Source organism: Anser cygnoides, chromosome 1, assembly GCF_040182565.1.
Source record: "Anser cygnoides isolate HZ-2024a breed goose chromosome 1, Taihu_goose_T2T_genome, whole genome shotgun sequence".
NCBI lineage: Eukaryota > Metazoa > Chordata > Aves > Anseriformes > Anatidae > Anser > Anser cygnoides.
The window spans coordinates 148,456,352-148,517,299 of record NC_089873.1 but is presented as its reverse complement, the minus strand read 5'-3'; the positions used below and the strand labels follow the sequence as shown (position 1 = coordinate 148,517,299).

At 40.0% G+C, this 60,948-nt stretch overlaps 1 protein-coding gene across 2 annotated transcripts; it reads right to left on the bottom strand.

The window, feature by feature from the left end:
• Positions 1–1,059: 1,059 nt before the first annotated feature.
• TUBGCP3 (tubulin gamma complex component 3) lies at positions 1,060–56,147 on the bottom strand. 2 transcript variants are annotated; one of them, XM_048077947.2, is made up of 22 exons: positions 55,872–56,147; positions 46,589–46,696; positions 44,671–44,738; positions 43,605–43,682; positions 42,800–43,017; positions 36,942–37,114; positions 34,001–34,119; positions 30,408–30,533; positions 26,894–26,962; positions 22,541–22,673; positions 21,029–21,195; positions 19,187–19,297; positions 18,670–18,778; positions 13,096–13,285; positions 11,132–11,267; positions 10,646–10,714; positions 9,297–9,432; positions 6,679–6,767; positions 6,411–6,542; positions 5,827–5,967; positions 5,040–5,156; positions 1,060–2,209 (listed from the first exon to the last, which is right to left on the bottom strand). In XM_048077947.2, the coding sequence occupies exons 1-22, from the start codon at positions 55,945–55,947 to the stop codon at positions 2,051–2,053; spliced, it is 2,724 nt and encodes a 907-aa protein (XP_047933904.2). In that variant the 5' UTR covers positions 55,948–56,147; the 3' UTR covers positions 1,060–2,050. The 2 variants fall into 2 exon arrangements, with proteins under 2 accessions (XP_047933904.2, XP_066846623.1); XM_066990522.1 differs by having other exon boundaries at positions 18,673–18,778.
• Positions 56,148–60,948: the final 4,801 nt, after the last annotated feature.

Here is a 60,948-nt window from a genome sequence, read left to right as displayed (position 1 = left end):
CTGTGCCTTGTGTTCAAAGTGTTCCTTCCCCTCAGTGTGGCTGGCAGAGAGGGCAACGCCAGCAGTGCTGATGATGAGGACTCTTCCCAATCAATGGATTTCTCTGGAATCACCCCCAAATGATTGCTCCCAGCTTGATAGCTACCATAGGGTTTCCTGGGTCCTGCTGGAATAATTTTAGCAGCAAAGAGGACTAAACCTTCCTCTAGAACCTGTCCTCTAGTTTTGACATTTATGCTTCATCTCTGGCCTGTGGATTGTCTAATGACATATGGGGTTATGTAACATGTCCCTCAAGGAAATGGGGAAAAGAGTGTTGACGCAGGTAAGTTTTTGAATGGTTTTTGGTGGAAGACAAGTATTGGTCAAAACACAGTCCCATAAGCTTCTTAGTTCTTTCAGACACTGTAAGAATACTACACTCCCACCACACACACACACCAAACCAGAGTATTCCTACCTGTAAAGCAACTCATGACATGATGCCGAGCTCTGAATCCTCCAGCTTTTCTCCGGCACACTGATTATCACTTGCTTCAGGGTCTGTACTTTCTTACGGCTGAAAAGCTGCCTGCAAATACTCCCATGAATCTAGGTGCATTGACAGGTTCTTTACGGGGCACAGGGTTATATGTTTCATTTAACAAAAGCCAAGAACCCCAAGGCCTGCATTGTACCATTTTGGGGAGCACTGCTTCCACCAGCACCAGAATCCTGGAAGGCAAACCTTGCAGTTCAGGGCTGCAAGTTTTATGCATCATTCCCACAGGAGTTCACCTCCCTCATCACCATATCCTGCCTTGCCTGAATGGCCTGGCTGTTGCCTCTGCTTCCCAGGCATTTGAACAAAGTAAGGACAAAAAAAGGCCACAGACTTGTTTCACCTGAGGGGAAGGATTCATTAACAAATTGCACACAACTGTAAGTATAGATAATATTAGTACCAAGAGACTGTAGTGGGTAGGAATCCGCAGGCGAATGCACTCCTGACTGGAAGCTGCTCCTTTCTTGCCCTGTCAAAGAATCATAATCTGTCAATTACAAAAAGCGAAACAAATGTTTGAAAGATAGTTGTGTTTTTATTTTTCTAAGCTTGTACTTGTGAAACATAATAAATGACCTGATAGAATGACAACTTTGCAAAAAGAACAACCCCTCCTCTCCCCAGCATCTGGACAGCAATATATAAATATTTACAATGAAAAAATAGGCAAGGGAAGAGAATGAAGTCAACATTACCCAATTCAGTTTGCTTCTACACATCAGATTTTGAACATCAATTATTTCAATCCCTTCAATCTTAACTGACACTTTCCTTTTATTGTACTGAGGCTTTAACTTCTGTTCTGGGTTAGATCTTCTGTGCAATAGATTCACTCCTGGCTCTGTTTCTATAGCTTTCTGCTGTACAGGAACCACATAATTTACCTATTAGATTTTTTTATTTCAAATTGTAAACCTTGAAAACAAAGAAAAAATTAAATATAAGTCTATGTCTCCAGATACAAAGTTTCTTACACAGTCAAACACATCACAAAACTGAAAATCAGCATAATGAAATGCTGGATAGCTTCTTAACGAGGACATTAGGTCTGTGTCCTGATCTGTTGGCTTTAACAAAAGCTCTTTTCAAATAGAACAATTACATATAGAAAAAATAACCTTCTTATTTTCTTGTTAAAAAAGGAAATGATGCCTTCTAAAACAAAAGAAGTGATTTCCTCAACACAAATATAAGTTAGTGGAGAGAGCTTACAAAGCCTCAAATAAAATTGGCATTTGTTAAAAGGATGACCTAAGGATGATTCGAAGAGGTTCAATAAGCCCATTTACTCTGATAATTCTATAAACGTTAGTGTAAAAAAAACAACTACTTTTTTGCTCTCTGCTATATAGTGTCACACGATCACATGACTGAAAACATGTTGTCTGCAGGAATGGTGGACACCTATCACGCACGATTTGGTTTTATTATGTCAACACTGATTGCCTTGTCCAACAAGAGGTTCAACATCCTTCGGATACCGAGGTGCAGTCCTTAGCAGTTGTTTCACATGTGTGAGCTCCGTCTGCCTCTAGTGCCCAAAGACATACGAAGCCTTGGTTCTCTTGCTTTATAATGTTCATTGAAGTCCAGTCTAAAGCTAAGAAATCGAAGGCTTTCATCAGAACTGGTTGTCAGCAAGACCAAGAACTGCTGGACGATTCCCTGAGTAAGAAAGAAAAATCACAGAATCACAGAATTGTAGGGGTTGGAAGGGACCTCAAGAGATCATCAGGTCCAACCCCCCCGCCAAAGCAGGCTCCCTAGAGCAGGCTGCCCAGGTAGGCGTCCAGATGGGCCTTGAATATCTCCAGAGAAGGAGACTCCACAGCCTCCCTGGGCAGCCTGTTCCCGTGCTCCGTCATCCTCACCGTGAAGAAGTTCTTTCTCATATTGGTGCGGAACTTCCTGTGCTCAATTTTGTGGCCATTGACCCTTGTCCTGTCCCCACAAACCACTGAAAAGAGGTTGGCCAAATCCCTCTGTCTCCCACACCTCAGGTATTTATACACATTGATGAGATCCCCTCTCATTCTTCTTTTCTCCAGGCTGAACAGACCCAGGTCTCTCAGCCTTTCCTCGTAGGGAAGATGCTCCAGGCCCCATATCATCTTTGTGGCCCTCCGCTGGGCTCTTCCTAGGAGTTCCCTGCCTTTTTTGTACCGGGGAGCCCAGAACTGGACACACTACTCCAGGTGACGCCTGACCAGGGCAGAGTAGAGGGGGAGGATCACCTCCCTTGACCTGCTGGCCACGCTCCTTTTAATGCACGCCAGGATCCCTTTGGCCCTCTTGGCCACCAGGGCACACTGCTGGCTCATGGAAAAAATAAAAGAGACAGCTAAGGAAAAAATAGGAAAAAATAAAAGAAGGAAAAAATAGTAAAAAACAGGAAAAAATAAAAGAGACAGCTAAGATAACATCAGTGGTGTGTTTTGCACAGGCATGCCAGGGGGTGTCCAAGCCTGGCAAGGAGATAGAGGGATGCCAGGAAATGGCAAGCACAAGAATTTGTACTCAAATTTTAGCAATCAAGTTATGTGGGATTCACTCTTTCTACAAAAAGCCTGTAATTTCATTTTATCTTCAAACTTCTGCCATACACACTTCATACTTTCAAACAGACCACCCCGCTTGCCCAGCTGGGACTCTCCAGCCTGTCCTAAGGCTTCTGGGCTGCAGCAGAGCACCTCTGTGCCCCTGTCCTCAGGGCAGCCCTGCCATTTTTGGGAGACATTCAGGACCCAACCTGTCCAAACAGGCAACCTTATTGTTTTTGTGTTGCAGGTACAATGCGGGCCAGACCGGCATTAAACCACTGCCTGTTTAAAAATACACATCTGATGTATGCTGTGCCTATCAAGTAGCACCCCAGAACAGCAAAGCACCTGCAGAGTAGGGCTAGGCTAGATATTTGAAGCAGCTTTTACTTGGGACTTGCACTCGGGAAGCTGGAGGCACACTTCTAGCCAAGGGGCTGCAAGAGTTCCACAGCATGCAGGAGAGCGCACAACTCTGGGGGGACTGGGACAACTCACTTCAAGATCTTATTCCTGATCTCCACTGAATACTAGCACAAACATGCCTAGAATTAGGCACATCCCATTTACTACCTGATTACTTCCAAAGATGACCAAGGCTGGCCGGGAAGGTCCTGCAAGAAAAATCCATGGTAGGGCTGTAGTCCAAGTCTGCTGCAGTCCAAGCTGACAAAAGGTACGTTGCCAACTTGTAGCAGTCCCACTGAGCACATAATCTATTCTCAGCCTATACCTCTTAAGGTATTCGGTTCCATTTTTGCTGGGAGGGAGAACTGCAATATTTGGACATAGGAGGCGAATCCTTCCCAGATCTGAAGTCCTCATATCAAAGCTCAGGACCTCTACAGCTGTCAACAAAAGCCATCAGTATTTTTAACCAGGGTGTACTGTTCTGTTTTCCTTCAAAATTCCATGTGAACTAACTCTTCTGACAATGCAGCACTTCGTTCAGGACAGCTCTAGCTTGGCAAAGCTATAGTCAATACAGAAATGAATTTGGTGGAAACCATCAGATAGAAGGGCTGGAAAATGCCGTGCACATGCATGTACAGGTGCTAAGTCATGACTACAACTGCTATTAAGAACCTAGCTTACTCTTACAAGCTAAAAATGAAAATTTGGGTAACAACCCAGCAAAACCACTTCAACATCATTTATTTAACTAGGGAAACAATGCATACTTACACGTTTATTACATTTAAATGTGTGTTTACAGATATTAATTAATAAAGAAGATACATGAAATACTGATGACAAGAAGACCCTACAGCTTTCAGTCAAACTCAGAATCAACATCATAAAAAAAAGGCCTAACTTTAGGTTTGCCAAAGGTGATAAATAATAGTAGTTAATAGTCATACTACACCACATCAAGAATTTCTCATGTGTGAAAGCCAAGAAAAGCGTTAGGGGGAAGGTTCTGGGTTTCAGTTGACCTGGGCTCTAACCCTGAAGGGCTGCTGTGGCACACAGTGCTGTGTCCCCTCTTTCACTGCTTTCTGGAATGCTTTCCCCAAAATCTAACAGCTTATTTTCCTGAGGACACTGCCCATCTCAGTGCCCTTATAATCAAATGATGGGCCCTTAATAAGGGCCCTTTCCACAGTCTTTAACAGCAATGAATTGCAAAGATTGTGAGAGGAAATGGAAAATGCAGAAGGGATTTTATTTTTTTCAGATTACACCAAAACACTTATTTCCACTATTGGAAGGAGGAGGGATATCATGGGGACTGCATGCAAGCCTCCTCTTTAACAAGAGAATATACACGATCACAAAGCTTGCTGTCTACTGTGGAACAGTGAATGCAGGCACCTAAGTACAAGAGCAAAGAAACGAAAACCTAGATCCACAAACAGCACACATGAGTACAGAAATTACACCTAGTTTGTATTTGAGATCGATTTCTACCTAACTCATTGTCCATATTAAAAAAAAGAATAGTTAAGTGGTACCTGGTAAAAGTGAGTGAGTATTCGCAGCTGTGAGCACATTTTGGGTATCGAGTCTTGAAATTCTTTCATCCTCTTGTTCTCTTCTTCTTCTTCTGATGCAGTTACACCCCATTTGCCCTACATAAACCAAATGAATAAGAAGTCGAGTGTCGCATGACAGCTAACCGGACCCACCTTCTGCCTGGCTGAGCCATCGTGCTCACAAACCAAACTCTGCCAAAGAGAGCTAAACGTGGAGCTTCCAATACTGAAACCATCCATCCCCTTGGTGCTTGTACAGCACATGAAAATATTCAAGGTGTGTTACTAACATTCCTCCTTTGGAATGGCAAGGTATAGAAGCTGTTCTCATGTTCTTCACGGAAAGACTGCCATTACTACAGAAAACTGAGACGAGCAAAGCGAGTGAGTCTCCCACCAGCACTGCACATCCCACGGACTGGCAGTACGTAGGCAGGCATGCAGCTACGGCTTTCTTTGCAAGAATGTTCAGAATATTCAAGATTATACCATTTCCTTCACAGTCCTAAACTTCTTGTCTTCCAAAGACCACTGCAAAAATCTATTTACCTAGAGGTTTTGGGCAAGACAGAAATTAAAAGCGACAGTCAGGGATTCTGTCTGAATACACTAGCTACTGATGACGACTTTTATGTTTGTATTGATACATTTTTCACTTCTGTCATAGCTGTAGATGACATCAAAAAACTCAAAAAATATTAGATACAAAAAGAGAAATATATCTGCCTCAATTCGTTTTCATGTTTTAGTAATCTCCTTACTGTACCTCAAGCTCACGCTGTTTCTTCCTCTCTTCAAACTGTAACCTCAGCTGCAACTCCTCCAAAGCAGCTCTGTACATTGCATCTTGGGCATTCTGGAGCTCAATGATCTGATCAAAAACAGCTCGAAGCTGGTTGAGAAGTACCTGTGAGGCAATTCAGCAACAAAACAATGAAAGAGCTCTACAGCAAAAGAGTTTTAAGTTACTACCACTCTTGAGAAATGTAAATGTAAATTAAAATGTAAATTTTAATTTATTTAAATTAATTTTAAATTTAAATGTAAAATAAATGTTTCTACAGCCAGCTGGAGAGACTGTTTTGCAAAGTTCCAAGTCAGTTGTCGCAGGACAATGCAGCTTCTCAGAACCAAAAGAAACTCACCAATATTGCAACAAGTTTTAAGATCAACATCTATCAGTATGTGCAAGGAATAAGTACACAGCCTACCATAACAAAGTCTAATATGACAGGGAGAAAACCGACTTTTCCCCTTGCTCCTGTACCAAAAGAGAAGAAGGTACTAACCCTAACCCATATGCCAAGATCACAAAGATTACAATTTAATAATGCAAAGGAGAAGACTTACCCTAGAATCACTATCCAGCAAACACCGAGCTATGATCGTGTCCAGGAAAACTTCATGAGCTGCAATGATATGATCTAAGTCCTGAGCTTGCTGGACCTTGTTCCACAGTTCATCCCACGAACATTCAAGCACCTGGAGCACAATGATTCAGGATTGGGCTGTTTTGATTTGCTAGATGACAAGCTCTTTGAAAGTTAAGACACACAACACATACAGAATATTAAAAGTATTTCATTTTTAAGCAACCAATTGTGTGGGTAGAGTATACCTCAAATGTAATGTAATACTGCATTTGATGAATGAAATGGACCATTTCTGATGCCAGAACGTGACACTGATGCAGCACCCCAGAAAGCTCTGTAAAAAATCCAAAGAGATGGCATGTTAAAGACTGCAAGGACAGGCACAGCCATCAAACCAGCCTTGTACTTTTTTCTACCAAATTGAATACCTCATAAAACAGCCACTAGTCTTGGATTGTAGCAGCAATACTGGCGGGCAACAGATGAGCAAAGAACGCTGTACAATTAACTCCTAGAAAACATTAGCCAAAGACGACACCAACTGTGTGTTCAGACTGCTGGAAACTTTCAGAGTATCATAAAGCAAAAAAAACCTTTTCAGTCCCAAGGGACCAAAACACAGTAACCAAAACACATGTTCCATGCTGTCTTTTGGTTGAAAATCTAAGGCCACAGATCTGCAGTTGCTTCTGAGGTCTCTCATACCCCTTGCTATTAGCCTTCGTAAGACAGACAGTGTATTTTGTATTACCGCACTGAGAACAAAAGAGAGGGTGGTTACAACAAGGGTAGGGAATTTGTGACTCAGGTTGTCCAGGCTCAATTTCCTGATCCACCAGAGACCCACAGATAAGTCACTGCTGGCCTCAGCTGTTAACCTGTAAGACAGAGCACCTCACTCATCCTTCCGGAATCAGGCAGATGTCCAGACAGAGGAATTCACTTCTAAAAAGCTGCCAAAGTAATTTGCCAAGTTACGTGACTGCTACAAAAGAAATTTTACATTTTCATATCTAGGATGTTACAGAACCATCCAATGATCTGAATGACAGCACAACAAGGTACTCCATTCTTTGTTTCTTACGCCTTTGCAGGAAAACTATCCCTAACATATTTTATTGCATCTGCTTTAAATTGGGTCAATTAAAAGAAGTTCAGAACTGGCTACACAACAGAAATTCTTCAGCGTATCCAAGCTGGATACGTCTGTAATTTCTTATTCAAATTCCTGATAGGAAAAGTCCAAGCTTGACACTATGGTCTAGAAGAACTCCTTTAAAACATTAAAATCCCTAGCTGTTAAGGTATTTTGGAAACGGTGAATAAAGCTACCCTAGAAAGTCAATGTTACCTCTTGGTGGCTGAAAAAAAAAAACAACACCCTGCAGCTGCTTCTCCTATCACTTATGGTTTTCCATTTACTGTGCTGTGACCAGAAGCACAAGGTACAGTTCTGAAGGAAGAAAGAGAAAATAAAGCAAGTTCTGCTTCTTTTCAAATCAGTGCTGGGGTGGACTCTCCATGTATTGCAGGAAAAAAAAAATAAATCTATCCACAGCTTCCAACTTAGACATGCCAGAGAGTGAGAAAGACTCCTGTCCCTCCAGGCAGAAGGCAGGTCTTTGTTAAACACACTCTCCTTTGTCAGGGGCACATACCCTGAAATAGAACGAAAGGCTTTTTATGCCAACAATAGCTATAAGATCTTGACTAGCATTTTAAATGCTTGTGTTAATTAAAAAGTAGACAAAACTGAAGGTGACAAGCAACTGAGATGTCATCTCAGAAAGACTACAGAAGGCTGCTCTGTATCAAAGTATACGAAAAGCCTCCCAAAGAGGTCATCTGAGAATTTAGCAAAACTCTAGCAGTAAGAAACAGTTCCTGCCTGAAGACCCTCAAGTGATGAGAATAAAATTTGTTAACTGCACCCTAGTCTCAAGGGGAACAGAAGGAGAGAAAACAATAGACCGCTGGCTTTGAGTCAAACAAGCACTTGTTTGGGACAGGGAAATGACAGTAAAGTAATCCTATCTCACAGAAGCAGAAAGGAAACAAAGTCATCCCATATAGTCCCAGAGATCAGCCTTTCACACTGGAGCATCTTTATAAGAGTTTATTTACCAGTGACTTCCTGAGGCCAAGGTGTCCACTCCCACCCACCCAGTTTCCAATTATAAAAACAAATATATTTTTGTAAACACTACTACACCACAAAGAACTGTAAGCCTCAATAGCTACTTTTTACCAAAAAAATATGTAACTAGGTCAGAAAAGTCAAGATTGAGCCAGTACAGATGCTCAAAAATAATACTGTATTGTCACCTGAGATGGGGGATCAAAAAGTCCTGATCCGTTAAGCATATGCCAGAGTCACTATACACTCAAGAGCTTTTGTGTTTCTGCTCAAACACCTATTTGTCTTATCTTAGCCTCTTCTATTCTTAGCTAAATAAAAGTAAAACGAACAAGTGAAGGTAAAACTGGTAAATTTGGAAGTGTGTATCTGTGAAACTCAGTACTTCCAACACAAGGAAAAGGGAGGCACAGGGTACAGATGGAAAGTCATCAAGGAAGATGGAGAAAAGGGGACGAAAGAGTAACAATCTTTCCAGAAACATGGGACGTTTCATTTGCCCATCGCTACAAAAACTCATAACCCAGGATTAAGTAAAACAAACAGGAAACCTCCATATCCAATAATGTTATTTCATCATCATCATCATCTGTCATTAACCAGTCAATAACAGCAATAAAATATAAAATTCATCTGTAATAACAGACTTTTCTTTCAATAGTTTTAAAATAACCTACAGCAATCTAAATCCAGTTTACAAGTATGTCATCCACTTAGGCCTCTTACCTGGTATACTTTTCAAAAGCTTTGCGTTGCACATGTGTCCTTTCCATATATCAGTAAGAATATACTCCATTCGCTTCGCTCTCCAAAGGAAATTAAATACTCTCAGATAGTGGCTCATGCACTCACGTGTAAACACCTATAAAATGAACAAAAGATGACCATCAGTTTAACAGAGACACCATGTGTTTTGATGGACAAAGAAGATTTTTGCAGTCTTGTCTATTCTGACCCATGCAGTTTATTGGTAAATACTGGCGGAACAAATCCTTGGAAAGTTCAGAGCTCTTAGGAAGACCCTCCTTCAAGAGCTGAACTGAGTTATCTAACATTCAAGCAGGCACAGAGCACTGCTCTGGTCCAGAGCGCCCTTCAACTGCCTGCTTAAAGCACCGCCATTTTATTTTTTCCATTTTAACACTAAAAGGATTCCCACATTGTCAGTATTTTCACATTACATTCCTAAGAAGACTGAAGAAAAATGAAGTAGAAATGCATTACAGCGTATTTGCTTCTCTATAAATTACTCTTCCACATAGGCATCTTTTCTATACTGAAATAAAAGTAAGTTGCAGTTTAAAAAAAAAAAAATCCTCAGTACTGCTCTGATGCTTTTGTCAGTTCCATTTCATTGTAGGCTGAGAAAGTACCAATGTATTTACTGTTCTACCAGCATGCCAACTTAAAAAGGCATGAAGAAAATTAGAAGTCCACATACCAGGAGGCAATCACTTCTAGTAGGTTTTGAGCACTTCCAATCCCATATGGGAGGAAATGCGATAAAGACAAAACATTTCACTCTTTTCAAACTACACATATACATGAAAATTCCTTTTGCTGGTCAGACTCACATTTTGATGTTAAAATGTCTTTACAGAAGCTAAATACGTTCTGATCAACTGTGTTATTGATTTTATGAATGTATTTGTTTTCTCAGTTGTTCCTATGAACAATACCTATAAAATTTTATTTAGGTAATACAAATAGGTTCTCTCCAAATACATTTTCCAGTTCCCTTCAAATTATCTCGAAGCAGCTGCTTCAGCCTAGTGATAATGGAAGAAGAGGAGCACTCCATTTATTAAGTACTTGCTAAAATCTCTGCTGGAACAAATTCATTACTGATTTTCAGTAATTAATGTTTTAAATGTAGCTTTTCAGCACTCAATTTTAGTTTATAAGAACTGAGATTCTGGCTTACTGTTTATATAGTGAGTGCATCCTCGATGCCAAAAAAGGGGTCTGTCTATCTGATCTTACACTAGAATAAAAAGGATATTTCAACAACAAAATATTTAGCAATCCAGTTCAGTATCTCAGACATGTACACAACCAGCAGTACACAACATTACCGTTGCTATTGGTCCATCAACATGATAGTCTAAGCTGAAGACATCCCATCCAGTGTCCCCAGGAGATACCTGTATTAAAAAGATACACTACTTTTAGTGAATAACCAGAGCATGCTAGTGCTCACGAGGTGCTTATTCTTCTGTTCCCCACAGACCATGAAAAAGCAAACATCCCCATTAATATGGGATACAGGAGTTTGCTGCCAAAAGCAGCAGATTAAGCCAAAATAAACCTTGACACAAGGGTGGGATACATCTCACCTAACTGTTGATGTTTGTAAGATAGGAAGAAAAGACTTATTAAGTGAGGTTTACATAATTCAGAGTAAACTTCTATGGAAAAAGAGGAGATGAAATAGTATTTACTACATGCACATATCAAAATTTTGTTTCACATAAGTGTCTGTGTACAACACGCACGCACATACACACTATGTAATTTTACTCAGTAATGTTTCACGTGAGAGTCACCACGATGCAACTGACCTCCAGAAGTCGAACATCCAATCGTTTGAGAATCTCAGGATTATCGAACTGCGCATTAGTTGCCCTCACTGCTGTTTCAAGAATTCCAGTCAGGTTATGCTGGTATAAGGTTGTAGCTGGTCGTGCAAGCTCAGGCCTGGAAGTTATGAAACAAAAAGTCATAGAAGCATGGAATATTCTGAGTTGGAAGGGACTCACAAGGATCAAGTCCAAATCCTGGGTCTGCACAGGACCACCCAAAAATTCAGACCATGTGTCTGAGAGCATTGTCCAAATACTTCTTGAACTTTGTCAAGCTTGGTGTCGTGACCACTGCCCTGGGGAGCCTGTCCCAGTGCCCGACCACCCTCTGGGTGCAGAACCTTTCCCTAACACCCAGCCTGACCCTCCCCTGTCCCAGCCCCATGCCGTTCCCTCGGGTCCTGTCGCTGTCCCCAGAGAGCAGAGCTCAGCGCCTGCCCCTCCGCTCCCCTCGTGAGGGAGCTGCAGGCCGCCATGAGGCCTCCCCTCGGCCTGCTCTGCTCTGGGCTGAACAAACCATATTAACCTCATCTGCTCCTCATATATCTTGCCCTCTAGACCCTTCACCATCTTTGTAGCTCTCCTCTGGACACTCTCTAATAGTTTTATGACCTTTTTATACTGTGGTGCCCCAAACTGCACACGCTACTTGAGATGAGGCCACATCGGTGCAGAGTAGAGCAGGAAAAAAAAAAATGCACTTCCCTCAACTGCCTAGCAGTGCCATGCTGGCACATTACTGAGATACTCTGCAACAGCAATTTGGTACTGACTGCAGCACACAGTGGAACACTTTCCTGAAAATTTCAAAACCTCTCATATTACTGTTTGAGTCTTAACCACAAAGCAAATCAATGATCAAAACATCTGTCTATTTGTGTGCAGTTATTCACCTGAACATCAGCATGAGGAGTAAATTAATCCTGATTTAATGCCACTCATTTCATGTTACCAGGGTTGCTAGCATTGCTATTCTGACATTTGAGTTGCATTTGTATCTAAAATGAGGCAGATTAACTCATTAGCACATCAAACTGATTTTATTTCACAATTTTGGGATACTTAACCGATAGCTGTCTCATGGGGTTAGAACTGCTGACAAGAAATACAAACCCACCACCTCCACGCAACTTAAACTTTCCAAGGAGCTGCAACATGCAAGCAGCAAGTGCCTTGCAATCCTCTCCCACACCAGTACCAGAAATCCCCTCACTACTTCTACCTCAAACGCAATACTGATTCCACATACCAACCTTGTTCTTCACCCTGTTTTTCACTTTAAAAAGCCTGGTCATGTACAAACAAGTTAATGGAAGCTTTATTACAAAGCCTGCCTTCTAGACTGGGAAAACTTTGTAGAGGACCTTTCTGGTAGACTAAGTTTCATCAGAAGCACCAGCATGTAGAAGCAGCCAGCTGGCAAATACACGCAATGTACTGAAACTGATACTTGTAGGTACACTTGAGTGCTTAAAACAGAGGCTGCTGATGCATCAATTAAATTTTAAAAATGCACTGAGAGGTTCTGACACAATGTTTTAGACCAAACACATCCAAAATATAGAAGCATAACATTCAGAACAATACTAACTCGTGGCATCGAGAGTACCAGAAACTGAACTTTTCTGCTTAAATTTGCTGACAGGAGGAAGCAAAGTGCAAACATCCTTGGGGCTGTCACAAACTCAGTGTAAAGCTATGTTAGTACAGCTTTTCAAGACACTGCAAAATGGTACTGTATGTACTTCCTACCATAAAGAACAAAATTTCAGTCTCAGGGCCAAAGAAACACAACCCAGAATAGAAATTAAAAGATGTTCAAGTAAACGATTGAGTAATAAGATACTTAAGGTGTCCTCTCCTGAGCAAAACAGTTTCTATGCGGATCATGCGTATTTGGGAGCATCAGAAATTTAACATAATTACCCTTCTTATTCTCTTACTTGAGCAAGTCCATTAAGTGCCTGATAAAGTCTCCTTGACCAAGTAGTAAGTAGCGTCTCATGGCCTGCATGTGTTCCAGTAAATTGTACTTCTTATTAAGGACATCCAGCAAGTATTTGCTGGTCTCAAAATAAGCTGCATCAATTTTCTCTTGAAACGCATTTTCCAGATCTGTGAACAAATCAGCAGCTAGAAAAAAAATCAGAATTAAATTAGTATTTTTTCAAAAAAAGTGAGGCAAACAAGCTTTGAAATTGAAACATGCCAGCAGAGAAATTGCTGTTTATTCTCATCCACTCTATTATACATTAGGCATAACCAAAGTGAAAGCAAGTCTAAAGCAGTCTATAGTTCAACAACACTGCTTTTAATCTGTGCACAGCCTGTACCTTCCAATATGAACTCATGTTATTTCATCACTTCTACATGGAAAGTGAATTTTCTTTTAGTTTGCTAAAATACTGCAGTTTACAGAATCAAATTATTTGAAAGATATCAAAAAGCGCAGAGTTAGATAAAAGTTTTCGTGGAGGCAGATCTGAATTAGAAGTCACTTTTAGGGGCAGGAGACAAATGTCTTCAAAGAATCAGTCAAAACATTCAACAGAAAAGAGCTCCTAATGCTTGCATTGTCTGGGGGACAGCAACCTGGTGTTTTCTTCTCCACATATAATGCATAGCAATTTGGAGGCAAATGTACATAGGACAGAGGACATAGCTGTTTAGTAGGGAGTGTATTTCATTCTTTTCTACAACTACAAGCTTGTTAAGAAAGGGATTGCAATAAGGCTGTTATGAGATAGCAAGAAGAAAAGTGCGGCTTCTTCAGGCAAGATGGAGCAAAACTCCAAATACCGGACTGCCAAGTGGCATACCTTCCGCAGCATTAAAGGATATACTCCCACTTTCAACAGTTTTTAATTCTACAACAATTGCACTAAGAGGTAGAAACTAGAGGTCTAGGAATCAACTGAGTGTAAGACAGTGGGTTGCCTGCTCAAGGATTAGTTTCAACCCACACTGCAGACATTAAATATTAGAATCAAGTTTTACATGTTGTTCTGCTAAGATTTAGCCTCAATTAATAATTAACTGCTTTTAAACCAAGTAAATAAACAATAATTCTAACAAAGAATTCACTGTTTATTGAGGGAGACCTTACAATGTCTGGTTCAATGACTCACTGAGGTTTCCAAACTTTCATTCAATAACCTGTGAAGCTCTCCATAGGACATCAAGTGCAAGCATATGTAAAGAATTCACAGATATGATACCTGTATAAAGCATTGCTATGTTCAAATTCCCTACACCGGCAGAGTACTACTTAGTCAGGTGAAACACGTGAAAACTTAGGAGATGCGAGAACTAATACAGACCATAGGCAAGGAGTCCCCAAAATACTTTCTCCAGTCATTGACAGCAAACCAGGAGAGACAGATACCTCACCAAAGTCTCTACTCACTCTGGTCAAGGCAGAAGTCTGGTGTGATTTGACAAAGCAACTCTTGTATTGCTCACATAAGGAAGCACGTAACAACACCATACCCATTGCTGGGAGAAAGGGAAACCGATAGCTGGTAAAAACACATTTATCTTGCTGATACAAATGCACTTGTCTCACTGCTATAGGGCAACTTGGCATTAAGGAAGTCCAGTCAAGTCCAATTTTCTTCTTTCCCCATCAGCAGATCCTGGCCTCTTTACTGCTGTCTTCAAAAGATGAGTTCAAACGTGGCTGTTTGCACACAAAGGGGTGTCAGCCATTTGATGTGCCTCATGGCTGGCTTTAGAGGAGAAAGGAAGAATTTCCAGAAGGGGAAAGTTAAAAGAGAGGTTTCACAGAGAGATCACAGTAAGCTACAACACCCCAGTGATCTGTTCCTAAAAGTCTTTTCACAAGACACTGAGAGCCTAAGAGACACGGCAAAAGCAGGAACAAGCCAGCCCAGAAGTAGTCATGAGCTAAGTACCTTCAGGCACACAGGTTGGGCCCTGGGCTGGCCCAATGCACAGACAGGCAAAGCCAACCAACAGCAGGCAGTTGCCTCGTTTGCCTATGACAAGCCCCCTGCCTTGAGAGAAGTGACCTAACCACAACCCTTCATCTCAGTCTGGAAAACTCAAGTTTGCCTGCACAGCTGTAACCCATCATCTCTGCGTACATACACACCAGCACAGGCAATGCACCATCCCTATTTGACATGTGAAAAAGTCGCTTACATCAACAAAAAGAGGCCTAGACACAAGTTTTTAAAGCTGTGTAAATTTATCTCAGGACACACAGTGGAAGAAATGGGTCCGGAAGGAAAAAGGCAAACAGCGCTGACAGACAGGTCTATGAGCTGCTACTGAATGTAGCGGTCTTGGGCAAATCCTCATTCAGAAGTTCCCAAACTTGAGGTTGGAGTGCCAGCTTTTACTCTGTTCTGCACCTCTGGCTTCCTGTTTTTAACACATGTTCAGATAGCAGCTTTATTTTTTTTTTTTTTACTACCATTCTTACTTCGGCATCAAAAGAAAACTGAGGAAAGACAAGAAGTTTAAAAACCGTAAGCTCACAAAGCTGAACAAAGGGAAGTCCTTCACCTGGGGAGGAAGAACCCCAGGCACCAGGACATGCCAGGGGCCACCCAGTCAGAAAGCAGCCTGACAGAAAAGGGCGCCAGGGTCCTGGTGGACACCAAGTTGAACACGAGCCAGCAAAGCACCACAAAAAAGGCTAGTGGTATCCTAGGGTGCAGTAGGCGAAGTATTGCTACCAGCTGAAGGGAGGTGATCCTTCCCCTCTCTTCAGCTCTGGTGAAGCCAAACCTGGAAGTACTGTGTGCCCAGTTCTGGGCTCGTCATTACACAGGAGACATGGTCACATTGGAGAGAGTCCTACCAAGGGGCACAAAAGCAACGAAGGGATTGGGGCACCTCCCCTAGGGTGAGAGCAGCGGCAATTTTAAGCCTGCAGAAGAGAAGGCTCAGGGTGCACCTCAACAATGTCTTTGCACCCACCCCTTCAGGAGGGTGCAAAGATGATGGAGCAAAGAAGATGGAGCCAGGCTCTTTTTAATGGTGACCAGTGAAAGGACAAGAGACAACAGACACAAACTGAAACACAGAGGAGCCATTTGATTATCAAGACCGCCCTTCTTTACTGCGCAGGTAACTGAGGTTGCCCAGATAGGTTGTGGAGTCACGTTCCTTGGAGATCTTCAAAAGCTGCCTGGACATAGTCCTGGGCAGCCTGCTCTGGGTGGGCCTGCTTGAGCAAGAGGTTGAACCAGGTGACCTCCAGAGGTCCTTTCCCACCTCAATCATTCTGATTTTGTTATTCTGCGAGTTAAGATTCCAAAGCAAGTTAAAATTACAGCCAAAACCATGAAACGTTCAGAATTAAAGTGAGAAATAGCACTCAAATTCAGTCTGGCACTCTATCCTTCTGTCGTTATTATTATAAGTAATTATCTGAAGAGATGCTCAGTTTATTGTCAGATGGCACAAACGAGGACAGGATGCATTTCCAACATCAACACATTCAATCAATGTAAGAGAAACATACACAAAAAAAAAAACAACAGAAAAGCATGGCCATAAACTCTGAGTAAAGCGGTGAAAGTAGTGTTATTCCAATAACGTTTTTGCCTTTTTCAGGAGTGGCTGGCAAGATGACGTTTCAAATGCATTTACAGCCCTTATTCACCTAAGCCTGACCCCTTCTCTGCAATTTAAGAGCAGCTAGTTGACTAGGCAACCACTGCACGTGGTACAAAAAAAAAAACAAAAAAAAAAAACACCACAGTATTACATGAAATCTTCTTACAGACATTAATGTGGTTTGAAGAGTTAATATAAAAGCTAATCCAAGGATCGTCATAAAGAAAAAAGGAAAAAGGAAAAAGGAAAAAGGAAAAAGGAAAAAGGAAAAAGGAAAAAGAAAAAAAAAGGAAAAAGGAAAAAGGAAAAAGGAAAAAGGAAAAAGGAAAAAGGAAAAAGGAAAAAGGAAAAAGGAAAAAGGAAAAAGGAAAAAGGAAAAAGGAAAAAGGAAAAAGGAAAAAGGAAAAAGGAAAAAGGAAAAAGGAAAAAGGAAAAAGGAAAAAGGAAAAAGGAAAAAGGAAAAAGGAAAAAGGAAAAAGGAAAAAAGGAAAAAGGAAAAAGGAAAAAGGAAAAAAGGAAAAAGGAAAAAGGAAAAAGGAAAAAGGAAAAAGGAAAAAGGAAAAAGGAAAAAGGAAAAAGGAAAAAGGAAAAAGGAAAAAGGAAAAAGGAAAAAGGAAAAAGGAAAAAGGAAAAAGGAAAAAGGAAAAAGGAAAAAGGAAAAAGGAAAAAGGAAAAAGGAAAAAGGAAAAAGGAAAAAGGAAAAGAAAAGAAAAGAAAAGAAAAGAAAAGAAAAGAAAAAAAGAAAAGAAAGAAAAAAGAAGAACCTCACAAAGCCAAGGTTTTAAGTTAGCTGTGATAAAGTTGTATTTGAGAACAGGAATAACACAAAGTATTATACAAGAGGTCAAAAACTGCAAAGAAGGATGTTCTTAGAAAACTAAGTGAAGAACTAGTTTGAAAAATATTTGGCTAATGCATTTAACATAAGCTGGATATACTAGCAGGACATCATTACACTTCTAGAACCTACTATTCAGTAGCATCAGAGAAACGATCACAGTCATCTACATTTTAACCATAAGGCTTTCCTCAGTATATAAGTTATAAGGAAGTTAAAGAAGTAAAATATCATTTCACCAGAAGAAACTTTCTTCTTCCTGATGTAGCAGCATCCTAGGCATTACCTTACCTTCTTTGCTAATTTTTTAAACATCTAACACGAGTGCTTTCTATGGGTATTTGCTCTCTTTCATCATAACAATGCTAATTTGACTGTAAAGAACATGCCAAAGATTAACTATAAATGGCATATAAACTCTCAAGCATTAGAATTGAAATTTCTTCTAAGTAACAGGAAATAACCTGAAGAAATTCTGAAATTAAACTGATTTGGTTTAATGTTCAATAACTGGCCACTTCAATTTTAAATAAACTTCAAAAATAATTTTACTAGCCTCCCACATACTCAATTTTCTTTTGGCATATTACAGTGGTAGAATGAATTTACAGAAAGGCTTCTGTCCTGACTGCTTTTACTGCTCATTCTCTTATTTACAACTAATGGATTTTTGATTTTATTTTTTTTTAATCACAGAACTAATTCACTATTATTATGGAATCATATGATGTGTATTTGATGAAAAGTCTCAATTACCAAATTCTCACAGAGGCACTTGAGAACATCCCTGCTCTCATCCTACCCACCCACCTGAAGTCATTTGAAAGCAGGTTGATCACGCCTGGTTTCATTCAGAAACCCAGTACATTAACAACCAACCATCCAGCAAATCTATTAAGAAAATTACACATGCTCACCTTCAAACGTGTTCCGTAAAACGCAAGTGTCCATTAAAAAGCTATCTTTTAAACGGGAGGGACTTTTGTACTCCTTTCCACCCCACTATCCAAAACGTCAGTTTATAATCTAAACCACATATTGTACAGAGTTCAGTTCAAAGGGAAGAAGTTGACCAACACTGATACCCTACCACCTTTTGAAGATTCTGCAGACTTTGCCACAGCAATCATCTTCGTGGATGGAGTTTGATCATGACAAACTTGATGCAAGAAGTTTATGGATTTTCCTATTAAGAGAACCTGAAAACGAGAGATTTTTTTAAAAATATTTTAATTTTAATAGTGACTTGCATGTAAGTTTAAAAGCTAATAAAAAAGCCACCCACAACCAGCAGGACAACAGAGTATTCTGTCACCGTTCTTCAATCCTAGCTTTACAATCCCAACCACGGCAACCAAGAACTCCACTGCCAACACAAAACGCTTTGAAACAAACATTTTCGCCTCTCAAGATCTCCTTAAATAAAGATTATTAGTCAGAGAATGGAAAAAATAGTCTTATAGTCTTCCTCAGCAAATTAATTCTATTAACTTTGTTATTCTTCAGATGAATATTTACTGTTAAATTTGGTCTCCATTTTCTTAATAAGAACCTAAATAGCAGCATAGACAAACAAATCATCAGAAAATTAATTTTTGAATACATACCTTTTTTGATTGCTCCATTGTAATAAAAGAAGGGATCATTGATTTCCTCAAAGTGTATTTGTCATGCCATAATCTATCAGTTTTAACTGTAGGATCTGAAGCCACAAAAAACTGTAGATTGAAATAAATATTTAAAAGAGGAAGGTAAACTCTCTCCCCGTTTTTCATTTGTGAACTATGAAAACTGAAAAAAAATATTTCTTAGTTGTTCTTTTAACTAGAAAAGCTAAAGTTGTCCTGGAAACTGGCATTCAGATTGGATCTTGACCAATACAAACCCTGAAGAAAAAAGTTGAAAATTGGACTCATATAATTTGATCTCCTCTGTACATTATGAAACCTTGGCTACCTCAGGAAAGATGTACTATCCATGAAACATCCACTAGGAAATACAGAAGCACACAGCATACTTCAAGCAATTAGAGTAGGAGAAAAATGTCAGAATATAACTGCAATATGCTTTTATTTTATTCATTCTATTTTCACTCATTCCTCCTTTGGACTTTCTCCTATTTTAGGAGATGCAGAATTGCAGAAAATAACAAGAAATCCTTCAGCAAGTGAGGAATCAAATGCCAAGGTCTCTCAGCTCTACATAAGAAAATACTTTCAAATATGTAAGAAACTAAATCTACACAGTTAGTTTTATTAAAATGAGTTGTGGAAAGATTCTCTCCTCATCCAGTCAAACAAGACGTCAATTTTCAGGACAAGAACTTCCCCCCCCCTCCAAATACCACTTCAAGCAAGAATGGTCAATTGTTTTTGTTTGAAAATCATCTATGATAAATAGTAGCTTTCAACATACACGTATCCAACAGTGATTTGCAGTATTAAGAACACTCTCAGAGCAAGCATATAAATTTTTAAGCAGACAAAGAGTTGAAAGCTAATGAATGATTTAAAAACAACCAAAACTCCCAATCTCTCAAGTCTGAGGGGTAGCTGGAAAGACAAATCTACATTTCTACACTTTTACACTTTTGGACATAAAGATTCATAGATATTTTATGTAAGTCTGCTCAAGATGACCTTAAAGATCAGCCATGTGTGATATTTGTACTCATTTGAATTTTGATGGACAGTTTCAGAAATCAGACACCACTTTCCACATCCAAGCCAAGTTACACAGATCCTTCTCAGGAGTGGTCAATTCATTTTGAAAATGATTCTCTGGCTTCTTGGAACTAAATAAAATCTCAATTTAACAAGACTGTACTGATTGGAGATGGGAAAAATAATTGGGAAAGCTTAAAAAGACAAAAACTCTTTAAGAAGAAAAGGAGTGTTACTAGAAGGTGCTGTTATAGAAGTTACAACAAATACAAGTAGATTTTCTAAAGAAAATCTGCAACCATAAGCTTGTTCTATCCCATATGACAAACTAAAGTTGTTTATGAGGCTGGGGATAACAACAGGTAGTCAAAGCAGAATATTCAGTCTCTTACTTCAGAATAAATTAAGTTTTTATCGGAATACAAGATTTGCATTCTAAATAGTTAAGGAACTCTGTATACATTACTATTGCTACACTAAGCAGGAAAGAAGACAAAGATGACACTTTCTTCAGAAGCAAGCATCTACCCTTAGTCCATTATTCTGCCTCTACTAAACAGACCCAGGATACGATTCATCAAAGACAACATAATGCATCTCCACGTTTGGACACTACAAAAACAGTGAATCCATGAAGAAGCGTCACATTTTATGTTGTTACTGTATAATATGAGTAATTAATATATGTTTATATCACAGTCTATTTCTCGAGTTCTTCTCTAAGCTTCCCACAGACTCTTCCATAAACCAAATGAAGAGTTGAAATATTTCCTATGTAAGAATTACCTCATGGTATGTATCCTCCAGCTCTCCATCATAAATCCAGCGATAAAGAAAATTCAGTACAGGATGGGATACCAGGCCAAGAATGTGCTGAACCAGAGACCTCATGTAGGGATCTCCTGTTTTAGTATAGGCATGAACTGCTGAAGCTAGTTCACCACCTTTTCTCCCTGTAAGATCATAGGAGAGAGAAACAAAAAATGTATGGAAGAAAAATATATACACTACACTTAAATTCAGCAGCCATCAATTTTAACTAGTCAGATGTCAGCTAGGGCTTATTGAATAGTGATTCTAAAATGTAGCAAAAGTAAATTTTTTAACATTGACAGGGAATGGTTAGCTTTTAAAGCATGAAACATTAATCTCACTGAAGCATTAAGCCTAGTTTTTTGACGCATTATTCTGTCCAGTAAATGGCAGCTTGGAGGAATCCAAAATATACAGTGTCAGATCATCCACAAAGGTGGACTTTATGCCTCTTTTCTTCCCCATCACGCTAATTAGAAGGGCATTAAATGAGCCTCAGTATTTGTTTCCTTCAGTCTTGACTTTCTCAGATGTTCTGTGTGCATCATAAACACAAACACATCTTTTCTGCTTCTCAGTAGGTCTCCCCAGTAGCTCCCCTTTAGGCAGTATCTCCGGTCATCTTTTAATTAAACGGTAAGAAGCCATCTCCTCCCCCCAAGAAAAAAGAAATAGATCTAGAACTTGTTTTGCTGTTATGCTACACAGCTTAGAAGTTCCTTGCAGCACACGTTATAGCATTCAAAGTTTTCATGAATGTCTTCAAAGTGAAGCCTTCTTTTCTTTTTTCCTCCCAAAATTGTCAGCAATTCCAATAATCAAGGTAGAACAGGCGATACAAACTTTTTCAGTTAAGATGTACTTTCCAAAGGGCTGTAGTCTCCATTTATTTTCAAAGACAGCCAAGCTGATGTACCCTCAGGAAGAAGCATAGCTTACAAGTTGGTTAGTGGCCAAACTTTTGGTCAACTCCAACACCATTCCTTAGGTCTTGCTTGTGGATTGCTAACACAGCCACATGCTATTTGCAGATTTGTGAAGTTTTGTTGTTTCACATAAATCTGCAGAAAAGTTGCAAATCCCTCCTGTATATGGCAACATGCATAGAGGAATACTCATAACAGTGAAAAGACTGAGCCAGACATTTTGTAGTGTGCTAGTGGGATTTACCACAGTATAATATTCTCTGAAAGGTAACTAAAATTGAACTGAAAACAGTGTGAAAATCATGTCCCCAGAATTTGAAGAATATCTTATGCATGCCCTAATTAAAAATAAAAAAGCAAGTTTAAGCGCATATATACAGCATTGTAATTGATCAGTTTTCTGTTTAAAATGAGACAAAGAGATACTTCTGAGGATTAGCTACTCAAAATGTGCAAAAACATTAACATCAGTAACATTACTGATATCTATAATTGGCATGCATAACCACTCAAAAGTTAAATAACTTCCCCCAAAATGTCAAATGAACATTAAACAGACCTTGGCAGTGATCAACAAGTGCTGCAAGGGTCTTTAACCTTATTTTAGGATCATACGTCCAGACTAGAAGACGACGAAGTGTTAAACTGCTCTCAAGTCCCAAATTCACGCCCTGATCGTCTTCCAATTGGAGCTGATCGAATTAGAAATAGATAGATATATCAAGGAACAAAACTGGCAAGTACTGAAGCATGAAATGGTGTTTCATACTTTTTGTTCTGACATTAGCTCTTTATTAATACACTTGAAATACCCACCATTATATGTTCTTTTATAAAAATCATTGGTCCAAAACCTGAGAGCCACACAGGTGGAAACAGAGAATCAAGTGCAGCTGAAAGGATAGAGATGAGCAGAAGTGTAATAGGACAGACGGAGTGCAAAGACCAAGAAAGTTAAATAAACCAAGGTGTTAGTCACGAAAAGAGAGAAGGGCAAAGGATTACAGAGATCCTGGAAGACAGCAAACACTAGCCAAAGAGATACTCAGAAAAGAGTAAAGGAAAACATCTGAAGGAAAACACTAAGGATATAGGAGGTACAGTGTTTACTACTGCACAGACAACTTACTTTAGTTCAACATGGTACAAATTCTGTTTCGTGTCTTTCTTGAAAAGCCATCAGAACTTAAGTTAGCTATATAGCGAGATTAACGAATTGCTACCATCAGTACAAACATCTATGGTGAGAAATAACTGTCACGATGCGACTACCACGCATATGAGTCTCACAACACCATGGAAAATACAAATGAAATTCTTGCATCCGAGATGCAGATGTACATCTCGTACAAGCACAGATGGAGCACGCAGGACAGGAACACAACCTAGGAATATAGAAGCAAGCAGTCCTAAAGCAGTCCAAGCAGATAAAGTCTTTGGAAAAAATGATTTATTTCTTCCTGTATGCTACAACCAACTCATTCAACTTCCTGATTTTGCTTCCTAATCTAGCACATATTTTGTCAAATGCGTCAGTTGAATTTACGCACATTTGATTTCTGGTTGGCTATGCTCAAGAACGTGCATAGCCTCAAAATGCAGAGAATGCTGTCAAATGCAAGCAGAACAAAAGCAGAGATGATCAGAAAAAGCAAGACCCATTTAGTCTAGCAAAACAAAAGAAGATAACTGCTAATAACATGGGTCTATGTTATTAAAAAAAAAAAGAGAAAAGAAAACAACTCATCTCGGAAAAAGTTGGAACTTGACAATGATAAGGCAGATGCAAGCAAGAACTGCCCTTTGTCACTAGGGAAGAGATTATGAAGCAACATCTTCATCATGAATGTGCATTTTTGAAGGGGCTGACAATTTGAAAATAGTCTGCAAGGAAAAGACCTGAAAAGCTTATGGAATAGTACACAGTACACACAAGAAGACTCTTTCAGAGGAAGAAAATATATGGGGGAAAGCTCTGAACATGTAAAATAAAGTTAGAGAGAAAAAGATAACAGAGAACCCTTTGATGAGATTCTTGTTATGTACTGTGCCCGAACTGCAGCTAACTGAACTCCTAATCTAACAAGCTGTATGGAGTCTTGAATACAGGAATGCATTATGCACTCAATTCTAAGACACGATCCCCCATCTTGTCAAGGAATCAAAGTGAAAAATTTAGCAAGACAGTGTCTTTCAAAAAAGTAGATTTTTCCATTTAAAAAAAAAGTAGACAAGTCATCAAGCTCACCTCGGGGATAATCTGGCAGAAGTCTTGAGAACACTGACTTGTTTCTTCAAAATTTCTGTCCCACTGATTATGAATGCAAGAAATGCCATGCTCTGTCAGAACACTGGCTAGATGGACTATTGCTTTATCTCCAATAATAGCAAAAAGAAATGCTGTGCAAAAACATGCAAAGTTGACCCCTCTCTACACTCCATTCCTCTTAAGCGCCCTGCACCCCAGCTGTAGCCTTCTGGCTGTCAGACGATGCACCCTTGATCACCCTTTTTAATGGCAGTTTACAGAGCTGCCTTCAACACACTTGTATAATCCTCTTTTCAATCCGTTGATACTGCCTTCTGCCACAACACCATAGGGAAATACACTTTGCAAGATGTCTGCTCTTCTGTTTTATACCAACCTCCTGCTCATTTCACAGAGTACAACCTTTCCTCCCATAGCCATTCATCAAATCCCACAACTTCACATCTGGCTTGTCCTCCGTTAGTCTGGAAGTCCCAGCCACAGCCCTCCTGAGACTTTTCCTCTTCAAGCAATCCCTCTTCTTCTGCAATTTCACATCTGAAATCCTTCAGAAACCTTGGACAAAGGTCATCTAGTTCAGGTGAGTTATTATCATATAACTTAGGTATTTAGCCTAATGCTTCCGTAAGTGAATTCAACTTAATGAAAACTTGGAGCTTCCTGTAAGCAAGAAAACCCAGCCCGTTTACTTCTATATCAAGTTCTTCTGTCAATGGCACAGGTAGATAAGTGGGAAGATGTTTGAAAAGGATCACTTGGGTGTGCACATCTCTACATGAAATGACAGCTCCAGTGTGTAGACTGCATAATCTACTATTACCTCTAATTCCTGAAAACACTACCTTATGTACTTATATATACTACCTTATAATGGAATGAATATTATATTTGGGACAACTTGATTAAAAGGTTATCTCCCGAAAAGATTCTTCCAGGAAAATTGCAATTCTATAAGGAAAAAGGATAAAAGAGAAAGAAGTAGCATGTTCTGTTCTCTTTGGAAGGTTCAGCAAAAGAAACAGAAAAACAGAACAAGCTCCTTCTGAATCCTGGAAATGACACTTCTTGTCATTACTTCATGGCATTGTTGAAAAGTAAAGTTTGACAAGATTAAAGTCAATGCAGAAGAACATCAAGGTAGTGTGAGTGATCTCAAATAAGTATGAGCTGAAAGGGAATTTTTATCTATTAAAAATATAGATAATGATGAAATAAGACAATTAAAGGGAATCTAAAAGATACAATGAAAGATCTTATTTGGTATGTTTGAGAAAAACAAAAAACCTTTGCACTTCTTTCTGTAACTCGAAAATACCAATGAAACCTCTTTTTTGCTTTGCTTGTGCACACAGCTTTTGCTTTCCCTATCAAACCATCATTAACTTGACTGACAAGTGTTTTTGCCTTCCGTTTTCTCTCCATCCTGCAAAAAACAGGAGTGAGAGGCAAAATGGAATGAGTGCTTGGCTGCTTGCTGTGGTCAGTCCAGCACAAAGGCAAATGTAGTTGGAAGGTAAGTGACAGTAGAACCTTCCTTTCCTTTTTCACTTACATACATACATCTCCTCCCATCAGACTCCTCTCTCCTTTTGAACAGTTTAGTGGAGCAGGAAGGGTAAAGAGGTCTGAAAGCTGTGTTTTAAACACGTGAAATATTTTCATGGTCAAAACATTTTGAAAGTTAGAATAAATCAAAGCTACAGCAAGCCAAGAGACCAAACACATTACAGACAGAGCAAGAAATAATTACAAAAAGGTTAACCTGATCATAGCCAGGAAGAAAACATTAAGTACAAATGACAGGCAATCCAAAGTTAGAAATGTTGAAGAACTGCAAGTGAGTAAAAAAATGAATAGATGCTTTGAAAAAGCATATAAAAGCCTATGATTTAAATGATAGGTTCTTTTACTTTGTTCTTTCAAATAGCATTTTAATTAAATGTTGGGTTAATTCTCAGAATAGTTTTTTCTCAATTAGCAATAATGAATTCCTTGAAAGTCTCATATAAAAAAAAAGCAAGCACATATCAAAGAAAAAAAAAAAAACAAGAGAAAACTAATTTTTATTTTAGAGCTAGCATCTAGATGCACATACCTACACAAATTTGTGGACAAACTGCAGATTATCACCACTGCGTTGGTCTATACAGCATAGAAAAATAATGTAATATTGAAGCATTTTACTCAATCAGCAGAAGGGACAAGGAAAACGTACAACCAGTCTCAGACAAAACAAAAATTTGAAACTGTCCTTGTTCCTAGCTACTGAACTATGCATTGCTTGAAATACAGAAAGAATGTTTTTCACCCTTCACAAACACCTCATGCTGTTTGGGATCTGAAGGATAGAAATATCACACAATGAAACTGACAAAGTGAAGCAAAAAGGTAACACAGACTTAGAAACACAGATGATATTTCTTGCTTACGTAGAACATCGTATAACAGTGAATTTCTAAGAAAAAATATTCATCGATAAATATATATATCCAAAGAGTAAGTAATGCACAAGTTACACAGAACTGCATCCACTGTCAATAGCAACTGTTACCCATTCTTCCCTTTCCAAAGGTACACCTTTTAGGAGTTGCTGTGCTTTAAACTGTTTGAATAATAAAGTTTAATAAGAACCTCCTAGTTTACCTGAGAATGCAAAACAGACAGAAGCCGATAGTATTCTTTGAGTTCCTGATGTAAGGCTGCACAAAAACTCTGTAAAAAAAAAATAAAAGAAAAAAAATCATCAGGAAATGTCTTTCTGCTTTCATCTAGAACAGCTCTTATCCCAACATCATACTGTGAAAGTAGTTAGAAGTGTCCTAAAAGGAATTGAGCTAAAAATAACATTTCACCACAAATCTTAGAAAATGCTCCAACATATAAGTGCTTCCATTGGGGATGCAGTCCTTTTCCAAGAATATATGCACATTGTCGTGAGACTTTGTCATCATCTCAATAAAGACATTCATAATTACTATAGGGATGTGCAAATCGAAACATTACCCCAAAGAACTTTATTTGAATAATTATGTAAAAGACATTATGTAATAAAGTAGTAGAGTTTCAATTTCAAAAAGGCCTCTAAAAACGGAATGTAAGTCGGGCAGCTATCATTATATGCATAGTATAGACTATATGACATGAACAAGAAAACACAACAGTCATAAAAGAATACTCCCACTAAGTGCTGCTGGATCAAGTAATCTAAGCTTCTGGCTTTTTACCCACTGGCAGCCATGCAATGGGTACTTTTCACTTGACATGCAAGAAATGAGTAATACCAAGTATATCCTAAGAAACCCATAGAATGGGTACTTGGGGTTATTTAAAGATAAATACATAAAGATTTTTTTTTAAAATAATTCGTGACAGAATAATTGTTTAGTAATGACTAATGACTTAATAATGAGTAATGACAGAATAATTGTTTAGTAATGCATAGTGTTCTGCAGTTTGGGAGACCTGTTTTTTTTGGTTTTGTTCTTAACTTAGCATATAGACTAAAAAAATCCTGCAACATTTCCTCAAACTGAGTAAAAATACAGCTCATTAATTCTGGACAAAGTTTAAAGTTTTTGACTTCAAACACTTTTTTGTTTGTTTGAAGAGTGCTTGTGTGCGCATAAATTCTTCAGAACTTATTTCTCAAACAATTCTCAGATAATTATTTTGATATCTATTTTAACAGATTACAAGCAGAAAAGAGGTACCATTTTCATGAAAGCTTAAAACATCAAGAGCACCCAACTTTTTTTTTTTTTTTTTTAATTGTTTCCCCAGGCCCTTCCCCTCAACCCATTTTAAGTAATTTAAAAAAAGAAAAAAGAGAAAAAGAAAAACCTCACACAAACCCAAGAGCTTAAAGTAAAATATTTATTCATTACAGTATGTACAAGCAAGAAATCACTACTACAAGCACAAGAAAAAAATACATCTTCTTTCCTGCTAAGATGCCTACCTGATAAGATTCTAAAAAGCCCAGAAAAAAAATAATTAATCTTGCCATTGTATCCTTGATTGAAGAAAGAAAGTTCCTTTCTTCAATTCAACTTCATCACTTAGAAAGCAATACAAAATTCACTTTATTCCAGAGGATACTGAAGGGCAAAAAGAAATCCCCTCATGTGTGACTGCACTTTTCATTTCTTCTCACTTGCTTCTTCAGTACATTTTTGAACCTATTAGAGTAGCATTTGTCAAGACAGAGGGCAGAGTAGAGACTCCAAGAAAACGTTCAAAATATGCTATGTATGCATCTACACAAAAAGTGAGAACAGTACCACTTCAGTGGTCAAAAGGATTTAAGATCTAACTGTCCATCTACTTTTCAGAGAAGTTCTAGAAGTTAAAATTTACATTCAGTGCCAATTCCTGCATTATGAACTACAGATTTTTGTTTCCTAAAATGGCAAAGAAAACTGGACATTATCCTAGAATTCTGATTTCATCTACAGCAAGAGAGGACTCAGGAAAGAAAAAGAATGCTTGCTCAAGAGAAAAAGTTTAAAATGCCCATTACCTCAACTGGATATTTTTTCTAAATGGGTAAAATGTCAAAATATAAAGCAAGTTTTATTTCATTGCTGATTATTATTTTTGGTTTCTGAGGACAAAGTAAAACTTCCACACTAAGCAGCAAATGTCAAAGTGCAGCATATTGGTGTCTCTCTACTTCAATAATTGTCTGTTCCTGACATTTTGCCTGGTAAAAAACAATCATCTTATCCTGCCCACATCTTATCCTACATGTGGTTTAAACATGTGCTTAGACAGGCACTCTTTTAAAGTAGTAACAAAATAATCTTCAGAATGCACAATATATTCTTGTGCACAAATTCTTAATGCACACTGTGCAGCACCTGAAATTGTCAGCTATAAAAGCAACGAAGAGCAGTAACACATACTCTTTTTGTCCAGATACTGATAGTAAGAGTAGAAATGTTTTTATTCGTACAATTACACACTAGAAGTATAATAAATACTTGCCTCAAGCAAAATTAACAGCATCAGAGCTATGCAGATTCAGCTAACTAGCTGCACAGCCTTCTGCTCAGAATCTGAAACCTATATATGATAACTGAGATACTGCACATTTAAATTCACTGAAGAATTAAAATTCTCTCCTTACTGTAAGCTTGAAGATAAAAGGCAGAGACAGCAAAAATAAGCATAAGCAGGAAGTAACTAGATAAAGAATAAGAAACTTCACCCAGATAGAAGGTGGAGAGTGAAGAAAAACGCATATACAGTAACACTACTATATAAACCATGGAAATTAGCATTGGATTACTAGAAAAATAATTTATATGTGACTAAAAGGGTTACTTAGAATAAGAGACAGAAGGGAACAGAATAGAACATTAGAAAAGTAGGAAGCACTACAGTGTCTCTACTGACCTCTTAAGAAAAATTAGATTGAAGGGAGAAGCACTTCAATTTCTTTGCAGGTTAGGTAGGATGTTATGGCTAGAGGCAAGGACAACATTTCTGTCGACTCAGAAGGGATAATATCCAGTTTTACAGAGGAAGCAAGTGAGAGGAAACGGGAATGCCTTAGCAGTAAATGTGGTTTTGGGTATTACAGCAGCTGTGAAGTTACTGTAGACTACAAATCATGATGATGAAACCTATAAAAACAAAATTTGACATTCTTTTGATGCTGTATTCAAAAGAAAGAGCAGCAGATAACAGGGTATTTGCATTTTCATGTAGAGTTAGTGCAGTGTTAACACATGAGCGTAACATTAGCTGACAAGACAAGAGCATCTCCTGCAGAGGTCACCTTAACAACTGAAGGAGTGATTAATTAGCTTAGAAATGTCTCCATCCCACTTAACCAATGCTTTTGTTTATAAAAATGCATTATCGCTTCAACAAATACATGAGATTCAAAAAACAGGAACCTATGCATGAGACCTTCCTGCTATAAATGAAGCAAGTCCTTCTCAGGACCATCAAGGGCAAATGCCTTTCCCTCGCCTTCAGACCCATACCAAGAGTGGCAGTCCATGAAAGGTGTAAATGAAAGGATGAATGATCCAAGCTACAAGTTCTCCAAAGTTTACCCACCATTCCAGTACTGCATTTTACTCAGCAGTTTCTAAAGGAAACAAGACCAAAATATTGTAGCAAAGTCAGTCTTCTTTAGCTGACCTACCTGACCCACAAGTCCAAACGCACGATCCAAACTCCTCTGGTCTGTGTATTTTCTTATTTTATTATGTAGCCATCCCAACTCTGCGAGTCTGCTTGTAGTATCTCTGAGAGATTTGGACAAGCTCACCTACAAAATTAACAGAAGCAACAGCTTGTAAGCTGAAGTCAAATCACGCCACAGAAGTCTCTCTCATAAAACAAGACAATTCAAGAAACCATCATATTAACTTCTACAGCAGAGATAGTGGCAAAAAACAGACAAGCCTGTAATTAACATTAAGTTTATACACATAAGCCATGGAAAGGAAGCAGCAACAAATATATTACTGGCAACTTTAGGATCTTCCCTTTTGGGAATCTTAATGTTACAGTATTCACACATTCTTTGTACATTAGGCAGTTATGACAGTAACAGAAAGGTGATTCAGAATCGCACTTCATCTTATCCTGATATGCTGAAAATACTAGTCTCCAGAAAAAGGTGTCAATGACTGAAGCCAGTAAAGAAACCTAAAGAAAATAATTAGTTACTACCACACATAAAACAAATCTTTAATAGAACATACGTGACCCAATGCCAGACTAGGCATCAGGAACTAAAATTTACAGAATCCGAATTCTAAGTTTAAGTCAGATGCACCAGTAACAGCTTTCACAAGTTGTTTAATCACCAGCATCTCTGAGCTTTTCTAGTTTGTTCCTCCTTTTCTTTTACCAAGTATGTCAGTTAACTCTGCAAGCCTGCCTTAGTACCCAGCAGCCTATTTAACTATTACTCTCTTCTCCTGAAACGGCACATTTCTTCCTTCAAACTACCAGCGCATAAGACACTGCTCCTTCTCTTGGTCCTGCCAGGAATATGCTTCTACCCCATTTCATCACATTGCCCAAGAACACATGTGAATGAGTTTGCAAAATTTTGTTTGACAAATAAAAACAAAGAATATGACTTATCCATTAGGCCAAGAGGCAGAGATTGACTTTTGCCCAGAACGCTTGGGCCTATCTGATCTTTACAGACAATTTTGACTTGGGGAGCTACTGGAACAGTCCAAACAAAAGCAAGGAAGTGCACTAACAAACCAACTAGAGATCTAGCTCACTTCATTTAGCCTTTTAGCTAGCAGTACATTCTCCAAGATAAAAATCAGCTACAGCGCAGGATAGCCACAGCAGTGTGGACTTGAACCAGGCAGCACCACTTCATCGTGAGACCAGAGTTCAGCCCATGGCCCTCTTGTTTGACTGTACAGACCAGCTTTCGCTGCTTGAACAGTTTCTGTAGGATAAATTATGATTTGACACAGATAAAAATACTGTCCACGGTTATAACCAAAGTGATGACATAAGAAATTTAGAAATCTACCATTAAGGAGTGCTTGGCAAGCATTAAGCATAATTACACATCCCCGAGAATCAAATGAGGAACAAACAAAATTGGCTTAGAGTTATTGTATTTGTATCTGTTAGATACAATCAGAAGCTGCTGGCTTATACAGTGCTGAAAGTCACCAGCAGACCTAATAAGAAGGTTGATATTAGAAAATGTTCAAGCAAGAATCAACAGCTTGGCAAGTATGTTACTTTCTGGGGAAAAAAAATAGATTGTAGTATTTAAAAAAAATAGAAGACTTCCTTTTCTGTGCGCGAACTTGTGCAGCTGGGGGAAAACTATATGCTTTGACTTTTTTTTTTTTGCCTAACATGCAGTCAACACAACTAAAGTAGGGATGCTACTCCTCGTTCATCAGTAAAAGTTCCAGCTGCAGGTCGTCAGGCAATCTAGTCTTCACTGTAGCTCAGTACAAGTGCCAACAAAGAAGAAGGATGGAAGACAACTAACTTCACAAAAATAATCCAAAAGATACTAAGTTCTCAAGAAACAGCACTATTGACCACAAAGTACCTAATAACCAAACTCCCTGAATTAGCATAGTTAGGAGTTTGAAGTGACACAATTTTTCACCTCAAACTAGCCTAGTTGATGTGGAATTTATGCAGAGAAGTAATGAAATCCATTGCAAAATTAGTGATAGCACTTATATTTTCTCCACGTTCCTCTAGAAAAATCCATGACCCTATCTTTCCTCTGCCGTATATAATTTAATTTATATACAGAACTTAATTAACGCAGTGCAGGTGTTGAGGAATTACAAACTATGCAGCATCTGCAGGTGTAGGAGATGACATCCTCAGCAATCCACTTATTAACAAGACTTGGATGAACATAAGGTTTTCATTCCCCTTCCCCCCCCCATAAGCAGCCCTAGAAGTCATTATAGAGCTGTGAGGGGAGCAATTACATATTCCACTTTTTGCTATTATTACACAGAAAAAAAAAAAAAAAGGCGGTCAGTTCAGATATCATAAGTCTACTGTGCTCTTGAACACAAACTGACCCCAAAGCAGCTCTCAGCTATTTTGGGACTAAGTCATATTGTCATAGGATAAAGTTCTTAATGCAATCAGAAGCACTGTCTTCCCAATCGAACAAGAACATGAAAAGCAATTAGTGAGCTGAAACTGAATTGTGATGCAGTATCCTCTAAATACTGAATAGCAAGAAGATACTAAAGCAAGCAGCCCCAGCTGCATGACCTCATCTGATCTCTGGTAAGTTGTAATCAAGTCCGTAGTATCAAGTGGCTAGCATACATGCCATTACTCAGGCTGCTAATTTTTATCCAATAAAAATGGGGTCAAAAACCTGCATCTGCTTGACATTCATTTTTATACACTGATGAAGGCAAATGATGACCAAAATCCTCAAATTAAGCCTTAACTTAGAAGTCTTTGTACTGGCTTAATTCTTGCGGGTCTATCTTGGTAGCTAGAAAAGGTCAGCTTGGGTACTGCCTCTGGACAACTTGTAAAATGCGGGTTTCTTTCTGGAACCCAACCCAGACAATTATCTTTAAATTCATATCAGCACATTTATGTTGCTCTTTAAAACAGAAAGACACAAGAACTTTCAGTCCCCAGTGTGATAGCTACAGTTGTTCTCTAGTCTTGCTCCTTCATTTGGAGCAGCTAGGATAAAGCAGTCAGAACTAATTCCAAGGTCCAAAATTTCTTCAATTCTAAACTCTAAAATTATACTTTCCTAGTATAATAACAGAGCTGGTATCCATTTGTGTGCCTATTTCCATGCACGCATATGCACAAAAGTTTGGACTGAGCAATACGCTAACACCAACAGACATGTTCCTTTCAATCTTTCAGCCACAATATAAAATACTAGAATTCCATATCTTTGCCTCCAAATGTTAAAGAGAAAGTAGGCAAAAGTACATGTGAACTTCAACCATCTGGGTTTCCCTCCTCATTCTCCAAAAAAGGCAATTCCATTTCATATTGCCCCTGCATTTGTTTGATGGTAACTTTCCTTCATCCTGCTGAAGGCATCAAAGTGTTTGACTGAAAATAGAAGATTGCTTAATAGTAATTGAAACTACTCTGTTGTTCAAAAAAAGGGGGGGGGGTGCAGAGCAAGTAATGACTTCAGTTAGTATTTTTATCTACATATTTTTTGTTGCTATTCTGGCCTTACACACCACTCTGCTGACATATGAAATACAAGTCCCCATACAGTACCTTTCCCTCTACTTTATAGCAATTTTCAGAATTGCACATTTTGATGTTTTTGCCATCTATTCCCTGGAAGACATACAAAACATCTCTTACAAGGTTTGCTTCAGTTATTTCAACAGAGCCTAGAAAGAAAAGAAAACAGAATTTAGATTTGTTGGGACAATTAAGTTGGATCACAGATTCAACAAACTATGTAGATGCCTAGCAAAAAAAAAAAAAGGAAAAGAAAGAAAACCAGAAAACCTGTACATATAACCTGCAAAGATTTTTTTTTTCCTGACATTTAATACAACAAACTGACAGGAAAGCCAGTAATTCCCCATGCCTGCCTCTACCGATACCTAGAATTGTCTCAGATCAGGTCAGCTAGTGTGACATGGCGCACGCTGCGTTTTAACAAACACTTCAGCGAGTTCCTAAACTTGTTATCTTCTCTAATTCAATCACCAGAGCAAGTTCTGAGGCAAGCATCACAGTAACTTCACCTTTCTTCATCAACACAGTTGAAGCTTTTAGTTTGGACTTACAGAGTAATCTCTTCTCCATTCGGCTAGGAGAACATCAGAGTTAATTCAGAACGGAGAACTGCCTGTTTAAAAGCGTTATGCAATGCTGAACACCACTGTTCAGTGTAAAAAGATTAATCAAAATCAGACTGCCAGCTGCATAACAGCTACAGAGCTGGCAAAGAGAAAACAGTAAATACAGTTTCTGAACCTTTGATTTAGTAAAGCTATTGCAGCGTTCACGGAACCATAGAAAGGTTTGGGTTGGAAGGGACCTTAAAGCCCACCCAGTTCCACCCCCCTGCCATGGGCAGGGACACCTCCCACCAGACCAGGCTGCCCAAAGCCCCATCCAGCCTGGCCTTGAACACCTCCAGGGATGGGGCAGCCACAGCTTCTCTGGGCAGCCTGTGCCAGGGCCTCACCACCCTCAGAGTGAAGGATTTATTCCGTATGTCTAATCTAAACCCACCCTCTTTTAGTTTAAAGCCACTCCACCTTGTCCTATCCCTACTCTCCCTGACAGAGAGTCCCTCCCCAGTTTTCCTGTAGGCCCTGTTTAGGTACATTCTGCTGTCTTGCTCCTATAACTAGTTAGATGTTAGAATACATTTGTGACTTGGGAAACTAATTGATTTAAAAGAAATAAAAGATTGAAGAAGATGCCATGCAGGTCCCTGCAACTATTCCCACATGTTCTGGGCTAGACAGCACCATCTACTTTTGTGACTTCATTTACGACACCAAGACTGTACAGATTTCAACTCTCCAGTTGATAGTAATCCAGAAATTGAGATGCTTTAACATGCTTCTTCCAAATTTGACAGCACTCTTATTCTCATCAGTCTGCCTCCCAGGCAGATCCCAGCATAAAAACAAAAAAAAATAAATTGTATTCCTGTTTTGGCAAAAGTAGTCATCACCTTAAGATGCTTTTTAAAATTCAGATTCCTTTCATAAGTCTAAGATGTACACAAGAGTGGCTAGTTCCTTTTAGGAACTCTTAGTGAGATGGTAGAAGATTTAAGTGCACTCTCCTTCAATTGCTAAATGGTACAGCAATGCTCCAGATTATATTGTCTGTGTAGGTACAGTAATAAAAAAGCTCTAGTTAACAGCAACAAACTTTAAAAGAAAAAAAAACACTTGTAGTTAGAAGAATTTTATTCACAGAAATATATCTTCTTGAAAATAGTCTTTCATATTCTGAGTACAGTTCTACTACTTCAGCAAGTGCCTACATGTAAGAAAACTTGGTCCTTATACCTATTCCACATAGGGATTAGGAGTCATGGCTGGCTAACTCAATGAAAACAAGTCCTACTGCTCTTTAGAGCAATTAGTACAGCAAAAATAAGAGGCAGGGCTAGATTTGAAAGACAGAAAAAGTCTGTCCATCCTCTTGCACATCAACAGTATTATTAATTAGGTTCTAATTGCCCAGTGCTGCCCTGAGCCACACCAGTACAACTCTGTTCTATTTGCATTGTGTACTGTAACCAGTAAAGAATCTAGATGGAGTTTAAAACACATGGTGAGTTCTGCTGGGGCTCACAGATAGAGCATATTTTAAGCTTATAAGTATCCCTGCATCATTATAAAAGAGTTATTAAAAATACAAAACACCTCATCTTTTTTTTTTTTTTTTCAAACCAGCCAGCAACAGCAATGTAAGATGATAACATCTGCCATTAGCTCCCTTACTCAGAACAGTCTCCCATTTTTATAGTAAAGGCAGAGTGGGTTGAAACTTCCACAGCAGTTGCTGCAGAGATGATCTGGTAAACAATTCCTCCTTAGCTACGCTTGAATAAATTCAGAATACATCCTCCAGACATCAGTTTCAAGTTTACAGCTACTTAAAGAAGTAAATGAGTAATATTTATCTATTTTTCTAATTGACAGTAACCTATGGCAATTGCTCTAAATAAAACTACCATAAACAATCTACTAACTAAAAAAAATAAATACTTTTGAAGGCTCTGTATTCCAATGCACAATTCCAAGTTTTAAAAGACTGAATCACAAACACGAGTGTCTTTCATCATTCTATTCATTGAATTGTTGTTCTGACTTTCTAAAAGCAGTAGCATCTTTTGATCATCAGAAGAGTGACTGCTATGTGTAACCACAATCACTTGATTCTGACAAACACTGCAACACAGTCATAATCGTTTAAGTAAACCAAAACACATCAAACCAAACATTGCAAAAACAAATTAACAACCAACTAAAGCAACTGTGGCCAAATACACTACTGTCTTGCACATTTATTTCTATCCTTCTATCAGATACATTTTAGAAAAACTCCTCAAACAATACAACGTGCTATAAAACTATTTCAAAAAACATTTAAAAATATTGGTGGTTGTAGATAAAACAATTTAGAAAGTTAAATTTTGTAGAAAGATAAATTTAACAAATGCATCTTTGCTTACCACTTGTATCCCCTTCTCGCCTTGACCTTGGCACACCACGGGAAACAGTATTTGAAAAGCCTTTTGAGGTAGCACTTTGTAAAGAAGGCTGGCTTGCCGTTAGAGTCCATGCAAGACGTGACCCTAATTGCTGACGGAGGCAGTCTCCAACACCTGGAGCTTGATAGGATTGTCTAAAAGGACAAACGGAAGAAACATCTTGAAAACCTTGACTCTATATCCATCTACTGGTTTGGGGTATGCAAATTATGAAAGATGCCCTAAACTTGAGGGCTTTGTTTATTGAAAAAAGAAACATTAGAAAAGGTGCAGAACATACAAGCCGTTTATTGTTTCATACAAACCTTAACTTCCACACATCCCCCGTAACAAAGAAAGGGGAGAACAAATTTAAACAAATATTATTTCATATCAGAGAATGAAGTACTTAATTCACTGAATTGTGTAGATATGCTGAAGTGGATTGAAAGTGAACACAATTGTTCTTATCTCAGACCACAAAAAAAAAAAACATAAAAAAATAATTGCTACTTGAATTTGTAGTTACATGCAAGACAGAACTAAAGGTAAGAAGAGAAAAAAGGTTCACTTTCATTCTACTCTGTTTAGGATAGTTGTATCGAGTGCCTGAAGATGTGATGGAGGAGGGAGCAGCTAGATAGTTCCAATTTCCCTCCCTTTCAAACTTATCATTCTTCTCACAAAAACAACTTTAAAAGCAAAAATTTTAAGAGTAGGAATTAGCTTCCTGATTATTTCTGTACCATGATGATGAAAACAAAGTTGAAAATATTTGCAAGTGACTTTTGCCCCTGACAGATCCTCCATCTTCCCCTACCTGAATATAAACATTTTACTTATTTAAAATAATATTAAAAAAAAAAGGCACTGAAAGAACGCCGCAAAGCTGTGAAAACACAGTTGTAGTGAGAGATAAAACAAGACTACAACATAAACGTTCATGTATAAAGGTGGAGGAATTCCTTTGCCCTCTCACTCACCACACCATAATTCATGGTATGGCCAAGCAGCATCAAACTTAGATGATTGTAACTGAGGAGAAGAACACAGCCTGCAGGACAGAGCAACAGCATTGTGTTTAGCACTTGTAATGCCTCAGCAAGAGCACAACGCTGAATTTAGGCTGTTATACTTCAAAAAGAAAGCACATTAAGAAACAAAAGGGCATGAACATACAGAGAAGTTTACTCCTGCCATGGGCAGGGACACCTCCCACCAGACCAGGCTGCCCAAAGCCCCATCCAGCCTGGCCTTGAAGACCTCCAGGGATGGGGCAGCCACAGCTTCTCTGGGAAACACGTGCCAGTGCCTCACCACCATCTGAGGGAAGAATTTCCTACTAACTTCTCATCTAAATCTCCCCTCTTTTAGTTTAAAGCCATTCCCTCTTGTCCTATCACTACACTCCCTGGCAGAGTCCCTCCCCAGCTTTCCTGTAGGCCCCAGGGAGGCCACGATAAGGTCTCCCCAGAGCCTTCTCTTCTCCAGACTGAACAACCCCAACTCCCTCAGCCTGTCCTCATAGGAGAGGTGCTCCAGCCCTCTAATCCTCTTTGTGGCCCTCCTCTGGACTCGCTCTAATACATCCACGTCCTTCTTGTGCTGGGAGCCCCAGAGCTGAATGCAGCACTCCACGCGGGGTCAAACGCTCACAGAAAGATCCGATTTGGGTTGCCCAGTTCACTGGCTACAGGACTAAGGAGAGAGCAGCGAAGTTGTTATAAAGTGGAACAGTTTGAACAGGTCAGACCAAGAATATGTTGGGAACAGCACAGGTTCCGCTGATATTCCTAAGCAGGCAGACAGATGAAATAACCTCGCTGATACACCTGCCTATACTTCATCAGGATTACAGGATGGTGGAGGCTGGAAGGCACTTCTGGAGATCACCGACTCAAACTCCCGCTTAAAGCAGGGTCAACTAGTGGAAGTTGCCTGGGGCCTTGTCCAGGCAGGTTTTGAATGCTTTCAAGCCTGGACACCACACAACCTCTCCAGGCAACCCACTCCAGTGTTTCACAACATGGATTTCCATGACCCACTTCACAGTAAAAGAAGGTTTATGCTTCAGTGGGACTTCCTATGTCACAAGCTTTGCCAGTTTCCTCTTGTCCTTTCCCTGGGCACAACTGAGAAGAGTCAGGCTCAGTCTTCCCTGCTCCCCTGCTCAGGTACTGACACGTACTGGTTAGATCCCCGAGCCTTTTCTTCTCCAGCCTGAACAGTCGCAGCTCTCTCAACCTCCCGTCACGCATCAGATGCTCCAACCCCTTAATTAGTTTTGCGGTCCCTTCTCTGGAGTTGCTGCTGTTTGCCGGCCCAACTCAGGAAAAAACCTTGGTGTCCTTGCAGGCGGTTATCTGCACGGCTGGGCTTGCTGTGCAGTCGGGAGCCAGGAAGGTGGGCACTGGGAACAAGGCAGCAGGTGTCAGCGGGAGCTGGAGGGCTCTGTGCAGTGCTGCAGTCTGCCTCTCAGCCTGGGGAAGGTGGACACTAAGGAGGGAGAAGGTCAGCTACAATCCTCAGGAGCGCGGACAACTGCTGAGTGGGTAGTTGGGCTGAGTTTTGTGAGGCTTGAAGAGGAAAAGGCTCAGGGGGCTGTGGCTGAGGCTTCCAGGCTAACAAAGGACAAGCCAAATGCAAAGTTGTGGGATTTGATGAATGGCTATGGGAGGAAAGGATGCGCTCCGTGAAATGAGCAGGAGGTTGGTATAAAACAGAAGAGCAGACATCTTGCAAAGCGTATTTCCCTATGGTGTTGTGGCAGAAGGCAGTATCAGTGGATTGAAAAGATGGTTATACAAGCGTGTTGAAGGCAGCTCTGTAAACTGCCATTAAAAAGGGTGAGCAAGGGTGCATCGTCTGACAGCCAGAAGGCTACAGCTGGGGTGCAGGGTGCCTTAAGGGGAACAGAATGTAGAGAGGGGTCAGCTTCGCATGTTCTTGCACTGCATTTTTTTTTGCCATTTTTTCCCCTCGTGTCAGATTCATAGGGTACGTTCTGCAGCCCTTTGGTCATTTTTGTGGCCCTCCTTTGGGGCTTTTCTGGTCTGCCCACATCTTTTTTGAACTCTGGGGACCCAAACAGGACACGGTACTCTAGGTGTAGGCTGACAAGCACTGAGCAGTAAAGGAGGATGATCACATCTCTATCTCTGCAAGTAATGACCCTGCAGATGCAGCCCAGGATCTAATTTGCCTTCATTACTGCAGCAGCACACTGCCAACTTATGTTCATCTTGTTGTCCACGAGGACCGTGCTGCTTCCCAGCCACACAGAACCTAGCCTGTACTGAGCTCTTCAGTTGTGTTGTCCCTGGTACAGGACCTTACATGAGTCTTTATTAAACTTAGTACAATTCTTGCATGCCCACTCTTCCACCCTTTTCAGGTGTCTCAGTAAATGACTCTCCCTCCTGAGATGTTGTACTGGATCCATCTGGGATGGAGTTACCTTTCCCTGCAGCAGCCCACACAGTGCTGTGCTCTGCGCATGTAGGCACAAGAGCACTGGTATCATATCAGTGTTGTGTCTACTGCTGAGCAACGCTGGCACAGCATCAGGACTCCCCCCAGAGCCAGCAGGCTCGGAGTGGGCAAGAGGCAGGGAGGGGACATCCCTAAAACCAAAGAGATTCTCCATACCATGTGGTGTCACACTCAGCAACAAAAGGTGGGAGAGGGGAAGGAGAGGGGGCCTCTTGTTATGAAGCCACCCACCCTTCCCAACAACTGCTATATGTATTGAGGCCCTGCTTCCTGGGACATGGCCAAGCAACACTCATTGATGGGAAGTAGAGAGTAATTTCTCTTCTCTGTGCTTCCATGCAGCCTTTGCTTGATTTCCCCCCCACCCCTTTTCCCTTTAATTAAATTATCCTTATCTCAACACGAGTTGTTTTTTCCAGTACATTTTCTTCTCAGCCTCTTCTTCTAAGGAGGGGGAGTGAGAGAGCAGTTGTGGTGGAGTTCAGCTGCCCAGCTGAGTAAAACCACCACACGTCTACTTCATCACCCAGTTTAACATCAGCAGACTTGCTGAGTGTGCTTTCCGTCCCATCACCCAGATCACTTACGAAGATATTGAAAAGCATGGGGCATAGGCATGGTATCTGTCCCTGTGGGACCACAACTTATGACAGGCTGCCAGCCTGAGTAAAAAAACATTGAACAGCCCACTCTGAGCAGTTAAGCAATTTCCTAATTACCTCAGACAATCACCCAATCTGTACCTTGGCTGTCAAGAAGACTGCTTAACTTCTTCCTTCCCTCTGACACCTTCTCCAATGTTTAGATCAAACCCATGAGCTACTGGGTGCTTTAATGAATCACTTAACTACAGCTTTCTGGCTGTAATTAAAAATGCAAGTTTGGAAGTAGGCTGACAACCAGAGAAGGTGAAGGAACCAGTTATAGCTTGATTATTAAAGTGAAATATGATGTGTGAAGTCTGATGTCTGCATTTATGTACCTATGCAAAACCAAAGTCTGATCATAAAGGCACCTGCCATCAGCCTAAGGAGAGTGTCTTTAGAAGACCTGTGGGTACTTGTTCAAGTCTGGTCACAAGGGCACCTTCCAGTAGGCATTATCAACACCAAAATATCAGCTGTGTCACCAAATCATGGACCTTAAGAGGACTATAGATATTAGTAATGGACTAGACTGATGTAAACACAGCAATTTCAGAGTTTAGAATATGCCTGGACATGGCTCTCACTTGCTTGTTTACATGGAAGATTATGCTCTCTGATGAACTGTACATAACGGTTACAAATCAGCAACTAGAAGAGCTTGTACACTTAGCACATTGATTTCAAATCTAGGTTAAACTGTTTGTTGTTGAGTCTTCCTTTTTTTTTGGTGTGTGTGTGCAAGTCAACTCCTCAGGCCAACATCAATAAATCTGTCATTACTCTTACAAACAATGGCATGGTGAGAGGTAAATCCTTGGCACAAGGAACTTTGTTCTCCAAAAAAATTGTTCTTAGGAACATTTGCATGTTAAACAGAAGCTAGAAACAAACCTTGACAACTCCCATTAGAACATGAGCTATGCCTGTAATTACGATCAAGTTTGCGTATTGTAATTGTCAAAAAAGCATCGTACGAAGGAAATACAGTGTCAAGAAGTCCTAAGGATTTAACTGATTCAATAGGAAGAACAAAACACTGAAAGTATAGATGAAAAGCTGATTTTGCAACAAAATCCCACACAGAAAATTTATTTTGACACCAGTCTGTACTGTGTCATTTATCACAGGTCAAGAATGCTAAACTGATGCTAAAATCAGTTAAAGGATGCTGCCATTGACCTAAATATGGCATGCCTTTATTCTTTTCAATATAAACAGGCCATCATCCCAAGACCTTGATAGAAAAGGTACTGCTTGGTAGTACCCTACATTAACAGCAATCTCTGCCAATTACGAAGTAGATTTTCATTTTTTCTTTCAAGTAAAGAAAAATCAATGAAAATGAAATGAAAAAGTAATGGGATTGCCATAAAACAACCCAAAGATTAAAAACATATGTATTTCGAGATAGAAGATGGCTTTTTCCTACTCTTTTCATCCTAACAAGGAAGCAAATAAAAACCCTTGTTTCCGAGGGGAAATCCCTTTCCCTGGGACCCCTAGGAACAGGTACTTAAACAGTCTCCAGTTTCCTCTCCAACTAACTGTATGAGAGTCATCAAAAGTGGATCAAAGATGGGCTATCCTAGATTACCTAAAACTGCAGAGAAGGTGGTGGTGGAGGAAACTAGAAGAGGACAAAAAGCAGATAATCTCTAGTCTTCTCCAAACTTATTTATGAACTTAAAAGGCTTAATTTACCCTGGAAGGAGTGACTGTGGAGTTGGCGTTGGCCCATTGAGGGCATACAGGCTGATGCTGCTGATCCCACTGCTCCCCATGCTGCCAGAACTCTGGGCAGATTGAGCATTGCGGTCTTGGTAATTCAGCGGAAGGCTTTGAGGTCTGGCATAGTAATAAGGGGTTGAGTGAGCATCCCGTGGCAATGCTTGAGCAAAAAGCGTGGCATAACTTGATACCTGAAAAGGAAGCGAGTTGGAAAAAGTTTTGTGAGTTGTTCTAAGTCATGTCTTAAGTTAATAGCGGCGTAATATTCAAGAATACAAAAATAACTGAAGACCATGATTATGCTAAGATTTTTTTTTTTTTTTACTAAAATTAAGATGACAAAAGAGCAAGTCCCTTACAGCAATCAAAAGCCCTTTTAGCAACATAACTTATTTTTGCCTGTGAATTGTCAATAGTAGTAACTGTAAAAGCACTTTGGCTCTAGCAGAGCTGCAACCAGAGAAAGAATTTTCTTCTCCTTACTCCATTTCATACTCATTAGTACATGAGCAGACATTACACCACCAAGCAGAAAACAAAACCATCTAGCAAAGTCACAGCTCAAGCTACAAGTGATAGACAGCTCAATTTTGCACTCAATTATAAGAAAATTGCAAACACTTGTGCCAAATGTATTCTTCCTTTTAGCCTCACACACAACAACCACACACGATCTGGTTTCTAGAAGCGTTTAAGTCTGGATAGTGACTCAATGACACCCAAACTAAGCAACATATGTTCACCTTTTCTCAGAACTAGCCAGTATCTCCTCACTTACCTTATTAGACTGCTTACGGGGATCTTCACTGAGACTAAGCAAGAGGTAGAGTATTGACCATTTATTTTTCAAAATGCCCTTTCAAAAAAAAAAGAAAAGAAATTATAAAGAGTTACAACCAACTTTTATAATTTTTATTATCCAGTCTACTAAAATGTGCACATTTAAATTAGTTTACCATAAAACTAACACCAGCTTGGAACTGCACTCCTAAATAAACTAGGAGTGCAATATAGCCTCTGTAACACTATTTTACGAGCTTTCTCTATTGTGTTCATGTCATGAACTATCGCATGCTCTGAGATCAGTAAGTATTTAAATTTAAAATTCATTGCTACTAAGAAAAACAATTTTATAGATTTGAACTTTTACCACCATTCCTACACACTTTCACCACTTAAAACATCTTTGACTTGGATTCAACTCTAACCTAAAAGTAAAGAAGCTTTTGGTACAATAGCTAGCAAAGAACTGTCTTTTCTTCCCTTTCCCCTTCACCCTCCTTTTCAGAGAGGCTTCAAAAGTTTGAAGGTGAGAGCAAACTGAGGGTAAATTTTCTGTTACACAGAAAACATCTTTTACATTAATTTTTGTTGTGAAAAAAAAGACGTACAAATGACAACTATTTTATTACTGCCCAGCATATTCTATTGTGCTAAATACTTGACTGCTGCTAATCTGTTCTGGATTCTCCATAAACTTATTTTTCACCTACCTCAGATAAATTTGTCCTCACATCTTCACCTCCTTTTACCCAATTCATTATCATGAATCATGGGCTCCTACACACTAACATTTTTTTCCAATCAGTACACCAACACACAGTGCTCTTTGATTTATATTAATGTCAGCAGAACCAAAGCCAGCAAACCCTTAACCTTTAACAATAAAAATCTGTGACAAATTCAGAAGCATGAGGACTGTTTAAGCCCTAGATTAATAAGAAAACTTGCAAGTTATTGCCATAAAACAAGAAGAAACAAAAGAAAGAGCTGTCCAGAAACAGCTCTATAACATCAAAAGATGCCTGTGTGCGTTCAGTTTCCTTACACATTTATTACACTACCTGCGAACTGAGCTTTCTGTAGAGTTCTGAAAACAAAGCAGCATCTGCTTCCCTTCTTTGTCGTACAACTGAAAAAAAAAACAAATATAGATTAAAGAACTGAAATCAGTGTAGTAATCACATCAGAAATTATATACTGTGGTAAATTGGAAAACATAAGCATAATTATGTTTTCTTGGGTAAATGTTTCACTTTTGTCACTCAGACCTTTGCCTGTTTTCATGTTATCTGCACTCCTGCCCCTTAAAAGTTCTTGCAGCAGAAGTAACCTAATGCAAGCAACTGTTTCTCTTAGAACAAGAGACATCTTTTAAATATGTTTATTTATTTATTTATTTATTATTATTGTTATTTTATTTTTAAAGTCTAGCTTACCTTTCTGTCGGTTTTGGGGATTAACACAACTGAAAACAGATACAGCTAAGAATGCCATAAAGCAATTTAGAAAACTAAGTGTGATTTCCATATTAGGCGATGAAAGAAAATAGCAGTGTCATTTGGTCAAAGCCAAGCAAAGCTTCAATGTCACAGAACTTCTATATATGAAGGAAAGTAACAGTTTTGATCACAGCCAGTTATATAATAGAAGTCTTTGCTCAGAGGAGTACTTTTAAGCTTTAAGACATCTTCAGAAAACCAACTTCATATCAGAGTCACATTTAAAAAAATGTTAAGACAAGATCTAAGGAAACGTTAATAAAACAATTGTTGCTTAACATTAGAAATGCTAACTAATATTAAAAGCCACTGCAAAGTACAGTTTAACAAGTAAGTCACCAACTGCATAACAACTCCAAAATAAATATAAAGTTAGAGGGATGTATCCAGTCATGACCACTAACATCTAACTAGAAGATGAAGCTGGGGAGAAAGAAGATGAGGGAGATAAATCAGCTTCGTTGTTCCTTGCCTGTTGAGGGAATAGGCAAAAGCAGAACAAGGGTATATGCTGACGTGCTGCTTCGTACTGGCCAAAACACAGAGAAATTATGTGCAGAAGTGTTTATTGTAGAATACAGTGTTTCAGAGTTGCATCTGGAGAAACTCTGATGGGCTTATTTGCCTATCAGGAAGTAATGGAAGCTCTGATTTAGCAAAAAAACAGGTGTGCTTTAAAAGGTTACAACCACTGGCTTTGGATATCCTAACTCTTACCCTCCTGAGTGAATGTTTGAAGCTCCTTAACACAAATAGGAAGCTTTATGTTAATTCGTAATTACTTGTGGACATTCTAGGTGAGAAGCTGCTGAAAGCATTATCTGGCTTTTTAAAAAGAATGTCTCACAACCTCATTGGATTCACAGACTAACACTTGACTCAAGGCAGCATAGTGCACAATGTAATATAACTGCAATTTAACGTACACTGTCCCAGTCTAATGCTTTGGCTTTGAGAAGGTGGTTGTAGATAAACTTGTAGGAAAACTGAAGGCAAGAAATATCAGGTAAGTTGTATGAACAATGACTCCATCCATCCCCAGAATGCTCATTCATTAGGTTTCACACAGGTGCTCATGAAGTTAATTATACTAAACAGTAGTATTTTAAGATACACCTCAAAAATATCAGTCTTCCAAACCAAAATTGGAATTAATGAAGTCCAAATAATATTAAAATGAAAGAAGTTAAGTATTAATTGTTCTTTATTTCTGTGGTGGCTAAGATAGAGAAAATGATTCATACTGCAGCAAGGGAAAATTAAGCTGAGCATTCAGGAGCATCAGAACTGTTAATACAAACAGCCACTCAGGGACGGCAACTAGGGGATTCCTGGAATTTCTATCACAAGTTTTTCAAGGACAGTCATAACAAACAGAACTGTCTGTGAGGCAGAGTGGTCCCATCTTCAGAGGAATAAAATGATTAGATAGTTTACTGAAAAACTTCCACACATATCTAAGAAACAAAGATGCACGTACGTTCTTTCTTGATTTTCTCTGCTACAAGAAATTCATCCCGTTCAACGGTGGGAGCAAAGTTGCTTCCAATAACTCTCACTGCGTACTGAAACTGCTGGGCTGCATCAGCTGAAAGAAAGAAGAAAAACCCTCTCAGTTAAGCAGACTGCTGAATTTCTATTAAAAGGGAAAGAACAGAAGAGTTAAAGACATAAGATTACTTTGCTATGACTGAATTTTGCATAAATGTACGCAGCTTAGATCAGGTACTGCTATATTATGTTCCTTAGACGCACTTCTAACCAGAGGGCAGTGAAGTCCAGTTTACCCGTGAGCAGATATTTCAAACACACTCACCTATACGTACCCTATAAAGAGAAATGCACAGAAATTTGTAAATAAACCTTTCCTATTTTGTTCTGACGGAAGAGACACTTAGGCCTGCCTAGTCTAAGAGAGCACTGGCAATCTTGAAGCTGCCCTGCAGCAATCCACAGCCTGAAGCACTGAGGGACTGGGCACAAAGTCACACAATTCAGGTTACACATAGGAACAACGCAGCCATGTTCACCAGGTACATTCTCTCATCCAGCACCAAACTGGATTATCCTACCTGTGGACGTGAACTCAGATGTCTGCAACAGTGGTTTTACCAGTTTGCGTGTTGTTTTCAGATGTGGTTTTTGTTTGTTTTAAAACCAGTTTACATGGTTTTACCACTTCAGGTCAAAGCTAGCTCAGAGATACCTGCATCTTATTCCAGTGCATAACCCACAAGCCAGTGATCTCCCTCCACTACTCTTTCATCATACAAAGGTTCTAATTTTCATCTCGTTGCCAAAAATATTGATGCAAACATCTCTGCTTTGTGGGAAGATTATTAATCTGGTAACACAGAGATAGGGACAGCTTGGCATTAATGCCCCTACCGTCCCACTTATTCATATGAAAGACAGTCAAGCAGTAACCCCATGGACACATTGAGTGCCATTTGAAGTTCAAAGTGCTGGATAAATTTCTAATCCTCTTATAGGAGTAACTATAATAACACAAAGGGAAAACTTTATGAGAAAAGTAAAGCACCTAAGTGTGTAGAAACAAAGAACCACAGAAAGGATTGGGTTGGAAGGGACCTTAAAGCCCACCCAGTTCCAACCCCCTGCCATGGGCAGGGACACCTCCCACCACACCAGGCTGCCCAAAGCCCCATCCAGCCTGGCCTTGAACACCTCCAGGGATGGGGCAGCCACAGCTTCTCTGGGCAAAGTGTAGTGTCAGCTATACATTTTCTGATTTCAGGGAAAAACACTGCTCAATTCCAGGTATTAAGTCCGTTTTATATATAAAAACACTGCATGCCAACGCACGTTCTACTCAGTTAAGCAGTTAACTTACAGAGAAAACTAAAAAGTGCAAACTAAACTTGGTACAGTAATGGTTCAGCCAAGAAAATAAGAAGGGATGCTGGTTTGGACAAACACTATCAAAAGGAAAAGGGAAATGGAATATGGCAAAGGTCCACTGGAATCAGAGATACTGAAAGACTTCCTGAAGTGGCAGGTAGGCCCCTAAAAACCATGCTGGGTCAGTTAACTATTTGCACTAAATTATTCCAGACAATAATAAGAGTTATTGTATCTTTCGTTAATTCCTCAGTTGTGCCCTCAGGAGCAGCTGGGACAGTTAGGGTTCTCTAGTCATTCTTAGGTATCTTTTGTTATAGTGACTCGATTAGAACTACAATTTAAGAATAAAATTGCTAAAGAGAGTTTCAAGTCAAATGACCTGGATGAACTGAAGTCAGGATAAGGTCCAAGGGTTAATGTCAGAGTACTTGATCATTACAAAATGTGCCTAGATTAAATAATTAAAAAACTGATTATGGACTAAAAAGTGTGAGAGAAAAAGATCTCCAGTAAGTTAGGTCAATGTTATAGAAAAACATAAAAAGGAAGCAATTAAAAAAAAGAAGAGAGGTGTCTTAAAAACACACACAAATTCAACCACAGCAAAGCCACAAGCACCTCCCCATGGAGTTTCTCTTCACTAACGAGGCACATTACTCTGGTTTTCTAAGGAAAACGATGTTTGGGAGTTCATTTCTACACCCACCTCCACTACCCTCTCTCACCAGCCTTTAAGGAAAAAAACTAAAGCCAGAAATCCCAGAGGTCTCCACGAGGCGACTGGCAGAACCACCACCCAAATAACCTTGCCAGGGGGTCAGAATGCAGCACAAGCTCAGCAGTTCAGCAGTCTCACTGGTCTGTCAGCACAGGTTTAGCAGTGTCAGGTACTGCCTCCTGCCCAGACTGAAGCCAGAGACCTTGGAGGAACAGAGACATGTTTGACAGGATAAATTTTTGATGAGAGAAAGTACAGAAAGGGAACGAAAGAACAAGCTGGCACCACTGCAGCTGAAAAACACTGAGGTTCTACTGAAGAGAAGACCTGAAAAACTTTCACAACCTTACTGAATCAACTTACTTCCTACACATTTGTAATCTTGCAATATATCATAGTATGTGCATCTTAACAAGTATTTTTATTTTCAAGTCTACTACATATTTTATTATTCAACATCCTGCTGCATCTGGACAATACAGCATTACTCATACAGCTGCTTCTGCTAACTTCTCAGTATATGTTATAATTATTACTAAGTCTAATGCTTAGAGAAAAAAATAGAAATCAGAGCACTGTTTTTTTTTTTTTATACAAGTCAGCAATGCATAATGTTTTTCATTTGTAAGCAAGGCTGTATTTACTGTTTACTCACTTCTTTTTGTTTCTGAAACGAATTATTATCAGTCTTTCAAAAAGATTAAAGTGCTATGCTTCTTCTCTGATGTTCCCTGTGGTTTTACAGGTTCAGATTAAATTCAAATGAACCAAGATTCATACAAAGAGAAATCAAGTGAGTTTACTATCAGGTACTTCATAATCACCTGATGCAATGATCACAAAATCCAGCAAAGATACATACAAAGTCTCTAAAGACTCTCTGGAGTCTCATTTCTTCGAAAGACCTGACTCAGGAAGACAGCTAGCTATACATGGCTGCAAGACTGTTTTTTTGTTGCTGTTGTATTGTTGTGCATGTGTGCATGAGAAAAAGATATCAGAATACAGACTTACCTTCAAAATAATGGAAGAAAAATCATGGACTTCACTACCTGCGTGTTTTCCAGTCTGCCTTTGACACCAGAATTTTTAGGACTACCTATGTTTTTCATTTTCTGTTACAATGGAATATTGATGGCAAGACAGCGACAATATGTATGCAGGTTTCCAGACAAAAATCTTGAACATTTAAACCTAAGTTTTCAATCTAATAAAAAACACAATAGGTAATCTGTCAACAGTATAAGAAAAAAATCTGCTACTTAATGGGGAAGCTTTAACAACATTCATAAGTGACCTATTTCAACATTAACTATAGCAAGACTACTTAAACACAAACCTACTAGAGTTTTCCCATACTGTCATAAGAAGGCATGTGGGAAAGATCTTTAGTTGAAAGACTACAATTCCATCAAAAAAACTCAGAAGATTAAACCTGTTACACTATTAATGGCATGGCCCAAAGTTATCCACTCTACACATACAGATTTGCACTGGAAATGCAACAGCATTGTCATAAGAGTGTTGTTTTTTATTATTATTATTTTTACTGTTTTATTCAGCTTCTCTTGCTTTAGTCATATAGAGTTCAGATTCTTTTACAAGCAGAACTCCTTGCTAAGGGAGTTTCCTCAGCAGCAAATTACTTCTTACAAGTCTGTAAAATAACTTCAGTACATGAAGCGATTAAGCAGGACTTACTACTGATCTCTGTCAGTAAAAATAAAGAACTGCATCGTGTATAACTAATAGATGTTTAATTGCTTCCCTCTTCAAAAAGCAGTTATTGAGACAGCAGACAGTTTTAAGATACACAGGTGTGTGCCTATGTACGTGCACATGCCTTTCCATCAAAAAGTGATTCAATATAAATCTGTTATGGAAGAGCAAGTTCAAGGGATGTGATGCACGGCACTGATACAGCCGTTCACGGGGGAAAGGGGGAAACCACACCAAGCAGGACTCATTTTCCAAAGGCCTGATCAAATAATTTGAAGCAGACAAAGATGGACATTACCCCTTCAGTAATATGCATATACACAGAAAATTAATTATACCTGTAGGCAGCCATACAGTTAAACAAAGCAATAGCACCTGCAGATCACAAAAAAAGAGTTAAAAAGTCTCTCATTTCAGCAGAGCAAGCTATCAATAGCTCAGAGATCCACAGTCCACCCAGCCATTCATATCTTCCTAAAAACAGTGAGGTATAAAAACCGAACTGCTTCCAAAGGCAGGTAACATTTTAAAGTCACACAAAGTGCAAGTTTAGCACAGGCAAAAAAAACAAAGAAGCAATACATAAGAAGAATTTGATAGTACAGAAGAATTGAGTAGTACAAGAAGGTGAAGTTCAAAGGAAAAGTTGAAGAACAAGCAGAATCACTTGGGCAGCATACTTCCAAGAAGCCAGTATTTCAGAGGAAATACTGAAATCCAGCAGGTCTTTTGCTAAAAAGAAGCTTTTAACTTTACCTACAACTCTAGGAAATGAATTGAAATTCACTTCACAGTCTTACACTTTTTTTTTTCCAACATAATTGGTTACGGGTCTCTAAGTTTAAAGGGAAAAAAGGCTTCAATTGATGCTTCTGTTTTCAGGACTTGTTGCAAACCATGAAACTATTATGATTGTTAGAGATCAAACACTTGGTTATTTTAACTTGCCTGTAAGCGAAACCTAGAGGACGTTTTGAAAAAAAAAAGTTCATCTAGACCAGTCAATAATCACTTTCTTGAAACACTTCAGAAATTAGCAAGCTCTCCATTATTTCCTCTTCCAGACAGCTGCCTCTTCCCAAACAACAGCTCTGTTCAAATAGAGATACAGCATTATTGTAAAACAATGACATGAAACCACATGCAATGTTCCATGGGTGGTAATGAACGACTACTGCTGAAAAATACTCAAACACCATTACTCTAAGCTAACACATGCTCACAAAAAGCTTTTTTTTTTTAATAGTAGCAGTGTGTTTGCTAAACACCTAATGTGCTACTGTTGCAAAATTAAGCATCAAAGCTGTAAAATTTGAGAACCTGCTCACACATGCTGTGAGCAGCTCCTGATTTCATCAATATAGCAATGCTGCTACGTCTTCTTTACGCATCATAGCTGTATCAAAAGCTTTATGTCAGTATGAATTATCAGGAAAGAAAACACGTATATTAATATATGATGCCATATACTGATAAGCTAAAATACCAGTCTGAAATGCCAAGCAATGTTATGATTCTATTTCTATTGGCCTTCACCTTTAGAGAAGTTTAAGATAGCTAAATTCATTAAGAGCAACAAAAATATATAAAACGTAAATGAAAAAATAGTCTCTAATGCTAATCTTTATTGAAGCATTTAGAATTTATTTTTAATTAACGGTCCTTTCAGTATCCACAAGCCTGTCCTACACACCCACACACCTTTCCTTACTCACAGGAGACACACAAGATTTGAAGCACAGCACAGGAAACACAACCATTCTTTATTTCTGTTAATATCCCTGGTTCTTGTTGCATTGTCTGTAAACAGACGTGAGGAACATCCCAGTGAATTATCAGCAAAGTGGGTAGATGGTCTGCTTGTAACTTTCCCCTTGCTATGACCTTTGATCTAACTTGTCACTTTGCATTTGCTTCTGTTACTCCATACAACTAAACCTCCATTTCATTTTTTGAATAAACTCAGTGTTCCCCCCCAAAAAAAAAATTTTTTTTTCCAATACTTCAGAGCTTAAAAAATAAAATGAAATTATAACAAGAAGAAAACCACTGAGATGACAGATTAAATTAAGGCCACAGCATGGGCCTCTGATAGCAGATTCCTCTCCGAAGATTGAAATACCACTTTCTAGAGCACACATACCTCCAAACACTAAAGGAGTTTGACATACAAAAATCTTTTTAGGCTTCAAAAACAGGGAGATACAGCTTTAATATTAACAGCAGTATCATTTGATGTACTAAGAGCTCTTAAAACTGACACACTAACTAGTACAGCAGTCTACAAAGTCTGGCTGTCTGAGACTTCCAAGAGGTTTCAGAAAGATAGCTAAGAACAAGAAACTCTGTCAGGAGCATTAAATTCATGCTCAGGGAGCAGCATGCAACCTTGTACAACTGCTGGAGTCCACAGATAAGGAAGAAAGTAAGTCATGGAAGTTACTGCACAGGCAGACAAGTTCTCTGCAAGATCAGGTGTTAGTGTAAAAGTGAGGTGGATAAACCCAGAAAGGTTGATGCAGATCTTGCCCACCAACTCTTAGACACTGTGAGGATGTAAGGAAGGGTGAGGCCAGCAATCCCATCACAGAGCACCAGGGTCCCCAGCTAACTGGGACTGGTGGCTGCAGACACATGGTGCCACAAAAAGAGAGGGCTTCCAGCCCTCACTTAGGCTATAGCACAGGAACAGAGGTCTTTCAAACCTTCGTTCTAGCAAAAATATTGACATATGTCTGTTGTTTGGTTGGTTTTGAGTTCTTCACATACCTCAACAGATCTTGAAACAAGTTTCTCAGACGCAGAAAAGTTTGCCAAAAAAAAAAAAACAGCAAAAATGGTCTATGCAGCTGATTGACTTTGGAAACGCAGGAAGCCATCTATATAGTGGGTGGTCCCAAAATCAGGGATGGAGAGAGAGAACGGCTCTACTGCTGGACAGCTCTGCTGTCACAGTGCATCACAGCACAAATTCACTTCAACACAGCTCTCAGACAAGTGGGGAATGCAGGATGTCACAGGTAGAAGCAGATCCCCCAGCTGACAACAGGCTCGATCAGATTTGCTGAAGGCTTCAGGCATGGCATTGCCGAGTAAGGCCACTCGTAACTCACATCAGCTGCAGCACACTATTACGATACAGACATCACATAAACTGAACCCTTCAGCACCTACTGAAGCCATAGCTTCCTTGCAAATGTAATAGCAAACAAGTGCTGAGCAGGACAGTAGCCAAGCAGATGAAGCCTTCTGAAGTACAGAGAAACACAGCAAGTGTAGAGGCAGAAAGATCCATTAGATGATCAAATCACAGCTCCTTTCTATTATTAATCCATATTAATTACTTCAGTAACTTGTACTTTACTAGGGCACTTATTCTAGGAAGGTATCAAAAGCTAGCATTTCAAGAAGTTCACAGCAGGATAACCACATAAGTGGTTAAAGATGACTGTGTGGACCTAGCTATAGCTTCTTGTGACTATTTTTAATTTATTACAGTAATTTCTACTAAAAAACTCCACAGAAGTAATTACACGTCATAAGTCATTTAACAGAGACTAAACTAAATCATACTTGTAAAACCTGCCTCAGAAAAAAGAGAATGTGTATACAAAGCAGCTTAACTTCATCAGCACCCAAGGACGGGAGAAGTTGCACGCACACCACTAACTGCACGCCAATACCGTACTTCAGACTTGTCCAGTGCTGAAATGAAATCAGTTAAAAGCTTGAAAACCAGTTAGATGTTAGGTAACACCGAAAAAAGCCATACACACCTTTCATGACTGGGATTTCACCCACAAAGACCTCCTGTATTATTGTCTCTATAACTGTCCACCAGTGGCAGGGCTGCTGACATGCTAACACGCATGCTACAGCTGACTGTTTCAGAAGTCTCATGTTAAAAGGGTGAGTCTTTAGTGCTCAAGTCCCTTACAACACAAGAATAAAGAGCATGTAAATATGAGCTTCTTATCTGCCACATGCACAAAACTGTGGGCAACAATAAGTGCAGTGGGTAAAGCCTTTTTTTTTTTAAAAAAAAAAAGTTGTTTAAGAAATCCTTCAGAAGGAGCTGAAGGATTCTAATAAGTTCTCGGGTAAGTGAGCAGACAGTGGACTACTGGCTGCACACAGCAGCTTACCACGATTTGGGGCAAAATTTCTCCTCTGTCACAAGCACATGAGACATCTTAGTTACATGAGTGGAATCTCACCATACAGGAATAGGTTCAGCACTTATTTTTTAAAATATCAGTTCTCCTCCATGTTTTCACACGCCCTGCCGGCACCCTCCAGTCAGGAGACAGGGAGATGTACAGAAACTAAGGCTTGAAAAAGAAGGCTACACATAAAGTCAGTAGAAGTGGCGCACCTCTCCTCACTACTTGTACCATAACTGATAAACATGGAGTTTTCTAAGCATAATAAACCTAAGTAATATACCCAATACCAAGAAACAAGCTTGGATTAAGTTGAAATTCACCCTCGAATTTAAGAAAATCGGATTCAGCATCAGCAATATAGAAATAATGGCCTAAAAGAGGGTTCCAGTACTGCCATAAAGACAATTTATTTATTTTTTAAAGCAGAAATAGCACAATAAATTTGAGATTTACGGTAGTGAAAAAGTTTGAAGCGCTCTTACATATAAGCACACATCAACTGTATTAGGACATGTTTTCTAGGGGATTTTAAAAGTGAGAAACAGCTTTAAAAGCCAAGCTATAATAGCAGCTTGGAACTGTAGGCTGATGTGAAATATCCTTTAATATACAATTAGACCAGTTACCAAAATAAATATGATTACATAAAAGCACATGAGGTGTTACACAGCTTACAAGCTAAAAGTGATTTGGGGGAGGTAGGGGAAGAGTAGGCGCCGCATCCTGAGAAAAACCTCACACCAGGGATTCCTGACACTGAATTCCTACAGACTGACAGTTCTGGAAATAGGATGTTCATGGCTTTGCAGGTGATTTTTTTTTTTAAAAAATGGAAAGGGAAACTAGACTCGGATCTCTAAAAGCATGGGGGGGGGGGGAATAATTTACACCTCACCACTTATTTTCTACATTTTAAAGATAGCTCATTTATAGGCCATGCTTTAGCCAGTTTGAACCAAATTTTGTACAACAGGTCAACACTCAAAGGTATCAGCTACTATCATGCAAATACCCAAAGGCAACCTGGAGTGACTTTTCAGAAGGAAAAGAGCACGCGTAAGGCACTTCAGAGCTACTAATAACATGGCAGAAAGCCCTCTCCCGCTCAAAAAACGGATACCACGAAAGCTAGGTCATGAATTTCCCCGCCGAGCACTGCCCACAAACAGAGCAACTCAGAAAGGGGCCGGGGCCCCGCTTCTCCCGCGGGGCCACCGCGGCACCGGATCGGCACCGGATCGACACCGGAGCGGCACCGGAGCCCCCCCGGGATGGGGGCGGCGGGCAGCCGTTACCTTCGCTTTTGCCCAGGATGCGGCAGCACAGGTTCTGCAGCAAAACGTTGGGGGATTTTTGGTCCGGAGTCGCCATCGCTGCCGGGGAGGAAGAGGAGGAGGAAGAGGAGGAAGACGGCAGGGAGGCGAAGAGGCGGCCCCCGCCGCCCCGCGCAAGCAGCCGGCAGCGCGCTGGGCCGCTCGCCTACGGCGCCATTTTAACGTAGCCCGCCGAAAGCCGCAGCGGCCGCCGGCCCGCACCCACAGCGCCGCTGCGAGGGGCGGCCCCGCCGCGCCCAGCACGGAGCCGCCACCGCCCCCCGAGCCCCGGCTCCGCCCCGCCGCCGGGACCCGGCCGCCCGCCCGGCCCCGGGCCCCCCGGCAGGGAAATGGCGGGCGCTGGGCGCGCCCTTCGCCGGGTTTTGGGGGTGGGAGCGGTGTTGTGGGGCCGTAGGGGACAGCCGAGTAGGGTTGTAGGAGAGTGGCAGCCTCCGTGCTCACGGGATGGCTCTTCAAGTCCTCCTGAAGCTGGGTTTAGGCTCTTGGGAAGCAAGGTGTAACTCGGTGAAGTTAGCAGAACGTCATCCCGTGGCAATAAAGGGGGCTGCACCTCCACTAGGTGAAAGGAAGGCTTCAAATCTTTATTTATTTATTATTATTTTTTTGGTGCCAAACACCAAAAGACCCTCCGTTTGGCTCTCCATGGCTTGCCAAGCATGGGCAGCCCAGTGCCACCACCAGGGTTACCTCAGGTGGACATGGTGTCATGGAAGGGGTTGCTCCACCAAGCAGCGAAGACATCTAAGACATCTACTGTTCCCATCAAAAAAAAAAAAAAAAAAAAAAAAAACAACTGACAATGTCAGGAAGTGGTGTTGCTCTACAGAATAAGTTCTAAGGGAATGCAGTTACTGGTAAATACCCTGTTATTTCTTGTGGATGGATATTACAAATCCTTTCTGGCCATCTTAGCAGTGCTAGTTGTGTCATATTTCTAAAATCTGAAGACATTATAGAGGTGCAAGATTGTCTCTAAATTGTAGAGGTGTGGATTTGAAGGGTGGATAAGGAATAGGCTGGATGGCTGCAGCCAGGGACTTAATGTCAACAACTCAAAATCCAGGCGGAGACCAGTGAAAAGTGGTGTCCCTCAGGGGTGTGCTGGGACCAGTACTGTTCAATACCTTTATTAATGACAAGGACAGTGGGATAGAGTGCACCCTCAGCAAGCTTGCTGATGACACCAAGCTGAGTGGTGCAGCTGACACACTGGAGGGAAGGGATGCCATCCAGAGGGACCTGGACAGGCTTGAGAGGTGGACTCACATGAACCTCATGCCACTCAACAAGACCAAGTGCAAGTTCCTGCACCTGGGTTGGAGAAATCTCAAACATGAATACAGGCTAGGCGATGAGTTATAGAATCATAGAATGGCTTGGGTTAGAAGGGACGTAAAGATCATCTAGTTCCAAACCCCCTGCCATAGGCAGGCATGTCGCCCACTAGATCAGATTGGCCAAGGCCCCATCCAGCCTGGACTTGAACACCTCCAGGGATGGAGCATCGATTGAGAGCAGCCCTTCAAAGAAAGACTTGGGAGTGCTGGTGGATGAAAATCTCTACATGCGCCAACAACATGCACTTGTAGCCCAGAAAGCTAACCATATCCTGGGCTGCATCAAAAGAAGTGTAGCCAACAGGTCGAGGGAGGTGATTCTCCCCCCTATATTCTGCTCTTGTGAGACCACACCTGGAGTGTGTGTTCTGGCTCCCCCAGCACAAGAAGGACATGGATGTATTTGAGCAAGTCCAGAGGAGGGCCACGAGGAAGATCAGAGGGCTGGAGCACCTCTCCTATGAAGAGAGGCTGAAGGAGTTGGGCTTGTTCAGCCTGAAGAAGAGAAGACTCCGGGGAGACCTTACAGTGGCCTTCCAGTACTTAACGGGAGCCTACAGGAAAGCTGGGGAGGGACTCTTTGTCAGGGGGTGAAGGGATAGAACAAGGAGTAATGGCTTTAAACTAAAAGAGGGGGGAGATTTAGATTAGAAGTTAGTAGGAAATTCTTCCCTCAGATGGTGGTGAGGCACTGGCACAGGTTGCCCAGAGAAGCTGTGGATGCCCCATCCCTGGAGGTGTTCAAGGCCAGGCTGGATGGGGCTTTGTGCAGCCTGGTCTAGTGGGAGGTGTCCCTGCCCATGGCAGGGGGTTGGAATTGGATGGGCTTTAAGGTCCCTTCCAACCCAAACCATTCTGTGATTCTCCGATAGGAACATGCTGTTAAAATGGCCTTACTCAAGTGTGTCTGCAAGCAAAGGTGCGATTACTAATTCAAGCTTTTCAGCTCCAGTAAAACTACATCCTACGTTATGCTGCTGAAATAGTGTAACAGCAGTCAATTCTGTTACATTACTGGGAATATATTATTTCATTTCTAGCCTCTTTTTCCTAAGGAATGAGGCTTACATGGTTGTTCTGTGTGTCAGTGCCTCCTCATAACTGCTGGGTCTGTTGAGCAACTTCGAACAAAATTAGTAGAGAGAGCTCGTAAATATACTTAATAAAAATGTTATAGAAGTCAGTTGAGTTATACAAGTCAGCTGAGAGTACTAAGGTCTAAGTTAGTGCCTCCTCAAAATGAAAGGACAGGAGGACTTGGTTCTCCCTATTCTGCTTGCTGCTAGCAAACTGCCCAATTGGTATGCACATCCCGGACGGCACGCTATAGCTAGCTCTGAGCCAGCTGAAGTACCAGCTACTTCTTGCCTGGTTCAACAGATCTGGAAGATGCAGGAACTGAAGATGTACGGGACAGAGAACTCCAGAAGTAACATGGGAAGTTGTCAGAAATAAGCAGGAAGGTGCAAGCTGCTGGGAAATACAGAAGACAGAGCTACATTAATTCCACTGCTCACAGAGCTCCTTGCTTTTCTTCTTCATGGAAAGAAGCAGCCTGGCAACCCTGCCTTAGAAATGCTAGCTCTGATGAAGCAGTCTGCTAGCATATGCAGGTTGTCATGGCTGTACCAATTCCAGTACAACTACGGTCACTTCAATCAGCTTAAGATATTCCCCAGCATTTTTATGGACATACAGAATCATGTCTTAATTTGTTTCATTTTTGAAATGTGAGAAAGAAAAAATATCAACTACTTGTTCTTATTTTACAGCTGTAAGCTCAGTTCACAACAGTGCTTGGCCTCTGAGCACTGTACAATTAAAAAAAAAAAAAAGGTAAAGGTAATTACCTTTCAGATTGTTTCAATGCAGAAAATACATCAGTTAGTGTAGTTGAATGCATGCTTTTAAAAGTCTGACAGTGACAAAACAAGGAATTTTATTCATCCACAGAACCTTAAAGAAGGAAGCTTATAAGGGAGATGGTTCTGATAGTTCTGATATAAAGCTACTTAGCTTTGTAACAGAAGAATGTACAGTGAGATCCAGTAGAAGATGGAAGCTGAAGCTTGGCAGACTAAGGCTAGAAAAATCTGTGTTTTAAATTCAGTAGGGATATCTAATCGGTAGAGAAATACATTTAAGGGCATGACACTCTCTCCATATCTTCAGCATTTTAAATCAGCCTTCTGTTACAAACTTAGCAATCAAATACGAATTGACGCAGAAGCTACTGAGTAATTGTTGAGTGTGTGTTACACACAAGATCAGACTAGAGGGCATCACAGCCCTTTTTGGTGTTCATCTGTTTAAATCGAAGCAGCAATGCTAAGAAAATGCTTCTTATTATAAAAACCCCGAGGGCTAATTGCTCTTGTTTTCTTAACTTCTTTATGGTTATGTCTGCAGGGTGCAATACCTTACATAGCTTTAGCTGTTGGTGGGACACACCAAGATCAGCAGAACATCATGCCGACGCCTCCGGCATTTCACTGTGCCAGACAGACAAATTTTGAGTGTCGTATAACCAATGTCAAGAATTAGAGTAGCTGGATTCAGTGGAGGATGCTACCTGTGCCTTAGCGCATGGCAGCCCTGGAGGACCAGCAGCTGGATCCAGCACCAGTTGGCTTCTGTATCTAAGCACGTGTTTTCCACACAGGCAACCCTATAACACCTAGAGCCCTGCTATGCTGCATCTTGCAGTGTTAAAAGGTTCTTAAAGGTGCCTGCAGATCTAACTTTTGAAACATCATAAGTTTATGGGTGAGCTGTTGTGACTCGATTTCAGGTAGATGAAATTTTCCCTGTGCATGAGTAGGGCTCAGATGAAGAGAGAATTTGATCCAAACAGTTTAATCATTATCCTAAGCTTATTATAAGTAATATGTTGTAGCCTATTTGTTGCAACTTTAACAATATCTCAGCCACTTCTCTGTTTTCAAAACTCTTCACTTAAGCTGTTCCGTTGATCGAAGGGCCTGAACTGTGTTTCATAATGCTGTATACCTACACAAAGTCTATAGAATCAACAGGTATATCCAAAAAGAAACCTGTTTTGAAATACTTCAGGGATGTCAGAAGCTTTGATGTATGCTATATGAAGGCAAAATTTAGGACGTTTAAATTTTTTATTTTGGAACTTTTTTGAGTATTTATAATAAAACAACATTTTTGACAAATAATACTAGCTGTCACACTGTGTTTTGCTTCTCAGCACATCTGTCTTTCTTCTCCACTGAAAAGTTCAGATCAATCTAGTACTTCACAGCACCACAGGGTGGCAGAGGCTGTCAGGGCCCTCTGGAGGCCACCAGGCCCAGCCCTGCCCCAGCAGGGCCACCCAGCGCAGGCTGCCCAGGCCCAGCTCCAGGCGGCTTTGGAAGGCCTCCGAGGAGGAGACCCCACAGCCTCTCTGGGCAGCCTGTGCCAGGGCTCCTCACCCGCACAGCACAGAAGTGCTCCTGGGGCTCAGAGGGAGCCTCCTGGGGGCCAGTTTGTGCCCAGGGCCTCTGACAAGAGCCTGGCTCCGTCCTCTCTGCAGCCTCCCCTCGGGCATTTACAGACATGGATGAGATCCCCCTGAGCCTCCTCTTCTCCAGGCTGGGCAGTCCCAGCTCTCAGCTTCTCCTCACGGGAGAGATGTTGTTAGCCATGAACAGAATTCCTTTCCAAAATGAAGATACACAGACGTACGCTGA

Excerpts from the sequence above, each read along its gene's own strand:
- TUBGCP3 (XM_048077947.2), bottom strand. The coding sequence starts at position 55,947 with ATGGCGACTCCGGACCAAAAATCCCCCAACGTTTTGCTGCAGAACCTG. Across the intron at positions 30,534-34,000 it reads GCTATAAAGTAGAGGGAAAG|GTGAGCTTGTCCAAATCTCT; the intron begins GTACTGTATGGG and ends TTAATTTTGTAG. Across the intron at positions 19,298-21,028 it reads TGGAGGATACATACCATGAG|TTTTTTGTGGCTTCAGATCC; the intron begins GTAATTCTTACA and ends TTCAATCTACAG.